The sequence below is a fragment of the Pholis gunnellus genome (genome assembly GCF_910591455.1).
Source record: "Pholis gunnellus genome assembly, chromosome: 4".
Classification (NCBI taxonomy): Eukaryota; Metazoa; Chordata; class Actinopteri; order Perciformes; family Pholidae; genus Pholis; species Pholis gunnellus.
This window is the reverse complement of record NC_136530.1, coordinates 20,762,261-20,832,797: the sequence shown is the minus strand read 5'-3', so window position 1 is coordinate 20,832,797 and position 70,537 is coordinate 20,762,261. Positions and strand designations below refer to the sequence as shown.

General features: G+C 43.2%; 1 protein-coding gene and 1 long non-coding RNA gene across 2 annotated transcripts; both read right to left on the bottom strand.

Annotated features, from left to right (window-relative positions):
* Nucleotides 1–23,672: 23,672 nt before the first annotated feature.
* Nucleotides 23,673–25,434, bottom strand: LOC306694695. The gene is made up of 5 exons (XR_013767051.1): nucleotides 25,397–25,434; nucleotides 24,912–25,013; nucleotides 24,640–24,807; nucleotides 24,396–24,512; nucleotides 23,673–23,923 (listed from the first exon to the last, which is right to left on the bottom strand). It is a non-coding gene; the product is annotated as an uncharacterized lncRNA (long non-coding RNA).
* A 22,765-nt stretch (nucleotides 25,435–48,199) lies between these two features.
* LOC306694908 (uncharacterized protein) lies at nucleotides 48,200–67,632 on the bottom strand (the record flags this gene model as incomplete). The annotated part of the gene is made up of 7 exons (XM_079157961.1): nucleotides 67,560–67,632; nucleotides 66,973–67,074; nucleotides 66,701–66,868; nucleotides 66,460–66,573; nucleotides 65,846–65,983; nucleotides 48,871–48,986; nucleotides 48,200–48,400 (listed from the first exon to the last, which is right to left on the bottom strand). Exons 1-7 carry the CDS (start codon nucleotides 67,609–67,611, stop codon nucleotides 48,200–48,202), a joined length of 891 nt encoding a protein of 296 aa, XP_079014087.1. The 5' UTR covers nucleotides 67,612–67,632.
* Nucleotides 67,633–70,537: the final 2,905 nt, after the last annotated feature.

Genomic DNA, 70,537 nt, shown 5'->3' with positions numbered 1-70,537 from the left:
CTGCAGTAGTTATAGTGGTAGCAATTGTTGTTTGGGTGGCAGGCGTTTGCGTTGGGTCAACATTTGCTGTCGTTTGCGCTGCAGTTGTTGTGGCAGCAATTGTTGTTGTTGGGGCTACAGTTGTTGTAGTGGCAGCAATTGTTGTTGGGGTGGCAGTCGTTTGCGTTGGGGCCACGGTTATTGTTGTTGGGGCAACAGTTGTTACGGCAACAGTTGTTGCTGCAGTTGTTGATGGTAGGGCAACAATTGTTGATGTTGGGGTGATGGTCGTTGTTATGGAAGTAGTCGTTGGAGCTGCAGTTGTCCTTGGAAAAATGGTTGTTGTCGTTGGTGCAGTGGTTGTTGTTGGGGAAGCAGTTGTTGGTGGAGCAGTTGTTGTCGTTGGTGCAGCGGTTGTTGTTGGGGGAGCAGTTGTTGTCGTTGGTGCAGTTGTTGTTGTTGTAACTCCAGTTGTTGATACTAGGGCAACAATTGTTGATGTTGGGGTGGTGGTCGTTGTTATGGCAGAAGTCGTTGGAGCGGCAGTTGTCGTTGGAAAAATGGTTGTTGTCGTTGGTGCAGCGGTTGTTGTTGGGAGAGCAGTTGTCGTTGGTGCAGCGGTTGTTGTTGGGGGAGCAGTTGTTGTCGTTGGTGCAGCGGTTGTTGTTGGGGGAGCAGTTGTTGTAGTTGGTGCAGCAGTTGTTGTTGGGGGGGAAGTTGTTGTAGTTGGTGCAAAGGTTGTTGTTGGGGGAGCAGTTGTTGTAGTTGGTGCAGCGGTTGCTGTTGGGGGAGCAGTTGTCGTTGGTGCAGAGGTCGTTGTTGGGGGAGCAGTTGTTGTCGTTGGTGCAGCGGTTGTTGTTGGGGGAGCAGTTGTTGTCGTTGGTGCAGCGGTTGTTGTTGGGGGAGCAGTTGTCGTTGGTGCAAAGGTCATTGTTGGGGGAGCAGTTGTTGCCGTTGGTGCAGCGGTTGTTGTTGGGGGAGCAGTTGTCATTGGTGCAGCGGTCGTTGTTGGGGGAGCAGTTGTTGTAGTTGGTGCAGTGGTTGTTGCTGGGGGAGCAGTTGTTGTCGTTGGTGAAGCGGTTGTTGTTGGGGGAGCAGTTGTTGTCGTTGGTGGAGTGGTTGTTGTTGGGGGAGCAGTTGTTGTCGTTGGTGCAGAGGTCGTTGTTGGGGGAGCAGTTGTCGATGGTGCAGCGGTTGTTGTTGGGGGAGCAATTGTTGTAGTTGGTGCAGCGGTTGTTGTTGAGGGAGCAGTTGTTGTCGTTGGTGCAGCGGTTGTTGTTGGGGGAGCAGTTGTTGTCGTTGGTGCAACGGTTGTTGTTGGGGGAGCAATTGTTGTAGTTGGTGCAGCGGTTGTTGTTGAGGGAGCAGTTGTTGTCGTTGGTGCAGCGGTTGTTGTTGGGGGAGCAGTTGTTGTCGTTGGTGCAGCGGTTGTTGTTGGGGGAGCAGTTGTTGTCGTTGGTAGAGTGGTTGTTGTTTGGGGAGCAGTTGTTGTCGTTGGTGCAGCGGATGTTGTTGGGGGAGCAGTTGTTGTTGTTGGTGCAGCGGTTATTGTTGGGGGATCAGTTGTTGTAGATGGTGCAGCGGTTGTTGTTTGGGGAGCAGTTGTCGTTGGTGCAGAGGTCGTTGTTGGGGGAGCAGTTGTTGTCGTTGGTGCAGCGGTTGTTGTTGGGGGAGCAGTTGTTGTCGTTGGTGAAGCGGTTGTTGTTGGGTGAGCAGTTGTCGTTGGTGCAGCGGTCGTTGTTGGGGGAGCAGTTGTTGTCGTTGGTGCAGCGGTTGTTGTTGGGGCAGCAGTTGTTGTCGTTGGTGCAGCAGTTGTTGTTGGGGGAGCAGTTGTTGTCGTTGGTGCAGCGGTTGTTGTTGGGGGAGCAGTTGATGTCGTTGGTGCAGCGGTTGTTGTTGGGGGAGCAGTTGTTGTCGTTGGTGCAGCGGTTGTTGTTAGGGGAAGGGTTGTTGTAGTTGGTGCAGCGGTTGTTGTTGGGGGAGCAGTTGTTGTCGTTGGTGCAGCGGTTGTTGTTGGAAGAGCAGTTGTTGTCATTGGTGCAGCGGTTGTTGTTGGGGGAAGGGTTGTTGTAGTTGGTGCAGCGGTTGTTGTTGGGGGAGCAGTTGTTGTAGTTGGTGCAGCGGTTATTGTTAAGGGAGCATTTGTTGTCGTTGGTGCAGCGGTTGTTGTTGGGGGAGCAGTTGTTGTCATTGGTGCAGCGGTTGTTGTTTGGGGAGCAGCTGTTGTCGTTGGTGCAGCGGTTGTTGTTGGGGGGGCAGTTGTTGTAGTTGGTGCAGCGGTTGTTGTTGGAGGAGCAGTTGTCGTTGGTGCAGTGGTCGTTGTTGGGGGAGCAGCTGTTGTTGTTGGTGCAGCGGTTGTTGTTGACGGAGCAGTTGTTGTCGTTGGTGCAGCGGTTGTTGTTGAGGGAGCAGTTGTTGTTGTTGGTGCAGCGGTTGTTGTTGAGGGAGCAGTTGTTGTCGTTAGTAGTGTGGTTGTTGTTGGGGAAGCAGTTGTTGTCGTTGGTAAAGCGGTTGTTGTTGGGGGAGCAGTTGTTGTCGTTGGTGCAGCGGATGTTGTTGGGGGAGCAGTTGTTGTAGTTGGTGCAGCGGTTGTTGTTGGGGGGGAAGTTGTTGTTGTTGGTGCAGCGGTTGTTGTTGGGGGAGCAGTTGTTGTCGTTGGTGCAGCGGTTGTTGTTGGGGGAGCAGTTGTGGTAGTTGGTGCAGTGGTTGTTGTTTGGGGAGCAGTTGTTGACGTTGGTGCAGCGGTTGTTGTTGGGGAAGCAGTTGTTGTCGTTGGTGCAGCGGTTGTTGTTGGGAGAGCAGTTGTTGTCATTGGTGCAGCGGTTGTTGTTAGGGGAAGGGTTGTTGTAGTTGGTGCAGCGGTTGTTGTTGGGGGAGGAGTTGTTGTAGTTGGTGCAGAGGTTGTTGTTGGGGGAGCAGTTGTTGTCGTTGGTAAAGCGGTTGTTGTTGGGGGAGCAGTTGTCGTAGATGGTGCAGCGGTTGTTGTTGGGGGAGCAGTTGTTGTCGTTTGTAGTGTGGTTGTTGTTGGGGGAGCAGTTGTTGTCGTTGGTAAAGCGGTTGTTGTTGGGGGAGGAGTTGTTGTCGTTGGTGCAGCGGTTGTTGTTAGGGGAAGGGTTGCTGTAGTTGGTGCAGCAGTTGTTGTTGGGGGAGCAGTTGTTGTAGTTGGTGCAGAGGTTGTTGTTGGGGGAGCAGTTGTTGTCGTTGGTAAAGCGGTTGTTGTTGGGGGAGCAGTTGTTGTCGTTGGTGCAGCGGTTGTTGTTGGGGGAGCAGTAGTTGTCGTTGGTGCAGCGGTTGTTGTTGGGGGAGCAGTTATTGTCGTTGGTAGAGCGGTTGTTGTTGGGGGAGCAGTTGTTGTCGTTGGTGCAGCGGTTGTTGTTGGGGGAAGGGTTGTTGTAGTTGGTGCAGCGGTTGTTGTTGGGGGAGCAGTTGTTGTCGTTGGTGCAGCGGTTGTTGTTGGGGGAGCAGTTGTTGTCGTTGGTGCAGCGGTTGTTGTTGGAAGAGCAGTTGTTGTCATTGGTGCAGCGGTTGTTGTTGAGGGAGCAGTTGTTGTCGTTGGTGCAGCGGTTGTTGTTGGGGGAGAAGTTGTTGTCGTTGGTGCAGCTGTTGTTGTTGGGGGAGCAGTTGTTGTCGTTGATGCAGCGGTTGTTGTTGGGGGAGCAGTTGTTGTTGTTTGTGCAGCGGTTGTTGTTGGTGGAGCAGTTGTTGTCGTTGGTGCAGCAGTTGTTGTTGGGGGAGCAGTTGTTGTTGGGGGAGCAGTTGTTGTAGTTGGTGCAGTGGTTGTTGCTAGGGGAGCAGTTGTCGTTGGTGCAGCGGTTGTTGTTGGGGGTGCAGTTGTTGTCGTTGATGCAGCGGTTGTTGTTGGGGGAGCAGTTGTAGTTGGTGCAGCGGTCGTTGTTGGGGGAGCAGTTGTCGTTGGTGCAGCGGTTGTTGTTGGGGAAGCAGTTGTTGTCGTTGGTGCAGCGGTTGTTGTTAGAGAAGCAGTTGTTGTAGTTGGTGCAGCGGTTGTTGTTGGGGGAGCAGTTGTTGTCGTTGGTGCAGCGGTTGTTGTTGGGGGAGCAGTTGTTGTAGTTGGTGCAGTGGTTGTTGTTTGGGGAGCAGTTGTTGACGTTGGTGCAGCGGTTGTTGTTGGGGAAGCAGTTGTTGTCGTTGGTGCAGCGGTTGTTGTTGGGAGAGCAGTTGTTGTCATTGGTGCAGCGGTTGTTGTTAAGGGAAGGGTTGTTGTAGTTGGTGCAGCGGTTGTTGTTGGGGGAGCAGTTGTTGTAGTTGGTGCAGCGGTTGTTGTTGGGGGATCAGTTGTTGTCGTTGTTGCAGCGGTTGTTGTTGGGGGAAGGGTTGTTGTAGTTAGTTTAGCGGTTGTTGGGGGAGCAGTTGTTGTCGTTGGTGCAGCGGTTGTTGTTGGGGGAGCAGTTGTTGTCGTTGGTGCAGCGGTTGTTGTTGGAAGAGCAGTTGTTGTCATTGGTGCAGCGGTTGTTGTTGGGGGAAGGGATGTTGTAGTTGGTGCAGCGGTTGTTGTTGGGGGAGCAGTTGATGTAGTTGGTGCAGCGGTTGTTGTTGAGGGAGCAGTTGTTGTCATTGGTGCAGCGGTTGTTGTTGACGGAGCAGTTGTTGTCGTTGGTGCAGCGGTTGTTGTTGAGGGAGCAGTTGTTGTCGTTGGTGCAGCGGTTGTTGTTGGGGGAGCAGTTGTTGTCGTTGGTGCAGCTGTTGTTGTTGGGGGAGCAGTTGTTGTCGTTGGTGCAGCGGTTGTTGTTGGGGGAGCAGTTGTTGTTGTTTGTGCAGCGGTTGTTGTTGGTGGTTCAGTTGTTGTCGTTGGTGCAGCAGTTGTTGTTGGGGGAGCATTTGTTGTAGTTGGTGCAGTGGTTGATTTTAGGGGAGCAGTTGTCGTTGGTGCAGCGGTTGTTGTTGGGGGTGCAGTTGTTGTCGTTGATGCAGCGGTTGTTGTTGGGGGAGCAGTTGTAGTTGGTGCAGCGGTCGTTGTTGGGGGAGCAGTTGTCGTTGGTGCAGCGGTTGTTGTTGGGGAAGCAGTTGTTGTCGTTGGTGCAGCGGTTGTTGTTAGAGAAGCAGTTGTTGTAGTTGGTGCAGCGGTTGTTGTTGGGGGAGCAGTTGTTGTCGTTGGTGCAGCGGTTGTTGTTGGGGGAGCAGTTGTTGTCGTTGGTGCAGCGGTTGTTGTTGTGGGAGCAGTTGTTGTAGTTGGTGCAGCGGTTGTTGTTGGAAGAGCAGTTGTTGTCATTGGTGCAGCGGTTGTTGTTGGGGGAAGGGTTGTTGTAGTTGGTGCAGCGGTTGTTGTTGGGGGAGCAGTTGTTGTCGTTGGTGCAGCGGTTGTTGTTGGGGGAGCAGTTGTTGTCGTTGGTGCAGCGGTTGTTGTTGGGGGAGCAGTTGTTGTCGTTGGTGCAGCGGTTGTTGTTGGGAGAGCAGTTGTTGTCGTGGGTTGAGTTGTTATTGTTGGGGGAGCAGTTGTTGTAGTTGGTGCAGCGGTTGTTGTTGAGAGAGCAGTTGTTGTCGTTGGTGCAGCGGTTGTTGTTGGAGGAGCAGTTGTTGTAGTTGTTTCAGCGGTTGTTGTTGAGGGAGCAGTTGTTGTCGTTGGTGCAGCGGTTGTTGTTGAGGGAGCAGTTGTTGTCGTTGGTGCAGCGGTTGTTGTTGGGGGAGCAGTTGTTGTCGTTGGTGCAGCTGTTGTTGGGGGAGCAGTTGTTGTCGTTGGTGCAGCGGTTGTTGTTGGGAGAGCAGTTGTTGTCATTGGTGCAGCGGTTGTTGTTGGGGGAAGGGTTGTTGTAGTTGGTGCAGCGGTTGTTGTTGGGGGAGCAGTTGTTGTCAGTGCTGCAGCGGTTGTTGTTGGGGGAGCAGTTGTTGTAGTTGGTGGAGCGGTTGTTGTTGTGGGAGCAGTTGTCGTTGGTGCAATGGTCGTTGTTGGTGGAGCAGTTGTTGTCGTTGATGCAGCGGTTGTTGTTGGAAGAGCAGTTGTTGTCATTGGTGCAGCGGTTGTTGTTGGGGGAAGGGTTGTTGTTGTAGTTGGTGCAGCGGTTGTTGTTGGGGGAGCAGTTGTTGTCGTTGGTGCAGCGGTTGTTGTTGGAAGAGCAGTTGTTGTCATTGGTGCAGCGGTTGTTGTTGGGGGAAGGGTTGTTGTAGTTGGTGCAGCGGTTGTTGTTGGGGGAGCAGTTGTTGTCGTTTGTGCAGCGGTTGTTGTTGAGGGAGCAGTTGTTGTCGTTGGTGCAGCAGTTGTTGTTGGGGGAGCAGTTGTTGTTGGGGGAGCAGTTGTTGTAGTTGGTGCAGTGGTTGTTGCTAGGGGAGCAGTTGTCGTTGGTGCAGCGGTTGTTGTTGGGGGTGCAGTTGTTGTCATTGATGCAGCGGTTGTTGTTGGGGAAGCAGTTGTTGTCGTTGGTGCAGCGGTTGTTGTTAGAGAAGCAGTTGTTGTAGTTGGTGCAGCGGTTGTTGTTGGGGGAGCAGTTGTTGTCGTTGGTGCAGCGGTTGTTGTTGGGGGAGCAGTTGTTGTAGTTGGTGCAGTGGTTGTTGTTTGGGGAGCAGTTGTTGACGTTGGTGCAGCGGTTGTTGTTGGGGAAGCAGTTGTTGTCGTTGGTGCAGCGGTTGTTGTTGGGAGAGCAGTTGTTGTCATTGGTGCAGCGGTTGTTGTTAAGGGAAGGGTTGTTGTAGTTGGTGCAGCGGTTGTTGTTGGGGGAGCAGTTGTTGTAGTTGGTGCAGCGGTTGTTGTTGGGGGATCAGTTGTTGTCGTTGTTGTAGCGGTTGTTGTTGGGGGAAGGGTTGTTGTAGTTAGTTTAGCGGTTGTTGTTGGGGGAGCAGTTGTTGTCGTTGGTGCAGCGGTTGTTGTTGGGGGAGCAGTTGTTGTCGTTGGTGCAGCGGTTGTTGTTGGAAGAGCAGTTGTTGTCATTGGTGCAGCGGTTGTTGTTGGGGGAAGGGTTGTTGTAGTTGGTGCAGCGGTTGTTGTTGGGGGAGCAGTTGATGTAGTTGGTGCAGCGGTTGTTGTTGAGGGAGCAGTTGTTGTCATTGGTGCAGCGGTTGTTGTTGACGGAGCAGTTGTTGTCGTTGGTGCAGCGGTTGTTGTTGAGGGAGCAGTTGTTGTCGTTGGTGCAGCGGTTGTTGTTGGGGGAGCAGTTGTTGTCGTTGGTGCAGCTGTTGCTGTTGGGGGAGCAGTTGTTGTCGTTGGTGCAGCGGTTGTTGTTGGGGGAGCAGTTGTTGTTGTTTGTGCAGCGGTTGTTGTTGGTGGTTCAGTTGTTGTCGTTGGTGCAGCAGTTGTTGTTGGGGGAGCATTTGTTGTAGTTGGTGCAGTGGTTGATGTTAGGGGAGCAGTTGTCGTTGGTGCAGCGGTTGTTGTTGGGGGTGCAGTTGTTGTCGTTGATGCAGCGGTTGTTGTTGGGGGAGCAGTTGTAGTTGGTGCAGCGGTCGTTGTTGGGGGAGCAGTTGTCGTTGGTGCAGCGGTTGTTGTTGGGGAAGCAGTTGTTGTCGTTGGTGCAGCGGTTGTTGTTAGAGAAGCAGTTGTTGTAGTTGGTGCAGCGGTTGTTGTTGGGGGAGCAGTTGTTGTCGTTGGTGCAGCGGTTGTTGTTGGGGGAGCAGTTGTTGTCGTTGGTGCAGCAGGTGTTGTTGTGGGAGCAGTTGTTGTAGTTGGTGCAGCGGTTGTTGTTGGAAGAGCAGTTGTTGTCATTGGTGCAGCGGTTGTTGTTGGGGGAAGGGTTGTTGTAGTTGGTGCAGCGGTTGTTGTTGGGGGAGCAGTTGTTGTCGTTTGTGCAGCGGTTGTTGTTGGGGGAGCAGTTGTTGTCGTTGGTGCAGCGGTTGTTGTTGGGGGAGCAGTTGTTGTCGTTGGTGCAGCGGTTGTTGTTGGGAGAGCAGTTGTTGTTGTGGGTTGAGTTGTTATTGTTGGGGGAGCAGTTGTTGTAGTTGGTGCAGCGGTTGTTGTTGAGAGAGCAGTTGTTGTCGTTGGTGCAGCGGTTGTTGTTGGAGGAGCAGTTGTTGTAGTTGTTTCAGCGGTTGTTGTTGAGGGAGCAGTTGTTGTCGTTGGTGCAGCGGTTGTTGTTGAGGGAGCAGTTGTTGTCGTTGGTGCAGCGGTTGTTGTTGGGGGAGCAGTTGTTGTCGTTGGTGCAGCTGTTGTTGGGGGAGCAGTTGTTGTCGTTGGTGCAGCGGTTGTTGTTGGGAGAGCAGTTGTTGTCATTGGTGCAGCGGTTGTTGTTGGGGGAAGGGTTGTTGTAGTTGGTGCAGCGGTTGTTGTTGGGGGAGCAGTTGTTGTCAGTGCTGCAGCGGTTGTTGTTGGGGGAGCAGTTGTTGTAGTTGGTGGAGCGGTTGTTGTTGTGGGAGCAGTTGTCGTTGGTGCAATGGTCGTTGTTGGTGGAGCAGTTGTTGTCGTTGATGCAGCGGTTGTTGTTGGAAGAGCAGTTGTTGTCATTGGTGCAGCGGTTGTTGTTGGGGGAAGGGTTGTTGTAGTTGGTGCAGCGGTTGTTGTTGGGGGAGCAGTTGTTGTCGTTGGTGCAGCGGTTGTTGTTGGAAGAGCAGTTGTTGTCATTGGTGCAGCGGTTGTTGTTGGGGGAAGGGTTGTTGTAGTTGGTGCAGCGGTTGTTGTTGGGGGAGCAGTTGTTGTCGTTTGTGCAGCGGTTGTTGTTGAGGGAGCAGTTGTTGTCGTTGGTGCAGCGGTTGTTGTTGGGGGAGCAGTTGTTGTCGTTGGTGCAGCTGTTGTTGGGGGAGCAGTTGTTGTTGTTGGTGCAGCGGTTGTTGTTGGGAGAGCAGTTGTTGTCATTGGTGCAGCGGTTGTTGTTAGGGGAAGGGTTGTTGTAGTTGGTGCAGTGGTTGTTGGGGGAGAAGTTGTTGTAGTTGGTGCAGCGGTTGTTGTTGGGGGAGCAGATGTTGTCGTTGGTGCAGCGGTTGTTGTTGGGGGAGCAGTTGTTGTCAGTGGTGCAGCGGTTGTTGTTGGGGGAGCAGTTGTTGTAGTTGGTGCAGCGGTTGTTGTTGTGGGACCAGTTGTCGTTGGTGCAGTGGTCGTTGTTGGGGGAGCAGTTGTTGTCGTTGGTGCAGCGGTTGTTGTTGGGGGAGCAGTTGTCGTTGGTGCAGCGGTCGTTGTTGGGGGAGCAGTTGTTGTTGGTGCAGCGGTTGTTGTTGGGGGAGCAGTTGTTGTCGTTGGTGCAGCGGTTGTTGTTGGGGGAGCAGTTGTTGTCGTTAGTAGAGTGGTTGTTGTTGGGGGAGCAGTTGTTGTCGTTGGTGCAGCGGTTGTTGTTGGGGAAGCAGTTGTTGTCGTTGGTGCAGCGGTTGTTGATGGGGGAGCAGTTGTTGTAGTTGGTGCAGTGGTTGTTGTTAGGGGAGCAGTTGTCGTTGGTGCAGCGGTCGTTGTTGGGGGAGCAGTTGTTATCGTTGATGCAGCGGTTGTTGTTGGGGGAGCAGTTGTAGTTGGTGCAGCGGTCGTTGTTGGGGGAGCAGTTGTTGTCGTTGGTGCAGCGGTTGTTGTTGGGGAAGCATTTGTTGTTGTTGGTGCAGCGGTTGTTGTTGGGAGAGCAGTTGTCATTGGTGCAGCGGTTGTTGTTAGGGGAAGGGTTGTTGTAGTTGGTGCAGCGGTTGTTGTTGGGGGAGCAGTTGTTGTAGTTGGTGCAGAGGTTGTTGTTAGGGGAGCAGTTGTTGTAGTTGGTGCAGCGGTTGTTGTTGGGGGAGCAGTTGTAGTTGGTGCAGCGGTTGTTGTTGGGGGAGCAGTTGTAGTTGGTGCATCGGTTGTTGTTGGGGGAGCAGCTGTTGTCGTTGGTGCAGCGGTTGTTGTTGGGGGAGCAGTTGTTGTCGTTGGTGCAGCGGTTGTTGTTGGAAGAGCAGTTGTTGTCATTGGTGCAGCGGTTGTTGTTGGGGGAAGGGTTGTTGTAGTTGGTGCAGCGGTTGTTGTTGGGGGAGCAGTTGTTGTCGTTTGTGCAGCGGTTGTTGTTGAGTGAGCAGTTGTTGTCGTTGGTGCAGCGGTTGTTGTTGGGGGAGCAGTTGTTGTCGTTGGTGCAGCTGTTGTTGGGGGAGCAGTTGTTGTTGTTGGTGCAGCGGTTGTTGTTGGGAGAGCAGTTGTTGTCATTGGTGCAGCGGTTGTTGTTAGGGGAAGGGTTGTTGTCGTTGGTGCAGTGGTTGTTGGGGGAGCAGTTGTTGTAGTTGGTGCAGCGGTTGTTGTTGGGGGAGCAGTTGTTGTCGTTGGTGCAGCGGTTGTTGTTGGGGAAGCAGTTGTTGTCGTTGGTGCAGCAGTTGTTGATGGGGGAGCAGTTGTTGTAGTTGGTGCAGTGGTTGTTGTTGAGGGAGCAGTTGTTGTCGTTGGTGCAGCGGTTGTTGTTGGGGAAGCAGTTGTTGTCGTTGGTGCAGCAGTTGTTGATGGGGGAGCAGTTGTTGTAGTTGGTGCAGTGGTTGTTGTTAGGGGAGCAGTTGTCGTTGGTGCAGCGGTCGTTGTTGGGGGAGCAGTTGTTGTCGTTGATGCAGCGGTTGTTGTTGGGGGAGCAGTTGTAGTTGGTGCAGCGGTCGTTGTTGGGGGAGCAGTTGTTGTCGTTGGTGCAGCGGTTGTTGTTAGAGAAGCAGTTGTTGTAGTTGGTGCAGCGGTTGTTGTTGGGGGAGCAGTTGTTGTCGTTGGTGCAGCGGTTGTTGTTGGGGGAGCAGTTGTTGTCGTTGGTGCAGCGGTTGTTGTTGGGGGAGCAGTTGTTGACGTTGGTGCAGTGGTTGTTGTTTGGGGAGCAGTTGTTGACGTTGGTGCAGCGGTTGTTGTTGGGGAAGCAGTTGTTGTCGTTGGTGCAGCGGTTGTTGTTGGGAGAGCAGTTGTCATTGGTGCAGCGGTTGTTGTTGGGGGAAGGGTTGTTGTAGTTGGTGCAGCGGTTGTTGTTGGGGAAGCAGTTGTTGTCGTTGGTGCAGCGGTTGTTGTTGGGGGAGCAGTTGTTGTAGTTGGTGCAGTGGTTGTTGCTGGGGGAGCAGTTGTTGTCGTTGGTGCAGCGGTTGTTGTTGGAAGAGCAGTTGTTGTCATTGGTGCAGCGGTTGTTGTTGGGGGAAGGGTTGTTGTAGTTGGTGCAGCGGTTGTTGTTGGGGAAGCAGTTGTTGTAGTTGGTGCAGCGGTTGTTGTTGAGGGAGCAGTTGTTGTCATTGGTGCAGCGGTTGTTGTTGAGGAAGCAGTTGTTGTCGTTGGTGCAGTGGTTGTTGTTGAGGGAGCAGTTGTTGTCGTTGGTGCAGCGGTTGTTGTTGGGGGAGCAGTTGTTGTAGTTGGTGCAGTGGTTGTTGCTGGGGGAGCAGTTGTTGTCGTTGGTGCAGCGGTTGTTGTTGGAAGAGCAGTTGTTGTCATTGGTGCAGCGGTTGTTGTTGGGGGAAGGGTTGTTGTAGTTGGTGCAGCGGTTGTTGTTGGGGAAGCAGTTGTTGTAGTTGGTGCAGCGGTTGTTGTTGGGGGAGCAGTTGTTGTCGTTGGTGCAGCGGTTGTTGTTGGGGGAGCAGTTGTTGTCGTTGGTTCAGCGGTTGTTGTTGGGGGAGCAGTTGTTGTAGTTGGTGCAGCGGTTGTTGTTGGGGGAGCAGTTGTTGTCGTTGGTGCAGCGGTTGTTGTTGGGGGAGCAGTTGTTGTCGTTGGTTCAGCGGTTGTTGTTGGGGGAGCAGTTGTTGTAGTTGGTGCAGCGGTTGTTGTTGGGGGAGCAGTTGTTGTCGTTGGTGCAGCGGTCGTTGTTGGGGGAGCAGTTGTTGTCGTTGGTGCAGCAGTCGTTGTTGGGGGAGCAGTTGTTGTCGTTGGTGCAGCGGTTGTTGTTTGGGGAGCAGTTGTTGTCGTTGGTGCAGCGGTTGTTGTTGGGGGAGCAGTTGTTGTCGTTGGTGCAGCGGTTGTTGTTGGGGGAGCAGTTGTTGTCGTTGGTGCAGCGGTTGTTGTTGGGGGAGCAGTTGTTGTCGTTGGTGCAGCGGTTGTTGTTGGGGGAGCAGTCGTTGTCGTTGGTGCAGCGGTTGTTGTTGGGGGAGCAGTTGTTGTTGTTGGTGCAGCGGTTGTTGTTGGGGGAGCAGTTGTTGTTGTTGGAGCTGCAGTTGTTGTGGCAGTACACAAACTGGTTCCACAACAGGATGGTCCACTGCTGATGCTTCCAACGCTTTGCATGAAAGGAAGGCTACCCAGGCTTGCAGCAGCTGCACACAGATTTGTAGATGCACAGCCAAAAGCTGGAGAAGTGCTGGACCCACTTGTCACTGTAGAGGACAAATCATTGTTTAACTATACAGCCTTCATTGATGTAAGTTTGCTAATTAATTAAAATATGTAATACCAATATGTAAAATATACTTTAAAAAAATACAAGTATTTTCACTTTGTACGTGTTTATTACTATACTTTGAATACTATTGAATTTTGACATGTAACATTTTGGGAATATTAGAACAAAAACGTAAGTGTGTTGACTTTTCTTGAAGTAACTCATCACTATAACAGTCATGTACTGCAGTAAAACGTACAATAATTACCAATGATATTTAGTGGACTATAAGTATTAAGTACCATTTCATAGAAATACTACAAATTCTTTAGAACAGCAGTTCAGGACATGTACTTCTTTACTTTCCTCCACTTGTTGATTTTCCAGATCTCACATGTAGTTGGTTTAAGATACTTAAAGGTTGTAACATATTTTTTGGCAACTTTGTATGATTAAGACTCACCACTCGCTTGAAAGCAGCGGTCCTCCACCCCACTACATTGTAATGTAGAAGTACATTGAGAGGTCACAGGGTTACAAGTGAGACACTGTAGGGCGTTAACTGTCTGAGCAGCAGGGACTGAAAGAGAAAAAAACATAATTTGTTTGAGGAAGAAAGAACATTTAAAAGTCACAAAATGTCAGCTTGTCAAAGTCAGTTTGGGATTTTTTCATCTTAAATTAGGTATTTATAAATCTGTACTTACACGGTAGAGTGGCTCCGTTGCAATCATCTGTGTTGCAGCACTCAGCAGATGCAACTGCACCCGAAACACCCAAGTTGGCTGAAAATGTCTGAGAGCCTGTGGCTGGACACAGGGAGGATGATGCACACGCCTTGAATATTTGCGGTGCTGTGGTTCCAGATGAAGTGGCTACAAAATAAATTGCAGTTCGTCAATATTTACAGAAAGAACACATAACTCTGCAGTACATTTATTTCACTCAAAAGTAGAACATGGTGTAAAGAAATGCCTACCTAGAATGGAAGCTGTTACACACATCGTCTCTGAGGAACATGTCTCTAGCGTTGTGTTTGAACACTGCAGATCTGTGCAAGTCTGACACTGAAGTGCTCGAGCTGCATTTGGGACAAAAACAGTCAATGAGTGACGATCACATCTCAAATGTCAAATCAAATATCTGAAGTGTATTGATTTCTATAAAAGCTGAAAACTGTTCTTCATCTTGTGTAAAGGGATTTTAAATGACATGAGGTTGTTATGGTTAAACGTGTTTTAAGTGTCTAATTTTCACCACAAGACTCTTCTGCACTACTTGCAAAGCCAAGTCGTGTCATGTGTATTGTCCAAGTATTGTATTATATACAATTAAAGTTGAAATACATTTTGTAATTTACTTATTTTTCACATTTTGTTGTATTTATTATTTTAAATTGCCTTTATTTGTTTCCTACATCTGTAGACTGTGGATCAATTAAGTCTTATCCATATTCATATTATCTAGAATATTTGTACGGATTTAAAAAGATTATCGGTAAATTAAACAACAATTTTAAGAAAAAGTAAAGTTACCTGTGCTGGAGAGTAGCAAGTAGAGGGTCAGAGAAAAGATCAGCTTCATCATGATGAACAGGTAAGTACTGTAGATTATTTTTACTGGATACTACGCCTTCATATCCACTCTACTTTATATACTGCAAAGGTGTTGTATAAATGTACAACTCATGCGTAAAAACCTTGGGCATTGGGTGTGTTCTCATATCTTCTTTTGTTACTTTGAAAAGCATCATGTCAACAAACCCTCCCACACCCTTTTACATTTTTTATGTTTACTCAGATAGTAAAGTATAAATACTTAATTCTTAGGTTCTACATTTAGATGAGTATTATTGATTGTTTGGGTGTCTTTGATAATCATTACCCTCTTCTGCTTTCTGAAAATATTTCTCATCCATTTTCACCAGTTCTTTTCTAGTAACACATTATTTCTTTATTTTAGAGATTGAATGTCTAGGTCTTAATAAAGGATGGTGGATTGTGTAATTCCAAGGGACAACGATGAAAATAAGTCCATGATCATGTAATGTAATTTCAGTGCCTTTTAATAATTCTTTCAAAGTAGCAGGAATGCACAGCAGAAAGTTTATTTTTTTATTTTTAAATGGTTTGTTGTTTTGTGTCATGCGTCAGTGAGCCAAAGAGAAAAGAAAAAATAGATTTCCTTGACGCCAAAACAAATAATAGAGTCAATGTGATAGACGTTGTTCTGACAGGGAGGAAATAGTCTGACGTACTATGTAAAGGAATGCCCTTACTCACACATTACTATACTCTTACTGGCTTTGCGTGTGCTCTTTGTTTTTCATCAGTTGAAATGTTGTGGAACTGGCAACCCGACAAAACATTCCATTTAATGACTGTATCCATTTTCAACTCAAGTCAAATTTACAATTGTTTTGCATATCTTGCACAGCACTGTAGCTACACTGTAATGTTGTTTTCTTTACTGTTCAATCTGGTTTGTTTTACAGCATCATGTTGTTTTACACTAATTGGCTACTAATCTCTGCATTTTGTTTTCTATTAAACAATGGAACAGATTCTGTATTCAGGGGATAGTATACAAAAACCACAGTAACAAATGAGCCAGGTGTATATCAGACAAAAAATATTACAAACATAGAAAACATACAGATGTTAAGTTTCTTGATAGCCTTTTTGTTATTCAAATTTGAAAGTAGTTTCACATATTGCTCAACATCCTTCAAACAAAAAGGTAATTAAGTATAAGGCCGAGACTGTCCCAGCAGAGCAGAGCTCTCCATTCTCTCCCCAGCGGCATCCTGCCAACATTTGGAAATGTTCATTCCAATCTGAATTTAATGGTAAATGATATATGAGATTTGAAAGAATTGTAAATTAAAAACTTTGAATCCGAATGTTCTGATATTGTCAGTGACACTCGGAGGTGGTCTGCTATAATTCTGAAGGGAAATTAGTGTGTGATAAAACCACACAACCGTTTCATTTAAATTCTGATCCCAATTTAGAGGGAGGATAGCTCATAAGATTCAAAGGGCTTTTAATTCTGAATATCCACATCATGGAGTAATGTGTCGCGTTGAAGGAAATGGCTGCCTAGCTGAGTCTTGTGTCGTGGTGTCTTTAACAGCTACATTTAGAGTTGGCATCTTTTCACTTAAAACTAGTCAGACTGCAGGTCAAACCTTGCAATGTTGAACAAGCTGAAGACTGCATGCTGGTCAAACTCTAAAAATAACATTAAGAGTCCTGCATGCCCTACCAAACCACCAACACACCAGAAAGGGGTCAGGAAATGTTGCAGACGAATGGAAAAAGGAAACATTTTTACAGTTCTGAAACAAATATCAGGTGAGCTGCAAAACCCGGAAGAAATACACATAGAAACAAATGCAGCACAAATTGATGAGGATTAGAGATGTTAAAGGGAGACTGGACTTTTTGGAAGGCTTTTCGAAGTGAGTGAATGACACGGAAGACCGAAACAGACGCACTAATCTGCTTTGTCAGCATTCCTGAGGGCTGTGAAGCAGAAGGCTCGATCGTATTCCTGCAGAGGGCTTTACCCACAATGCTGAACATAAAAATAAAGGTTTTCTAAGTGGTAAACTAATCATCTCCTACTTGGAGTAAAATCCATACATATAGTGTGAATGTTACTCTTAAGGTTATTCTTTTTTGGATCCATTTGATTTGACATACATTACAGTGTATGTCAAATCAAAAGCAAATTTCAGAGCACAGGATAAAATAAGAAATATCCCTGCAGTCTCAAGTCTAGTTATCCCCAGTTCACGTCAAAAGACACAACATGACAGCGAAAGTAGAACACAATAACTCATCGGCCGAATAGTATTTTTATCACTGTAGTAGGAAAATTCCATACATTTTATTTTTTATTTTTAATATAATCTTTAAATTGTTCGCTTAAACAGAACTTTAAAGGATGCTCCCTTAAACACAGTAAAACAAATATAAAGTATGTATCCTCCACAATGTCCCTAGTGAAGGTCTCTTTCACAGAAGATTCCATGTTATTAGCATACCTAGTTATCACTGTACAGTGTTTCAAATACATATATCATTTATATATAATGCACCGTTGCTGTTTTAAGAAGGTTGCCGTTGTGAAGGATTGGGTTTGTATATGGGTCTACTCTATAATGCACATAGCCCCATGAGGTTTTCAGATGCATCACACTTGAATTGCTTGATTGTGACACTAGATGGCAGCACTAGATGATGGGAACAAAAAGAATGCATGAGCTTACTTATCCAGTGAGGAGAAACTGCCTGATTGACTGTGACCTGAAGCATGAGGCTTTAACATGTATTAACCTGCACGAACATACTCAACCTTTTCCATGACGTGTATCTGTGCAGGTCCACACATGACCACGTCACTTACACTTAGCATGAAAAGGTAAACAACAAAGGCATTGATCTCGTCAGACATGGAACTCTCATTCAGTGAAAGAAGTATTCAGATCCTGTACCGAAGTAAAATGAACAGTACAGCAACGTAACAATACTCCATCACAGCCTGCCAACAGTCCTGCATGAAAAAACGTTCATTCACCAATATCTACTCTTTGTTTCTTGAATTTATTCTTGAGAAATTTCATCAGAAGTCTTCGTTTGATTCATGACGAGTTCTTAAACAGCTGGATTTCTGGTAATATCAAATTATTTTTATTATAAAATTGTTGTTTTGACAATGAATCCCATTGTAATAGTAGTTATAAAAATAGTTCTGGAATGGAGGAGCTTCAGCAGGAAGTGAACGCAAAACGAGCTGTCACACTAAGGAGAGTCAGTTGTGGATATTATTCAACTTTTATTTCAGACTCATGAGTCCAAATAGCAAAAAACACAAATACAACAACAATATATAAAATACTGTACAATATGAGGACACCAAGACACAGGTGTAGTCTTTGCAGTTAAAAAAGTCACTTATTAAAAAACATACAGACATTTGTTCCAATGTTTACAGAAACAAGAAGAATACTGTGTGTCACTTTGTGTTGGATCAGTTAAGGCCTTTATAATTACATTTTCTGAGTCATTGAATCGACATTTAAATTTGTAGCTAAAATTCCTCAACACAGCATGGAAGGTGGGAACATTACAACTCACAAACATATGACTTGCACTCATCCATCTTGGAAGCTTGAGCAAGATTCGGAAAGCATCATTAAATGCCACCTGAATCTTTTTCATTTTGGCTTTACTATAACAGCACCACAGGTGGGCTGTATACAGTGCAGTACAGTAGGCTCTGAAGAGAGCTGTTTTAACATCATCTGTACACATATAAAATGTACGTGCCAGCATATTGGCTTGTGCACACAATTTGCAACACTGCCGCTGCACATCGTCATCATCACTTAGGTCATTCCTGATGATGTGACCCAAATATTTAATTTTGTGCACCACATTTAGCTCTTGGCCTCCAGTAAAAAACGAGGGAAAATGTAGCTTCTGATCCTCCTTGGTTCTAACAATCACGATAACACTCTTTTTAGAGTTGAATTTGATGTCGTACTGCACGCCATTCCGTGAGCAGACTCTGAGCAATTGCTGTGAACCAGCGCTATAACGAGACTGGACATATGAAGTAACAAAGACAATGTATGGAATGTTAATACTCGTTGAGGTATTTACTGTCATATAAATTACTACTATTATTTATTATATGAATACAAAGTTAGGAAACAGACAGTTTCGCTATTTACACAATTGTAATGACTGTTTCAAAAATGTTGTGTATATTTCAAATAAACTATAATACAGTACAGTACTGTATATAGAATAAAGCTTACTGTAGTTCAAATTATAATTAGGCTATAGCCTAAAACACATATTGATTACCATCAGGACATTATTTATTTATATAGTAATGATTCTCTCCTAAACGTTTTGATCCATATATGTGACAAATCACTGTGATCACTATCAGCAGTTTCCACTGTAATGGAAATTCTTATTAAAACCTATTATAAATTAACACATATTGTAATATGAATCCTATGTATTACAACTGTAGAATTGAAGAAATGCAAAAACAAATTATTTGGAACTAACATGTCACCACTGAAATGTGCTCTTGAGTGTCAGTAGATGTTGTTCTTATACCTGAGAACAAATCCCAAATAAGAAAACATTGGTGAATGTCAGAGTCTTCATCAAAACTATGTAGGTGAGTTTTAGGAAGAAAAGACATAACAGTTGGTGAATGACGCCCATTTATTGTCAATACTGATGCACCCAATTATAATAAGCATTTAACTGTTGTAGCTGGTGGAGGTGGGGCTAGTTAAAATGCTGCATTCTGTATATGCAGTTAGGTAGTTTAGTGTTTCTTGTTCACACCAATAGCTCAAAGATGCCACATTAGGCGCTGCCACGTTGACAGCCGTTGACAGGCAATCAAAATGCTCCCGATCTTGTATAATGCAACTTAAATGGAGCAAGAAGAGGACAAAACAAAGTTCTGATGAACATTTGTAGTCATATGTTGGGCTTCCGACTGAATTATTGCTACATGATGGGAAAGCTATTTAAATGAGAGATTTTTCATGAGAGAAATTTAGTGGGGAAGTCACTTGGTGGAACTGCAAACATGCATTTTGTAAGCGAATCATATTTGCTTTGATATAGAATCTTTCACTGCAAAGTAATCAACAACTGCAGCTGTCAGGTAAATGAACTGGCATAAAAGTACAATATGTCCGTATGAGATGTAGTGAAGGGAAGAAATACTAAAATGAACTTTGCTAAACTACTCACGGTGCTGCAGGGTTGTACGCCTGGGTGTGCCAGTACACTGTGACGTCACTGTAGGGTGCGGTTACATGTGCAACAAAACAACTACGGCCTGAGGTGAAACAGCCATGAAACAATCAACCAGAAAGGGCTGTTGCTGTAGTGTCTTCACAGTGTGTTCCTTTGGCTTTAGGTGTCCCTGGTGGTGAATGTAGCCAGTGAATGTGGCTTCACTGAAGAGCACTACGAAGACCTGCAGCAGCTCCAGTGTGACTTTGGGCCGTATCACTTCAATGTGCTGGCCTTCCCCTGCAACCAGTTTGGGCAGCAGGAGCCCGGCAGCAACAAGGAGATCGACAGTTTTGTGCGCAGAGATTACGAAGTCTCCTTCCCCCTGTTCTGTAAAATCGCTGTCGTCGGAACCTGAGTCAACAATGTCTACAAGAGTTTGTTATGGCATCATTTGAAGATGTTTTCTTTAAGCAAATGAGCCCGAGACAACCAGGTTTCTAATTAGCACAGTGGATCCTGGAGGATCCCACCATTAAAGGGCAAATGTTAGCTATTCAGAAATGACAAATGACACAAATAACAAAACATGGACAGTACAGTAAGCATATACGATACTGAAATCCTGTGAACAGAGGAGAAGGAAAGGAAGCCATTAAGAATAAAGGTAAACATGTAGGGCAGAATAAATAAAAGAGGGCAGAAATGAAATAAAGGAAAAAAGGAAGATGGCAATAACTGATACATATGAACTTGTTTTCCTTCCCTCTTTCTCTGCAGTCTTCTGGAAATGAGCCTGACTGGAATTTCTGGAAGTATCTTGTTGATGTAAATGGCAACGTGTTGGATGCATGGGGACCAAAAGTTTCTGTCAAAGAAATCAGACCCAAAATAGCTGAAATGGTGCGTCAGATAATCCTAAAGAAGAAAGAAGAACTTTAACCTCCTGTTAAACGACACTTTGGAGTTCGGATTTTAAGAGATAAACTGAACACATTCATTTTGCTTGTACGATCAGAATTTGTCAGACTAAACCATTACCAAGTCACATAGCAAAAGCAAGTTTTACTTACTTACTGAAAGCACTGATGAAACACCACTATTTTCTTTCAATTTCAATATCAAGTTTTATATCAGGTGGATGTCATTTGAAGCTGCAGCTTTGATCCAAAGAGTTCCTGTTTTCCTATTTGTTTGTCACGTGGATTATGTGTTTTGCTGTTTTATTCAGTCTGATTTGTTGAATAAACTTTTACTGTAATAAGATAGAGGTATACCTGGCTACTAAGTTTTTGTAATCTTGTTTTATTTACTAAACATTTTCAGAACACAAACATTAATTTATGAAAAACATATCTATTTCTTCGTGATTTCACTACATTGGGTGCAGTGAAGACGACACAATTTTCAACCAGGTTCTGCTGTTTTGATTGTTTTGCTGAATCACCCTATTTACCATAAAGATAAGGGCTTATAGCAGACTATAATGTAGTTGAAGGTCTTTTCAGTTTGTATAGGTGTAGTTTTAAACAACTTGAATTCAACTTGAGCTTTCTGAATTGGATGCTGGTATATAAACAGAAAATGAATGACATGTAACACAGTCGTAACAATGTATAATAACTCTTCATCGGAGAAGTTAGAATTGTTTATTATACACTACGCATTACTAAACACTTAAAATGTCTTTATATTTGCTTAAAACTTATAATGTGTAAAACAATGCATTACAATTAAAGTCAATGATGAGTAGGGTGGGTTTATTTTTAGAAACATATTTTGTTATATTTGTTGAAATTCTCATTACATCCCCAAACATCTGGTATGTGTGGCTGTCACAGTCCTGTAATAAGGCTGTGAAAGGATTGGATTGCATACCAGGACCTTGAGAACATTACCACACCTGCTTTTGCTGAATTGCCACTCCTACTTACCACCACTAAACAATAGTCCTATTATGAACACAATAATGATTCAACAAGTAAGACAGTATGACGGGTATAACATTGTCACTACCTCTGCTTCTCTGCCACTCCATTCTGCCGTTCCCACTTCCCCAGGCCCTTACATTTCTTTAACACCTTGCAGTCATTGACATTCTATAACTGTCCACCAGATGCTCTTTGACTTTTCCACCTGTCGTAGTCACCTGCCATTCACAGTCACCTGTGTATTGTCTCTCACTTCTCTTCATACTTGCTCCCTATGCCAGTAAGCCGACCTTCATTTTCAACAAATCACTGAGCTGTTCTTGTTCACCTGGATTGTCGGCATTTAGGTCCTTTCCATGCTGCCTCGCACTCACCTGACTCATAAAAGTCATACCATCAGTCCCATTATTTTGGGGCAGCCCATCATTATCCTAATACCATGGTTATTTATCATAGTGAAAACAGGGGAAGCTGTATTTAACACTATTCATGGATAATCTTGAATTGCTTTGACACAAAATGCATTCGATGACAGTGATATGACTCAACCACCACCAAAACTGTATTTACAATCCATTTTGTACATATTTACATACTAATTCACAACATAACACAAAATTACGAGAAAGTAATTTGCTACACTCTGCTTCATCTCAACAATAAAAAAAGTATATATAAAAAAAAACACAGCTACTCCCCAGCATGATATTACTTTTCCTTCTGGCGGTTGCAATTCATTAACCATATCGTATAATTATTGTCCTCATGGAGGAAAGTTCAGAGACCAGAGGGCTACCGGTTGTGTGGCATTTAGGTTGCATTAGTGCATTTTGGATGTGAGATGAACTGTTGCGTTGAGAGGCATGTGGATAAAGATAACTTTGTAAAGAGTTTGAAACAAGAACTCAGGATGGAGAAATGTGTGTAACCACAGTCCTAGTAGTGAGGAGAATAGTGGAATGAACTGAGGCTAAATATTTTTGAGGCCCAGCCTTTTATGATTTACCACTTAGCATAATCAATTATATCACACAAAAATATTTCAAGTCATCTTTTTATTAAAGTGGCTTCACATTTGTCATAAGTTCATTATTCTTGGCCTTCTGGATAAAAACACCACAGAAGCTATACATTGTTGTCAAACATCAGAAAAGCTTTATTCAACAGGTTTTAAATTAAATAGACAGTAGTCACATTACATTACATCACTGCAATAAATATGCATATTATAAATAAATATATTTGAAAAAGTGCAAAAAACAGAACAAAAATAGAGTGCAGTTCAAGGTTATCATTTTCAACTGTTTTTAATTTTATATTTTAGTTTTTAATTTAAGATTTCATTTTACTTTAGTTAATGTCAGTTTTCAGAGTGTGTTTGCTAGCTTTAGCTTAGTTCTAGTTTTTCATGAAGGTTTAGCTTTAGTTTTTATATATTTAGTTTTACAGAATCTTTTGATGTTTTTGTGCCAGAGATGATGTCTCAGATGAAGCTATATTCACAAACAAAATAAATGATGGAAGAACTGTGTTAGAATGGCCATTATGTTTTAATCTTGTGATCTGGGAATCAACTTAAGTACTCTTTCACGATCACACTCACAAGAAAACTTGCCACCTGCAATTAGTCTGACTCTAACAATAACTCTGAGCTGAATAGCTTGGATAAACGGCATTTGATTTACTTAAATATTTAAATCATGTTCTTGTTATTTAATCTCCTTTTGTCTTTTTTGGTCAACTTTTTTATTGGTAGTGATATATTATAGCTGAAACAATAAAATTCTAATTATTTTATCTTTACTTTTCTATTGCTGTCATTTGTTTCTTGTTCTAGCTTAGTTTTAGTTTTCTTATAGGTTATCGTTTTTATTTAGTTTCAGTTGAAAACAATATTTTTCACTGCTTATTTTATTTTTATTTTACGATAATAATCCTGTTTCAGAGTCCTTCTGGTAGCTTCATAGGTGCTTTGTCGAAGCGCCCTTGTTCTAACAAACAGCAAAGATAATGAGTCCGAGCAGCAGATGGATCACACTCAGTCTGAAAGAGCAGGCGTTACTGGTAGTACATGTGGTTGATTGGGTTGCTGCGCCAGATGTGGTTGTAGCAGTTGTTGTAGTTGGTGTAGCGGTTGTTGTTGGGGGAGCAGTTGTTGTCGTTGGAGCAGCGGTTGTTGTTGGGGGAGCAGTTGCTGTCGTTGGTGCAGCGGTTGTGGTTGGAGGAGCAGTTGTTGTCGTTGGTGCAGCGGTTGTTGTTGGGGGAGCAGTTGTTGTCGTTGGTGCAGCGCTTGTTGTTGGGGGAGCAGTTGTTGTCGTTGGGGCAGCGGTTGTTGTTGGGGGAGCAGTTGTTGTCGTTGGTGCAGCGGTTGTTGTTGGAGGAGCAGTTGTTGTCGTTGGTGCAGCGGTTGTTGTTGGGGGAGCAGTTGTTGTAGTTGGTGCAGCGGTTGTTGTTGGGGGAGCAGTTGTTGTCGTTGGTGCAGCGGTTGTTGTTGGAGGAGCAGTTGTTGTCGTTGGTGCAGCGGTTGTTGTTGGGGGAGCAGTTGTTGTAGTTGGTGCAGCGGTTGTTGGTGGGGGAGCAGTTGTTGTCGTTGGTGCAGCGGTTGTTGTTGGAGGAGCAGTTGTTGTCGTTGGTGCAGCGGTTGTTGGTGGGGGAGCAGTTGTTGTAGTTGGTGCAGCGGTTGTTGTTGGGGGAGCAGTTGTTGTCGTTGGTGCAGCGGTTGTTGTTGGGGGAGCAGTTGTTGTAGTTGGTGCAGCGGTTGTTGTTGGAGGAGCAGTTGTTGTCGTTGGTGCAGCGGTTGTTGTTGGGGGAGCAGTTGTTGTAGTTGGTGCAGCGGTTGTTGTTGGGGGAGCAGTTGTTGTCGTTGATGCAGCGGTTGTTGTTGGGGGAGCAGTTGTTGTCATTGGTGCAGTTGTTGTTGTTGGAGCTGCAGTTGTTGTGGCAGTACACAAACTGGTTCCACAACAGGATGGTCCACTGCTTATGCTTCCAACGCTTTGGAAGAAAGGAAGGCTACCCAGGCTTGCAGCAGCTGCACACAGGTTTGCAGATGCACAGCCAAAAGCTGGAGAAGTGCTGGACCCACTTGTCACTGTCGAGGAAAAATCATTGTTTAACTACACAGCCTTCATTGATGTAAGTTTTCTAATTCATTAAAATACATAATACCACTATGTAGAATATACTTTTAAAAAATACAAGTATTTTCACTTTGTACGTGTTACTACTATACTTTGAATACTATTGAATTTTGACATGTAACACTTTGTGAATATTAGAACAAAACGTAAGTGTGTTGACTTTTCTTGAAGTAACTCGTCACTATAACAGTCATAGGACTGTACTGCAGTAAAAAGTACAATAATTACCAATGATATTTAGTGGACTATAAGTATTAAGTACCATATCATAGAAATACTACAAATTCTTTAGAACAGCAGTTCAGGGCATGTACTTCTTTACTTTCCTCCACTTGTTGATTTTCCAGATCTCACATGTAGTTGGTTTAAGATACTTTAAGGTTGTAACGTATTTTTTGGCAACTTCGTGTGATTAAGACTCACAACTCGCTTGAAAGCAGCGGTCCTCCACCCCACGACATGGTAATGTAGAAGTACATTGAGAGGTCACAGGGTTACAAGTGAGACACTGTAGGGCGTTAGGTGTCTGAGCAGCAGGGACTGAAAGAGAAAAGAACATAATTTGTTTGAGGAAGAGAGAACATTTAAAAGTCACAAAATGTTAGCTTGTCAAAGTCTATTTTGGATTTTTTCATCTTAAATTAGGTATTTATACATCTGTACTTACACGGTAGAGTGGCTCCGTTGCAATCATCTGTGTTGCAGCACTCAGCAGATGCAACTGAACTCGAAACACCCAAGTTGGCTGAAAATGTCTGAGAGCCTGTGGCTGGACACAGTGAGGATGATGCACACCCCTTGAATATCTGCTGTGCTGGAGTTCCAAGTGAAGTGGCTACAAAATAAATTGCAGTTCGTCAATATTTACAGAAAGAACTCATAACTCTGCAGTACATTTATTTCACTCAAAAGTAGAACATGGTATAAAGAAATGCCTACCTAGAATGGAAGCTGTTACACACATCGTCTCTGAGGAACATGTGACTAGCGCTGTGGTTGAACACTGCGGATTTGTGCAAGTCTGACATTGAAGTGCTCGAGCTGCATTTGGGAGAAAAACAGTCAATGAGTAACGATCACATCTCAAATGTCAAATCAAATATCTGAAGTGTATTGATTTTCTATAAAGGCTTAAAACTGTTCTTCATCTTGTGTAAAGGGATTTTAAATGACATGAGGTTGTTCTGGTTAAACCTGTTTTAAGTGTCTAATTTGCGCCACAAGACTCTTCTGCACTATTGCACAGCCAAGTCTTGTCATGTGTTTTGCCCAAGTATATTATTATATACAATTAAAGTTGAAATACATTTTGTAATTTACTTATTTTTCACATTTTGTTGTATTTATTATTTTAAATTGCCTTTATTTGTTTCCTACATCTGTAGACTGCTTCTTCTGCTGTTCTATAATTTACGTAAAGTTACCTGTGCTGGAGAGGAGCAAGTAGAGGGTCAGAGAAAAGATCAGCTTCATCATGATGAACAGGTAAGTACTGTAGATTAGTTTTACTGGATACTACACCTTCATATCCACTCAACTTTATATACTGCAAAGGTGTTGTATAAATAGTACAACTCATGCGTAAAAACCTTGGGCATTGGGTGTGTTCTCATATCTTCTTTTGTTTATTTGAAAAGCATCACGTCAACAAACCCTCCCACACCCTTTTTCATTTTTTTATGTTTACTCAGATAGTAAAGTATAAATACTTGATTCTGAAGTTCTACATTTAAATGTGAATTATTGATTGTTTGGGTGTCTTTGATAATCATTACCCTCTTCTGCTTTCTGAAAATATTTCTCATCCATTTTTTTCACCAGTTCTTTTCTAGTAACACATTATTTCTTTATTTTAGAGATTGAATGTCTAGGTCTTAATAAAGGATGGTGAATTGTGTAATTCCAAGGGACAACGATGAAAATAAGTCCATGATCATGTAATGTAATTTAAGTGCCTTTTAATACTTCTTTTAAAGTAACAGGAATGCACAGCAGAACATTTATTTTTATCTTTAATTAGTTTGTTGTTTTGTGTCGAGCGTGAGCCAAAGAGAAAAGAAATACTAGATTTCCTTGACGCCAAAACAAATAATAGAGTCAATGTGAAAGACGTTGTTCTGACAGGGAGGAAATAGTCTGACGTACTATGTAAAGGAATGCCCTTACTCACACATTATTATACTCTTACTGGCTTTGCGTGTGCTCCTTGTTTTTCATCAGTTGAAATGTTTTGGAACTGTCAACCCGACAAAACATTCCATTTAAAGACTGTATCCATTTTCAACTCAAATTAAATTTACAATTGTTTTACATATCTTGCACAGCACTGTAGCTACATTGTAATGTTGTTTTTTTTACTGTTCAATCTGGTTTGTTTGATTTCATCCTATCTTAATCTTCTTTGGGTGCTTTCACAAGCCATAGAACAAAAGTCAGTTGAAATATGATTTAGAAATTATTTTGTTTTCCTAAAAAATATTAAGGCAGCAGTAAGTACATATAAATGTATCTTTAAAATATCTGTTACTTTACCTCAAGAGTCAGTGAAATATCATAACAAAATGTCACCAGTTTTTTTGCTTCTTACAGTCTTTGGCTAATGTATGATATTTGTAATTCATTTTAATGTAGTGTAATTCAATGATTGGATATTTTTGTTAAATTCTGGAAATTGTCATTTAATATGAATATTAATCATTGATTCAGAGCTTCAGAAGTCTTTGCAGGTTAGAAGATCAGCCATGGATTTGAAAAAAATGAAAAAAGAAATTCTATTAACCAATGGAACCGATTCCTTATTCAGGGGATAGTATACAAATACCACAGTAACAAATGAGCCAGGTGTATATCAGACAAACTATTACAAACATCGAAAACATACAGATGTTAAGTCTCTTGATTGCCTTTTTGTTATTCAAATTTGAAAGTAGTTTCACAAATTGCTCAACATCCTTCAAACAATTTAATTGTTTCCCAAATGTATTATAAAAAATGTATTTTTGGGTTAGGGGTAGGGCAGCACCCAGTATGTACCACGACAGCTTCCTATATACCGTACAGTTGGCCTTACTGGGATCCAGTTTGTCCGACTCACGCCACTGTTTCCAGCTGTGGGTCAGACCAGACGGCTGAAGTATAAGGCCGAGGCTGTCCCAGCAGAGCAGAGCTCTCCATTCTCTCCCCAGCAGCATCCTGCCAACATTTGGAAACCATCATTCCAATCTGAATGTAATGGTAAATTCGCTGATATATGAGATTTGAAAGACTTGCAATTTAAAAAATTTGAATCAGAATGTTCTGATTTTGTCAGTGACACTCGGAGGAGGTCTGCTATAATTCTGAAGGGAAATTAGTGTGTGATAAAACCACACAACCGTTTCATTTCAATTCTGATCCCAATTTAGAGGGAGGATAGCTCATAAGATTCAAAGGGCTTTAATTCCGAATTTCCACATCGGGGAGTAATGTGTCACGTTGAAGGAAATGGCTGCCTACCTGAGTCTTGTGTTGTGGTGTCTTTAACAGCTACATTTAGAGTTGGCATCTTTTCACTTAAAACTAGTCAGACTGCAGGTCAAACCTTGCAATGTTGAACAAGCTGAAGACTGCATGCTGGTCAAACTCTAAAAATAACATCAAGAGTTCTGCATGCCCTACCAAACCACCAACACACCAGAAAGGGGTCAGGAAATGTTGCAGACGAATGGAAAAAGGAAACATTTTCACAGTTCTGAAACAAATATCAGGTGAGCTGCAAAGCCCGGAAGAAATACACATAGAAACAAATGCAGCACAAATTGATGAGGATTAGAGATGTTAAAGGGAGACTGGACTTTTGGAAGGCTCTTCGTAATGAGTGAATGACACGGAAGACCGAAACAGACGCACTAATCTGCTTTGTCAGCATTCCTGAGGGCTGTGAAGCAGAAGGCTCAATCGTATTCCTGCAGAGGGCTTTACCCACAATGCTGAACATGAACATCAAGGTTTTCTAAGTGGTAAACTAATCATCTATTACTTCTTTATATGTAATAGCCTGCATACCTGTACATGGGATATATGTAGAGAAGTGAATAATTAAGCACACATTTATTGTGCTTGAAATAGATCACTTTGTCTGAAGTTAAGACCAACAGAGTGTTTACCCCGGCGGAAGTCCACCACCAGTCCTTTGGTTTTACCAGAGTTGATCTGGAGGCGGTTCCGCTGGCACCATCCTATAAAGTCCTGGTTCAGTTCCCTGTATTCCGTGTCATCACCGGTGGAAGTGAGGCCGACGATTGCAGAGTCATCAGAGAACTTTAGCAGGTGGCCGTTTGCAGAGTTGTATTTGAAGTCCGAGGTGTAGATGGTGAAGAGGAATGGAGCTAAAACGGTTCCTTGTGGGGCCCCCGTGCTGCAGGACACCAGGTCGGACTCACACTCCCGTATCCTCACATACTGTGGACGGTTGGTGAGGTAGTCCAAGATCCATGCAGTGAGGTGGTGGTCCACCCCGGTCTGCTCCAGCTTGTCCCTCAGAAGCAGAGGCTGGATGGTGTTGAAGGCACTGGTGAAATCCAAAAACATGACTCTCACAGTGCTTCTAGCCTTTTACAGGTGAGAAAGGCATCTGTGTAGCAGGTAGATGACAGAGTCATCCCCCCCGATGCCAGATTGGTAGGTGAAGTGAAGTGGGTCCAAAGATGAGCTCACCAGGGGGCACTGGATATAATCAGAAATATCCCTGCAGTCTCAAGTCTAGTTATCCACAGTTCATGTCAAAAGACACCACATGACAGCGAAAGTAGAACAGAATAATTCATCGGCCGCATAGTATTTGTATCACTGTAGTAGGAAAATTCCATACATTTTATTTTTAATTTTTAATATAATCTTTAAATTGTTCGCTTCAACAGAACTTCAAAGGATACTCCCTTAAACACAGTAAAACAAATATAAAGTATGTCTCCTCCCCAATGTCCCTAGTGAAGGTCTCTTTCACTGAAGATTCCATGTTATTAGCATACCTAGTTATCACTGTACAGTGTTTCAAATACATATATCATTTATATATAATGCACCGTTGCTGTTTTAAGAAGGTTGCCATTGTGAAGGATTGGGTTTGTATATAGGGTCTACTCTATAATGCACATAGCCCCATGAGGTTTTCAGATGCATCACACTTGAATTGCTTGATTGTGACACTAGATGTCAGCACTAGATGATGCGAACAAAAAGAACGCATGAGCTTACTTATCCAGTGATGAGAAACTGCCTGATTGACTGTGGCCTGAAGCATGAGGCTTTAACATGTATTAACCTGCACGAACATACTCAACCTTTTCCATGACGTGTATCTGTGCAGGTCCACCCATGACCACGTCACGTACACTGAGCATGAAAAGGTAAACAACAAAGGCATTGATCTCGTCAGACATGGAACTCTCATTCAGTGAAAGAAGTATTCAGATCCTGTACCGAAGTAAAATTAACAGTACAGCAACGTAACAATACTCCATCACAGCCTGCCAACAGTCCTGCATGAAAAAATGTTCATTCACCAATATCTACTCTTTGTTTCTTAAATTTATTCTTGAGAAAGTTCATTAGAAGTCTACGTTTGATTCTTGACAAGTTCTTAAACAGCTGGATTTTCTGGTAATATTTAATTATTATTATTATTAAATTGTTGTTATGATAATGAATCCCATTGTAATAGTAGTTATAAAAATAGTTCTGAAATGGAGGAGCTTCAGCAGGAAGTGAATGCAAAACGAGCTGTCACACTAAGTAGAGTCAGTTGTGGATATTAAGTAACACAAACAATGTATGGAATGTTAGTACTCGTTGAGGTATTTACTGTCATATAAATTACTACTATTATTTATTATATGAATATAAAGTTAGGAAACAGACAGTTTTGCTATTTACTCAATTTTATTGACAGTTTCAAAAATGTTGTGTATATTTCAAATACACTATAATACAGTACAGAACTGTATATAGAATAAAGCTTACTGTAGTTCAAATTATGATTAGGCTATAACCTAAAACACAATTTTGCTGTTTTCAAATACAGTAACATCAGTAGAGCAAATTGGTTACTAAGCTGGTTGACTGGTGGTTTACTACATTTCTAAATATTTAATAGTCCTGATAAAAACTGTAGGCTATCACTGCCAAATATAAAAATAGAATATGAACTATTTCAATTTGTTTCCATATCTGTCATGTATAAAAAGACCCAAAATAAACACTCAAAGCAGACTACTTGATTACCATAAGGACATTATGTATTTATATAGTAATGATTCTCTCCTAAACGTTTTGATCCATATATGTGACAAATCACTGTGATCACTATCAGCAGTTTCCACTGTAATGGAAATTCTTATTAAAACCTTTTATAAATAAACACATATTGTAATATGAATCCTATGTATTACAACTGTAGAATTGAAGAAATGCAAAAACAAATTAGTTTGAACAAACATGTCACCACTGAAATGTGCTCTTGAGTGTCAGTAGATGTTGTTCTTATACCTGAGAACAAATCCCAAATAAGAAAACATTGGTGAATGTCAGAGTCTTCATCAAAACTATGTAGGTGAGTTTTAGGAAGAAAAGACATAACAGTTGGTGAATGACGCCCATTTATTATTAATACTGATGCACCCAGTTATAATAAGCATTTAACTGTTGTAGCTGGTGGAGGTGGGGCTAGTTAAAATGCTGCATACTGTATATGCAGTTAGGTAGTTTAGTGCTTACTGTTCATACCAATAGCTCAAAGATGCCACATTAGGCGCTGCCGCGTTGACAGCCGTTGACAGGCAATCAAAATGCTCCCGATCTTGTATAATGCAACTTAAATGGAGTAAGAAGAGGACAAAACAAAGTTCTGATGAACATTTGTAGTCATATGTTGGGCTTTCAACTGAATTATTGCTACATGATGGGAAAGCTATTTAAATGAGAGATTTTTCATGAGAGAAATTTAGTGGGGAAGTCACTTGGTGGAACTGCAAACATGCATTTTGTTAGCGAATCATATTTGCTTTGATATAGAATCTTTCACTGCAAAGTAATCAACAACTGCAGCTGTCAGGTAAATGCACTGGCGTAAAAGTACAATATGTCCGTATGAGATGTAGTGAAGTGAAGAAATACTCAAATTAACTTTGCTAAACTACACCTGGGTGTGCCAGTACACTGTGACGTCACTGTAGGGTGCAGTTACATGTGCAACAAAACAACTACGGCCTGAGGTGAAACAGCCATGAAACAATCAACGAGAAAGGGCTGTTGCTGTAGTGTCTTCACAGTGTGTTCCTTTGGCTTTAGGTGTCCCTGGTGGTGAATGTAGCCAGTGAATGTGGCTTCACTGAAGAGCACTACGAAGACCTGCAGCAGCTCCAGCGGGACTTTGGGCCGTATCACTTCAATGTGCTGGCCTTCCCCTGCAACCAGTTCGGGCAGCAGGAGAATAAATAAAAGAGGGCAGCAATGAAATAAAGGAACAAAGGAAGATGGCAATAACTGATACATATTAACTCGTTTTCCTTCCCTCATTCTCTGCAGAGTCTTCTGGAAATGAGCCTGACTGGAATTTCTGGAAGTATCTTGTTGATGTAAATGGAAACGTGTTGGATGCATGGGGACCAAAAGTTACTGTCAATGAAATCAGACCCAAAATAGCTGAAATGGTGCGTCAGATAATCCTAAAGAAGAAAGAAGAACTTTAACGTCCTGTTAAACAACACTTCGGAGTTCGGATTTTAAGAGATAAACTGAACAAATTCATTTTGCTCGTACGATCAGAATTTGTCAGACTAAACCATTACCAAGTCACGTAGCAAAAGCGTATTGTTGCATATTTGTTGAAATTCTCATTACATCCCCAAACATCTGGTATGTGTGGCTGTCACAGTACTGTAATAAGCCTGTGAAAGGATTGGATTGCATATCAGGGCCTTGAGAACATTACCACACCTGCTTTTGCTGAATTGCCACTCCTACTTACCACCACTAAACAATAGTCCTATTATGAACACAATAATGATTCAACAAGTAAGACAGTATGACGGGTATGACATTGTCACTACCTCTGCTTCTCTGCCACTCCATTCTGCCGTTCCCACTTCCCCAGGCCCTTACATTTCTTTAACACCTTGCAGTCATTGCCATTCTATACCTGTCCACCAGATGCTCTTTGACTTTTCCACCTGTCGTAGTCACCTGCCATTCACAGTCACCTGTAGATTCTCTTTCACTTCTCTTCGTACTTGCTCCCTATGCCAGTAAGCCGACCTTCATTTTCAATAAATCACTGAGCTGTTCTTGTTCACCTGGATTGTCGGCATTTAGGCCCTTTTCATGCTGTCTCGCACTCACCTGCCTCATAAAAGTCATACCATCAGTCCCATTATTTACGGTTTTGGGGCAGCCCATCATTATCCTAATGCCATGGTTATTTATCATAGTGAAAGCAGGGGAAGCTGTACGCTTTAATACTATTCATGGTAAACTTTTAATTGCTTTGACACAAAATGCATTCGATGACAGTGATATGACTCAACCACCACCAAAACTGTATTTACAATCCATTTTGCAGATATTTACAAACTAATTCACAACATAACATAAAATTACTATAAAGTATTTGCTACACTCTGCTTCACCTCAACAATTTAAAAAAATAAAATAAAAAGGACCACAGCTACTCCCCAGCATGATATTACTTTTCCTTCTGGCGGTTGCAATTCATTAACCATATAGAATAATTATTGTCCTCATGGAGGAAAGTTTAGAGACCAGAGGGCTACCGGTTGTGTGGCATTTAGGTTGCATTAGTGCATTTTGGATGTGAGATGAACTGTTGCGTTGAGAGGCATGTGGATAAAGATAACTTTGTAAAGAGTTTGAAACAAGAACTCAGGATGGAGAAATGTGTGTAACCACAGTCCAAGTAGTGAGGAGAATAGTGGAATGAACTGAGGTTAAATATGTTTGAGGCCCAGATATTTATGGTATGCCACTGAGTGTAACCAATTATATAACAAAAAATGAATTAAATTAATCTTTTCTATTAAAGTGGCTTCACATTTGTCTTTAGTTCATTAGTCTTGGCCTTTTGGATAAAAACACCACAGAAGCTATACATTGTTCTCAAACATCAGAAAAGCTTTATTAAACAGGTTTTAAATTACATAGACAGTAGTCACATTACATTACACCACTGCAATAAATATGCATGTTATATATAAATATATTTGAAAAAGTGCAAAACACAAATCAAAAATAGTAGAGTGCAGTTCAAGGTTATAATTTTCAGCTTGAATGAATGGCGTTTGATCTACTTAAATATTTAAATCATGTGCTTGTTATTTAATCTCCTTTTCTCTTTCTTAGTCAACTGTTTTTGGTAGTGATATATTACAACTGAAACAATAAAACTCTAATTATTTCATCTTTACTTTTCTTTTGCTCTCATTTGTTTCTTAACCAGGCAATGTTTTAGCTTAGTTTTAGTTTTCTTATTGGTTATCATTCTATTTTGTTTCAGTTGAAAACAATATTTTTCACTGCTTATTTTCATTTTTATTTTACGATAATCCTGTTTCAGAGTCCTTCTGGTAGCTTCATAGGTGCTTTATCGAAGCACCCTTGTTCTAACAGACAGCAAAGATAATAAGTCCGAGTAGCAGATGGATCACACTCAGTCTGAAACAGCAGGCATCACTGGTAGTAGCTATGGCTTGTTGGTTTGCTTGGCTGGTGGCTGTTGTAGATGTTGTTGGGCCAGATGTGGTTGTAGCAATTGTTGTTGTTGGGGCCACAGTTGTTGTCGTTGGAGCAACAGTTGATGTTTGGGCTGCAGTTGTTGTAGTGGCAGCAATTGTTGTTGGTGTGGCAGTCGTTTGTGTTGGGGGAACAGTTGTCGTTTGGGCTGAAGTTGTTGTTGTGGCAGCAATTGTTGTTGTTAGGGCTGCAGTTGTTGTCGTGGTGGCAATTGTTGTTGGGGCCACAGTGGTTGTCATTAGAGCAACAGTTGATGTTTGGGACGCAGTTGTTGTAGTGGCAGCAATTGTTGTTGGGGTGGCAATCGTTTGCGTTGTGACAAGAGTTGTTGTCATTGGGACAAGAGTTGTTGTTTGGGCTGCAGTTGTTGTCGTGGCAGCAATTGTTGTTGGGGTTACAGTCATTTGCGTTGGGACAAAAGTTGTTGTTGTTGGGACAAGAGTTGTTATTTGGGCTGCAGTTGTTGTCGTGGAAGCAATTGTTGTTGGGGTGGTAGTCGTTTGTGTTGGGACAAGTGTTGTCGTTGGGACAAGAGTTGTTGTTTGGGCTGCAGTTGTTGTCGTGGTGGCAATTGTTGTTTGGGCCACAGTGGTTGTCAGTGGAGCAACAGTTGATGTTTGGGACGCAGTTGTTGTAGTGGCAGCAATTGTTGTTGGGGTGGCAATCGTTTGCGTTGGGGCAATATTTGTTGTCGTTTGGGCTGCAGTTGTTGTGGCAGCAATTGTTGTTGGGGTGGCAGTCGTTTGCGTTGTGACAAGAGTTGTTGTCATTGGGACAAGAGTTGTTGTTTGGGCTGCAGTTGTTGTCGTGGCAGCAATTGTTGTTGGGGTTACAGTCATTTGCGTTGGGACAAAAGTTGTTGTTGTTGGGACAAGAGTTGTTATTTGGGCTGCAGTTGTTGTCGTGGCAGCAATTGTTGTTGGGGTGGCAATCATTTGCGTCGGAGCAAGAGTTGTTGTTTGGGCTGCAGTTGTTGTCGTGGCAGCAATTATTGTTGAGGTGGCAGTCGTTTGCGTTGGGACAGGAGTTGTCATTGGGACAAGAGTTGTTGTTTGGGCTGCAGTTGTTGTCGTGGCAGCAATTGTTGTTGGTGTGGCAGTCGTTTGCGTTGGGGCAGCAGTTGTTGTCGTTTGGGCTGAAGTTGTTGTGGCGGCAGCAATTGTTGTTGGGGTGGCAGTCATTTGCGTTGGGACAAAAGTTGTTGTTGTTGGGACAAGAGTCGTTGGTGCAGCGGTTGTTGTTGGGGGAGCAGTTGTCGGTACAGTGGTTGTTGTTGGGGGAGCAGTTGTTGTCGTTGGTGCAGCGGTTGAGGTTGGGGCAGCAGTTGTAGTTGATGCAGTGGTTGTTATTGGGGGAGCAGTTGTTGTCGTTGGTGCAGCGGTTGTTGTTGGGGGAGCAGTTGTTGTCGTTGGTGCAGCGGTTGTTGTTGGGGGAGCAGTTGTTGTCGTTGGTGCAGCGGTTGTTGTTGGGGGAGCAGTTGTTGTAGTTGGTGCAGCGGTTGATGTCGGGTGAGCAATTGTTGTAGTTGGTGCAGCGGTTGTTGTTGGGGAAGCAGTTGTTGTCGTTGGTGCAGCGGTTGTCGTTGGTGCAGCGGTTGTTGTTGGGGGAGCAGTTGTTGTCGTTGGTGCAGCGGTTGTTGTTGGGGGAGCAGTTGTAGTTGGTGCAGCGGTTGTTGTTGGGGGAGCAGTTGTTGTCGTTGGTGCAGCGGTTGTTGTTGGGGGAGCAGTTGTAGTAGTTGGTGCAGCGGTTGTTGTTGGGGGAGCAGTTGTTGTCGTTGGTGCAGCGGTAATTGTTGGGGGAGCAGTTGTCGTTGGTGCAGCGGTTGTTGTTGGGGGAGCAGTTGTTGTCGTTGGTGCAGCGGTTGTTGTTGGGGGAGCAGTTGTTGTCGTTGGTGCAGCGGTTGTTGTTGGGGGAGCAGTTGTTGTCGTTGGTGCAACAGTTGTTGTCGGGGGAGCAGTTGTTGTCGTTGGTGCAGCGGTTGTTGTTGGGGGAGCAGTTGTTGTCGTTGGTGCAGCGGTTGTTGTTGGGGGAGCAATTGTCGATGGTGCAGCGGTCGTTGTTGGGGGAGCAGTTGTTGTCGTTGGTGCAGCGGTTGTTGTTGGGGAAGCAGTTGTCGTTGGTGCAGAGGCCGTTGTTGGGGGAGCAGTTGTTGTCGTTGGTGCAGCGGTTGTTGTTAGAGGAGCAGTTGTTGTAGTTGGTGCAGCGGTTGTTGTTGGGGGAGCAGTTGTTGTCGTTGGTGCAGCGGTTGTTGTTGGGGGAGCAGTTGTTGTAGTTGGTGCAGCGGTTGTTGTTGGGGGAGCAGTTGTTGTCGTTGGTGCAGCGGTTGTTGTTGGGGGAGCAGTTGTTGTCGTTGGTGCAGCGGTTGTTGTTAGAGGAGCAGTTGTTGTAGTTGGTGAAGCGGTTGTTGTTGGGGGAGCAGTTGTTGTCGTGGCAGCAATTATTGTTGAGGTGGCAGTCGTTTGCGTTGGGACAGGAGTTGTCATTGGGACAAGAGTTGTTGTTTGGGCTGCAGTTGTTGTCGTGGCAGCAATTGTTGTTGGTGTGGCAGTCGTTTGCGTTGGGGCAGCAGTTGTTGTCGTTTGGGCTGAAGTTGTTGTGGCGGCAGCAATTGTTGTTGGGGTGGCAGTCATTTGCGTTGGGACAAAAGTTGTTGTTGTTGGGACAAGAGTCGTTGGTGCAGCGGTTGTTGTTGGGGGAGCAGTTGTCGGTACAGTGGTTGTTGTTGGGGGAGCAGTTGTTGTCGTTGGTGCAGCGGTTGAGGTTGGGGCAGCAGTTGTAGTTGATGCAGTGGTTGTTATTGGGGGAGCAGTTGTTGTCGTTGGTGCAGCGGTTGTTTTTGGGGGAGCAGTTGTTGTCGTTGGTGCAGCGGTTGTTGTTGGGGGAGCAGTTGTTGTCGTTGGTGCAGCGGTTGTTGTTGGGGGAGCAGTTGTTGTAGTTGGTGCAGCGGTTGATGTCGGGTGAGCAATTGTTGTAGTTGGTGCAGCGGTTGTTGTTGGGGAAGCAGTTGTTGTCGTTGGTGCAGCGGTTGTCGTTGGTGCAGCGGTTGTTGTTGGGGGAGCAGTTGTTGTCGTTGGTGCAGCGGTTGTTGTTGGGGGAGCAGTTGTAGTTGGTGCAGCGGTTGATGTTGGGGGAGCAGTTGTTGTCGTTGGTGCAGCGGTTGTTGTTGGGGGAGCAGTTGTAGTAGTTGGTGCAGCGGTTGTTGTTGGGGGAGCAGTTGTTGTCGTTGGTGCAGCGGTAATTGTTGGGGGAGCAGTTGTCGTTGGTGCAGCGGTTGTTGTTGGGGGAGCAGGTGTTGTCGTTGGTGCAGCGGTTGTTGTTGGGGGAGCAGTTGTTGTCGTTGGTGCAGCGGTTGTTGTTGGGGGAGCAGTTGTTGTCGTTGGTGCAACAGTTGTTGTCGGGGGAGCAGTTGTTGTCGTTGGTGCAGCGGTTGTTGTTGGGGGAGCAGTTGTTGTCGTTGGTGCAGCGGTTGTTGTTGGGGGAGCAATTGTCGATGGTGCAGCGGTCGTTGTTGGGGGAGCAGTTGTTGTCGTTGGTGCAGCGGTTGTTGTTGGGGAAGCAGTTGTCGTTGGTGCAGAGGCCGTTGTTGGGGGAGCAGTTGTTGTCGTTGGTGCAGCGGTTGTTGTTAGAGGAGCAGTTGTTGTAGTTGGTGCAGCGGTTGTTGTTGGGGGAGCAGTTGTTGTCGTTGGTGCAGCGGTTGTTGTTGGGGGAGCAGTTGTTGTAGTTGGTGCAGCGGTTGTTGTTGGGGGAGCAGTTGTTGTCGTTGGTGCAGCGGTTGTTGTTGGGGGAGCAGTTGTTGTCGTTGGTGCAGCGGTTGTTGTTAGAGGAGCAGTTGTTGTAGTTGGTGAAGCGGTTGTTGTTGGGGGAGCAGTTGTTGTCGTTGGTGCAGCGGTTGTTGTTGGGGGAGCAGTTGTTGTCGTTGGTGCAACAGTTGTTGTCGGGGGAGCAGTTGTTGTCGTTGGTGCAGCGGTTGTTGTTGGGGGAGCAGTTGTTGTCGTTGGTGCAGCGGTTGTTGTTGGGGGAGCAGTTGTTGTCGTTGGTGCAGCGGTTGTTGTTGGGGGAGCAGTTGTTGTCGTTGGTGCAGCGGTTGTTGTTGGGGGAGCAGTTGTTGTCGTTGGTGCAGAGGCTGTTGTTGGGGGAGCAGTTGTTGTCATTGGTGCAGCGGTTGTTGTTGGGGGAGCAGTTGTTGTCGTTGGTAGAGTGGTTGTTGTTGGGGGAGCAGTTGTTGTTGTTGGTGCAGCGGTTGTTGTTGGGGGAGCAATTGTCGATGGTGCAGCGGTCGTTGTTGGGGGAGCAGTTGTTGTCGTTGGTGCAGCGGTTGTTGTTGGGGAAGCAGTTGTTGTCGTTGGTGCAGAGGTCGTTGTTGGGGGAGCAGTTGTTGTCGTTGGTGCAGCGGTTGTTGTTGGGGGAGCAGTTGTTGTCGTTGGTGCAGCGGTTGTTGTTAGAGGAGCAGTTGTTGTAGTTGGTGCAGCGGTTGTTGTTGGGGGAGCAGTTGTTGTCGTTGGTGCAGCGGTTGTTGTTGGGGGAGCAGATGTTGTCGTTGGTAGAGTGGTTGTTGTTGGGGGAGCAGTTGTTGTTGTTGCAGCGGTTGTTGTTGGGGGAGCAGTTGTTGTAGTTGCTGAAGGGGTTGTTTTTGGGGGAGCAGTTGTTGTCGTGGGTGCATCGGTTGTTGTTGGAAGAGCAGTTGTTGTCATTAGTGCAGCGGTTGTTGTTGGGGGAAGGGTTGTTGTAGTTGGTGCAGCGGTTGTTGTTGGGGTAGCAGTTGTTGTAGTTGGTGCAGCGGTTGTTGTTGAGGGAGCAGTTGTTGTCGTTGGTGCAGCGGTTGTTGTTGGGGGAGCAGTTGTCGTTGGTGCAGCGGTCGTTGTTGGGGGAGCAGTTGTTGTCGTTGGTGCAGCGGTTGTTGTTGGGGGAGCAGTTGTTGTAGTTGGTGCAGCGGTCGTTGTTGGGGGAGCAGTTGTTGTCGTTGGTGCAGCGGTTGTTGTTGGGGAAGCAGTTGTTGTCGTTGGTGCAGAGGTCGTTGTTGGGGGAGCAGTTGTTGTCGTTGGTGCAGCGGTTGTTGTTGGGGGAGCAGTTGTTGTCGTTGGTGCAGCGGTTGTTGTTAGAGGAGCAGTTGTTGTAGTTGGTGCAGCGATTGTTGTTGGGGGAGCAGTTGTTGTCGTTGGTGCAGCGGTTGTTGTTGGGGGAGCAGATGTTGTTGTTGCAGCGGTTGTTGTTGGGGGAGCAGTTGCTGCAGGGGTTGTTGTTGGGGGAGCAGTTGTTGTCGTTGGTGCATCGAATGTTGTTGGAAGAGCAGTTGTCATTAGTGCAGCGGTTGTTGTTGGGGGAAGGGTTGTTGTAGTTGGTGCAGCGGTTGTTGTTGGGGAAGCAGTTGTTGTCGTTGGTGCAGAGGTCGTTGTTGGGGGAGCAGTTGTTGTCGTTGGTGCAGCGGTTGTTGTTGGGGGAGCAGTTGTTGTCGTTGGTGCAGCGGTTGTTGTTAGAGGAGCAGTTGTTGTAGTTGGTGCAGCGGTTGTTGTTGGGGGAGCAGTTGTTGTCGTTGGTGCAGCGGTTGTTGTTGGGGGAGCAGATGTTGTCGTTGGTAGAGTGGTTGTTGTTGGGGGAGCAGTTGTTGTTGTTGCAGCGGTTGTTGTTGGGGGAGCAGTTGTTGTAGTTGCTGAAGGGGTTGTTTTTGGGGGAGCAGTTGTTGTCGTGGGTGCATCGGTTGTTGTTGGAAGAGCAGTTGTTGTCATTAGTGCAGCGGTTGTTGTTGGGGGAAGGGTTGTTGTAGTTGGTGCAGCGGTTGTTGTTGGGGTAGCAGTTGTTGTAGTTGGTGCAGCGGTTGTTGTTGAGGGAGCAGTTGTTGTCGTTGGTGCAGCGGTTGTTGTTGGGGGAGCAGTTGTCGTTGGTGCAGCGGTCGTTGTTGGGGGAGCAGTTGTTGTCGTTGGTGCAGCGGTTGTTGTTGGGGGAGCAGTTGTTGTAGTTGGTGCAGCGGTTGTTGTTGGGGGAGCAGTTGTTGTCGTTGGTGCAGCGGTTGTTGTTGGGGAAGCAGTTGTTGTCGTTGGTGCAGAGGTCGTTGTTGGGGGAGCAGTTGTTGTCGTTGGTGCAGCGGTTGTTGTTGGGGGAGCAGTTGTTGTCGTTGGTGCAGCGGTTGTTGTTAGAGGAGCAGTTGTTGTAGTTGGTGCAGCGATTGTTGTTGGGGGAGCAGTTGTTGTCGTTGGTGCAGCGGTTGTTGTTGGGGGAGCAGATGTTGTTGTTGCAGCGGTTGTTGTTGGGGGAGCAGTTGCTGCAGGGGTTGTTGTTGGGGGAGCAGTTGTTGTCGTTGGTGCATCGAATGTTGTTGGAAGAGCAGTTGTCATTAGTGCAGCGGTTGTTGTTGGGGGAAGGGTTGTTGTAGTTGGTGCAGCGGTTGTTGTTGGGGTAGCAGTTGTTGTAGTTGGTGCAGCGGTTGTTGTTGAGGGAGCAGTTGTTGTCGTTGGTGCAGCGGTTGTTGTTGGGGGAGCAGTTGTCGTTGGTACAGCGGTCGTTGTTAGAGGAGCAGTTGTTGTAGTTGGTGCAGCGGTTGTTGTTGGGGGAGCAGTTGTTGTCGTTGATGCAGCGGTTGTTGTTGGGGGAGCAGATGTTGTCGTTGGTAGAGTGGTTGTTGTTGGGGGAGCAGTTGTTGTTGTTGCAGCGGTTGTTGTTGGGGGAGCAGTTGTTGTAGTTGCTGCAGGGGTTGTTTTTGGGGGAGCAGTTGTTGTCGTGGGTGCATCGGTTGTTGTTGGAAGAGCAGTTGTTGTCATTAGTGCAGCGGTTGTTGTTGGGGGAAGGGTTGTTGTAGTTGGTGCAGCGGTTGTTGTTGGGGTAGCAGTTGTTGGAGTTGGTGCAGCGGTTGTTGTTGAGGGAGCAGTTGTTGTCGTTGGTGCAGCGGTTGTTGTTGGGGGAGCAGTTGACGTTGGTGCAGCGGTCGTTGTTGGGGGAGCAGTTGTTGTCGTTGGTGCAGCGGTTGTTGTTGGGGGAGCAGTTGTTGTAGTTGGTGCAGCGGTCGTTGTTGGGGGAGCAGTTGTTGTCGTTGGTGCAGCGGTTGTTGTTGGGGAAGCAGTTGTTGTCGTTGGTGCAGAGGTCGTTGTTGGGGGAGCAGTTGTTGTCGTTGGTGCAGCGGTTGTTGTTGGGGGAGCAGTTGTTGTCGTTGGTGCAGCGGTTGTTGTTAGAGGAGCAGTTGTTGTAGTTGGTGCAGCGGTTGTTGTTGGGGGAGCAGTTGTTGTCGTTGGTGCAGCGGTTGTTGTTGGGGGAGCAGATGTTGTTGTTGCAGCGGTTGTTGTTGGGGGAGCAGTTGCTGCAGGGGTTGTTGTTGGGGTAGCAGTTGTTGTAGTTGGTGCAGCGGTTGTTGTTGAGGGAGCAGTTGTTGTCGTTGGTGCAGCGGTTGTTGTTGGGGGAGCAGTTGTCGTTGGTACAGCGGTCGTTGTTGGGGGAGCAGTTGTTGTCGTTGGTGCAGCGGTTGTTGTTGGGGGAGCAGTTGTTGTCGTTTTTGCAGCGGTTGTTGTTGGGGGAGCAGTTGTTGTCGTTGGTGCAGCGGTTGTTGTTGGGGGAGCAGTTGTTGTAGTTGGTGCAGCGGTTGTTGTTGGGGTAGCAGTTGTTGTAGTTGGTGCTGCGGTTGTTGTTGAGGGAGTAGTTGTTGTCGTTGGTGCAGCGGTTGTTGTTGGGGGAGCAGTTGTCGTTGGTGCAGCGGTCGTTGTTGGGGGAGCAGTTGTTGTCGTTGGTGCAGCGGTTGTTGTTGGGGGAGCAGTTATTGTCGTTTGTGCAGCGGTTGTTGATAGGGGAACAGTTGTTGTCGTTGGTGCAGCGGTTGTTGTTGGGGGAGCAGTTGTTGTAGTTGGTGCAGCGGTTGTTGTTGGGGGAGCAGTTGTCGTAGGTGCAGCGGTCGTTGTTGGGGGAGCAGTTGTTGTCGTTGGTGCAGCGGTTGTTGTTGGGGGAGCAGTTGTTGTCGTTGGTGCAGCGGTTGTTGTTGGGGGAGCAGTTGTCGTAGTTGGTGCAGCAGTTGTTGTTGGGGGAGCAGTTGTTGTCGTTGGTGCAGCGGTTGTTGTTGGGGGAGCAGTGGTTGTCGTTGGTGCAGCGGTTGTTGTTAGGGGAGCAGTTGTTGTCGTTGGTGCAGCGGTTGTTGTTGGGGGAGCAGTTGTTGTCGTTGGTGCAGCGGTTGTTGTTGGGGGAGCAGTTGTTGTAGTTGGTGCAGCGGTTGTTGTTGGGGGAGCAGTTGTTGTCGTTGGTGCAGCGGTTGTTGATGGGGGAGCAGTTGTTGTCGTTGGTGCAGCGGTTGTTGTTGGGGGAGCAGTTGTTGTCGTTGGTGCAGCGGTTGTTGTTAGGGGAGCAGTTGTTGTAGTTGGTGCAGCGGTTGTTGTTGGGGGAGCAGTTGTTGTCGTTGGTGCAGCGGTTGTTGATGGAGGAGCAGTTGTTGTCGTTGGTGCAGCGGTTGTTGTTGGGGGAGCAGTTGTTGTCGTTGGTGCAGCGGTTGTTGATGGGGGAGCAGTTGTTGTCGTTGGTGCAGCGGTTGTTGTTGGGGGAGCAGTTGTTGTCGTTGGTGCAGCGGTTGTTGTTGGGGGAGCAGTTGTTGTCGTTGGTGCAGCGGTTGTTGTTGGGGGAGCAGTTGTTGTCGTTGGTGCAGTTGTTGTTGTTGGAGCTGCAGTTGTTGTGGCAGTATTACACAAACTGTTTCCACAACAGGATGGTCCACTGCTTATGCTTCCAATGCTTTGGAAGAATCGAAGGCTATTCAGGCTTGCAGCAGCTTCACACAGGTTTGCAGATATACAGCCAAAAGCTGGAGAAGTGCTGGACCCACTTGTCACTGTAGAGGAAAAATCATTGTTTAAATACACAGCCTTCATTGTTGTAAGTTTTCGAATTCATTAAAATACGTAATACCACGATGTAGAATATACTTGAAAAAAATCCAAGTATTTTCACTTTGTACGTTTTTATTACTATACTTTAAATACTCTTGAATTTTGACATGTAACATTTTGTGAATTTTAGAACATCAAAACGTAAGTGTATTGACTTTTCTTGAAGTAACTAGTCACTATAACAGTCATAGGACTGTACTGCAGTAAAAAGTACAATAATTACCAATGATATTTAGTGGACTATAAGTATTAAGTACCATATCATAGAAATACTACAAATTCTTTAGAACAGCAGTTCAGGACATGTACTTCTTTACTTTCCTCCACTTGTTGATTTTCCAGATTTCACATGTAGTTGGTTTAAGATACTTTAAGGTTGTAACATAATTTTTGGCAACTTCGTATGAATAAGACTCACCACTCGCTTGAAAGCAGCGGTCCTCCACCCCACGACATGGTAATGTAGTACATTGAGAGGTCATGGGGTTACAACTGAGACACTGTAGGGCATTAACTGTCTGAGCAGCAGGGGCTGAAAGAGAAAAAAACATAATTTGTTTGAGGAAGAGAGAACATTTAAAAGTCACAAAATGTAAGTTTGTCAAAGTCCATTTTGGATTTTTTCATCTTAAATGAGGTATTTATACATCTGTACTTACACGGTTGAGTGGCTCCGTTGCAATTATCTGTGTTGCAGCACTCAGCAGATGCAACTGCACCCGAAACACCCAAGTTGGCTGAAAATGTCTGAGAGCCTGTGGCTGGACACAGGGAGGATGATGCACACCCCTTGAATGTCTGCTGTCCTGTAGTTCCAGATGAAGTGGCTACAAAAAAAATTGCAGTTCGTCAATATTTACGGAAAGAACACATAACTCTGCAGTACATTTATTTCACTCAAAAGTAGAACATGGTATAAAGAAATGCCTACCTTGAATGGAAGCTGTTACACACATCGTCTCTGAGGAACATGTGACTAGCGTTGTGGTTAAACACTGCAGATCTGTGCAATTCTGACACTGAAGTGCTCGAGCTGCATTTGGGAGAAAAACAGTCAATGAGTGACGATCACATCTCAAATGTCAAATCAAATATCTAAAGTGTATTCATTTTCTATAAAGGCTGAAAACTGTTCTTCATCGTGTGTAAAGGGATTTTAAATGACATGAGGTTATTATGGTTAAACGTGTTTTATGTGTCTAATTTGCACCACAAGACTCTTCTGCACTATTGCACAGCCAAGTCTTGTCATGTGTTTTGCCCAAGTATTGTATTATATACAATTAAAGTTGAAATACATTTTGTAATTTACTTATTTTTCACATTTTGTTGTATTTATTATTTTAAATTGCCTTTATTTGTTTCCTACATCTGTAGACTGCTTCTTCTGCTGTTCTATAATTTACCCCCTGTGGATCAATTAAGTCTTATCTATATTCATATTATCTAGAATATTTGTACGGATTTAAAAAGATTCTTGGTAAATTAAACAACAATTTTAAGAAAAAGTAAAGTTACCTGTGCTGGAGAGGAGCAAGTAGAGGGTCAGAGAAAAGATCAGCTTCATCATGATGAACAGGTAAGTACTGTAGATTAGTTTTACTGGATACTACACCTTCATATCCACAATACTTTATATACTGCAAAGGTGATGTATAAATAGTACAACTCATGCGTAAAAACCTTGAGGCATTGGGTGTGTTCTCATATCTTCTTTTGTTACTTTGAAAAGCATCACGTCAACAAACCCTCCCACACCCTTTTACATTTTTTATGTTTACTCAGATAGTAAAGTATAAATACTTAATTCTTAAGTTTTACATTTAAATATGAATTATTTCTTATTTGGGTGTCTTTAATAATCATTACCCTCTTCTGCTTTCTGAAAATATTTCTCATCCATTTTTTTCACCAGTTCTTTTCTAGTAACACATTATTTCTTTATTTTAGAGATTGAATGTCTAGGTCTTAATAAAGGATGGTGGATTGTGTAATTCCAAGGGACAACGATGAAAATAAGTCCATGATCATGTAATGTAGTTTCAGTGCCTTTTAATAATTCTTTCAAAGTAGCAGTAATGCACAGCAGAAAGTTTATTTCTTTATTTTTAATAAGTTTGTTGTTTTGTGTCGTGCGTCAGTGAGCCAAAGAGAAAAGAAATACCAGATTTCCTTGACGCCAAAACACATAATAGAGTCAAAGTTTCTTGATTGCCTTTTTTTTATTCAAATTTGAAAGTAGTTTCACATATTGCTCAACATCCTTCAAAAAAAAAGGTAATTTTTTTAAATTGTTTACCAGATATATTATAAAAAATGTATTTTTGGGTTAGGGGTAGGACAGCACCCAGTATGTAATTCATGTGCCTTTTAATTGTTCTTTCAAAGTAGCACGAATGCACAACAGAACATTTATTTTTATTTTTAATTGGTTTGTTGTTTTGTGTCATGAGTCAGTGAGCCAAAGAGAAAAGAAAAAATAGATTTCCTTGACGCCAAAACAAATAATAGAGTCAATGTGATAGACGTTGTTCTGACAGGGAGGAAATAGTCTGACGTACTATGCAAAGGAATGCCCTTACTCACACATTATTATTATACTCTTACTGGCTTTGCGTGTGCTTCTTGAAATCAGTTGAAATGTTGTGGAACTGGCAACCCGACAAAACATTCCATTTGCTTCCATCTGTCCACTCTGGGCTTGCAAAAGTACAAAGTCAAGCTGTGCTCATCTTAACCCTGTTGTACAGACATTAGCTGAATGACATAGGCCACAACACATTTGTATATTCCTATATTTGGAGAGTAGGTTTATTGGGAGAATGCTCTACAAACGTATGCATTTCTCTCACCAGGAGGCACTTTGGAAAAGACGGTCAATAAAAAGACAAAACAAAAAAAAAACACAGGAGATGACAAGAGAGCAGTTGTCTAGGATTATATTTAGTTGGCTAAAAGAAAGTTGCTGTTGCTGGAGTTTCCTTTTTGGATCTCTGTGACCAGGTGATGGAGTTTCTCCGACAGCGCCACCTGGTGGAAGAGAACGCCGCAGATAAGATGAGAAGCTCTGTATTCATTTGTGTCATTTGTGTGTATCCAGTCCAGATGTGTTTGTGTGTGAAGCTCACCGTGTAAGAGTCGGGCTCCTGCAGCCTCTTGTGTCGGGGGTGCAGAGTCTGGAGGGAACTCTGGACCTTTACTCTAGTTTCTGCAGCGCTGCTCAGAGGGTGTGTGACCTACAAAGAGTGGGAGACACATTCATAAAGACTCAACTCCTACAAAGCACGGCCCTGCAATATTGTCTGGTTTTTAACCGTTACGAAGCAACAAATCTATCTTTTTATTAATAAGTATGATACTGGTATTAACTGTGGTTTATTATACATTCTACTGCTGAATCACATACAGTACATGCCGGGTGACTTTCTGCACTGAAGGACCACAAAGAGGATATTCATCTTTTTTGTGTTTCATCCTAAATTGTTTTTTCTTTTCTTTCCCATAATACCTTTGAATAAAAATAACCCACATCAAATATTTGAATTTGCTGCTTTCAGATTATGGTTAAAGTGTACAGAGAGAGACAAGGGCTGAATTCAAATTGCAGACTTTAAGGGTGTGTCTTCCCTCTGAAGTCCAGAGCGTCTACTGCTGTCCAATACATCAAGTCCACAAGGGAGATAATGCACACTTTATACAGCCTTCCAGTCCACTTCTGGTGTACAATTCAACAGACTTTTGTTCAGATGAGAACTCACAAATATGGACGTGATGGTGGATAAGAAACAAGAGCAACAGCAACTAGTCTACTCATTTAAAAAAGATACTAAAATCTTTGAGCAGCTCCGGTCCATCCTCACCTGTCCTTTGGTGATCACCTCCTGGTGCAGACAGGTGACCTGAGCTGGAATGACTGAGACACAGGAGTTATCACACATCATCAGCGGGTAACAGCTCAGAGACACTCCCGCCTCTGGAGGAGACTCCACAGCGAGACTCACCAGGTCCAGAAAAGGATGGCCTCCGAGGGACGGGAAAAAAAAGAGTGGGAAGCCGTGAAAACATTTACAAGCGCGCTGGCAGCCCAGTGAGGCTGCGATGCTCGTCATACACCAGGAGACCAAAGGATTCTATTCTTACAGCATTACGACATTACGACTGTAACGAGGGGTGGTGTCAGTAGGACATTGTGTTTCCTAAATCAAAAAGGGTTTGTTTATCAAGTGGTGACTTTATTTTTGTCCATCCTAACTTGTTGGGCTCAGTTCCACGTTGCCAAAGATGGCTCAACTTTCGCGAGTTGAACCTGTACTTAGGCTCAAATGTGAACATGAGCATCCTGTGTGGGTGATATGAATACAATACTTTCTCACAATAAAATGAATATTATCAATGGAATAAATCGGTAGAAGTCTGTTTTGGGTGATCCAGCGAACTGAATTCCTTTAAAAATGTAAGGTGCTTTCTCTCATTATTGCAAAGATCACATATATATCGTTGAATAATGGCCCTAATACACCAAGAGACATTAAAGAGATGGACGAGATAAACGAAGGACTGCCATCCTTTACTTTAACAAAAGTACTAATATCACAATGTCAAAATACTCAAATACAAGTAAAAGTCCTGCATTTAGAATTCTACTTAAGTCAAAGTACAGAGGTATTATCAGCTAAGTTTACTTGAAGTATTAAAAAGTACAAGTACTCATTTTGCAGACAATCGGCCCTTGTGACTGATACACTTTAATTAATTAAATTATGAAATGAATATTGATGCATCAATGTGTACACAGCATTTTTCAGCTGTAGCTGCTCGAGGTGAAGCTAGTTTTAAACTGGTTTATACAGTTCGATCATTTAGTCCAGTGGATCCCAACAGACCTGACTGAGGGGCCATGAGAGCATTAATGGGAGAGGAAAGTAACAGAAACACAAAGAAATATTAATTTAGCTTTTTTTAGTGAATTATTGGATACTTTGACCTCTTTGGGTCAGGAACAGTGTTTGAAATTAAACCATGTGAGAAGTTAAGCCGAAAAAAAAAATCACTCTTTGGTGGAACTCATGTGAGACCCAGTTACACACTGCTTTTTGTACGACCCAAAAAGAGTTGGGGACCACCGGTTCAATATTTGCTGTATTTTGTAAGCTGATTATATGTTTTTACCATGTATATTCTAATGTATTTTGTAATGTATTTTGTTAATATGAACTATCAAATGAATGTAGTGCAGTAAAAAAGTACAAGAGTTTGCTGTGAATTGTTGTGGAGTTGAAATATAAAATAGCACAAAATGGAAATACTGAAATAAAATACAAGTACCTCAAAATGTACTTAGCTATTTGTCCCCATTGTGCAACACACAGTATACTATGTATATTGTTGAAGTTAGAAAGCGGAGAAAATTTATTATTATTTACCTTATTAATTATTATTTACTTTATTAATCTATATATTTTTGAGGGATTTGAAGTGAAATTGCATGAAACCAGAGGCCTTAAAATAGAGATTCTCCAGAAAGTGAGACGCTTGTCAACAATCAGCTGGTAAAAGCCTCAACACATTGTTCAGTATAAAACGTAGCACCGCAAGTTACCAGCCAACACTGTAGCTGTCAATCACAGGCAGGAAGTTCTGAGGGTAGGCGATGGCGTAGGACAAGAAGGCCGCCAACTCGCCCTCGTGGATCTTCCCAGGCTCACCTCCCAGAAGCTCACACACACGACTCAACCAGCCCTTCGTCAACGAAATGATGTCGACTGGATTGGGGTCCCCATTCAGCGCCACAAGAGTCTGATTGGAGACGTGATACGGGGACATGTTATTGAGGACACAGTTAACTTCTTTCCCACAGGATCGCCTATTGTTCTTTGGAGACCGACGACGATAACCCTGAAAGATTTCACACCTTGCCATGTTTGAATTCAACATGATTTGTACTGTATTGTTCTGATGTTTGATCCCATATATGCCATAATGTAAACGGTGAAGCCACAATTGAGTTCCAAACTTCCAAACTGAAGAACTAAAACAAAGAAGTTGAAAAAAACAAGTGTGTGTTATTCTTTAGCTTGATTTAACTGTTTATTATTTTCAATTATCTAAATGATATGATGTCTTATCAGCAATACGCTACTGACTAAACCTTTTGATGTGTTCACACAACACTCTTACAGTGGACAGCCTTTTGCACTAGGCAGTAAAAACACACAACTTGTAATCGTCGAGCTAAAAAAAGCTTTAAAATCATCATCAGTACTCACTTGTGGCCACACCTCCTCCAGCGACATAAAGGAAGTGACGTATGAGTGTGCCATGGTCCCCGCGACCGGGATCCCAAACAGGAAACCAGCCTGAACGTTACTGGTGAGATCAAACCCTGAAAGACAGGTTCGAGTGTCAGTCTGCGGAAGTGTCAACGTTATTAACCTGCAAGAACATACTCAACTTTTTCCATGACGTGTATCTGTACAGGTCAACCCATGACCACGTCACTTACACTTAGCATGAAAAGGTAAACAACAAAGGCATTGATCTCGTCAGACATGGAACTCTCATTCAGTGAAAGAAGTATTCAGATCCTGTACCGAAGTAAAATTAACAGTACAGCAACGTAACAATACTCCATCACAGCCTGCCAACAGTCCTGCATGAAAAAACGTTCATTTACCAATATCTACTCTTTGTTTCTTGAATTTATTCTTGAGAAAGTTCATTAAAAGTCTACGTTTGATTCATGATGAGTTCTTAAACAGCTGGATTTTCTGGTAATATTAAATTATTATTATTATTAAATTGTTGTTATGATAATGAATCCCATTGTAATAGTAGTTATAAAAATAGTTTTGAAATGGAGGAGCTTCAGCAGGAAGTGAACGCAAAACGAGCTGTCACACTAAGGAGAGTCAGTTGTGGATATTAAGTAACACAAACAATGTATGGAATGTTAGTACTCGTTGAGATATTTACTGTCATATAAATTACTACTATTATTTATTATATGAATTTAAAGTTATGAAACGGACAATTTCGCTATTTACACAATTTGATTGACTATTTAAAAAATGTTGTGTATATTTCAAATACACTATAATACATTACAGTACTGTATATAGAATAAAGCTTACTGTAGTTCAAATTATAATTAGGCTATAACCTAAAGCACAATTTTGCTGTTTTCAAATACAGTAACATCAGTAGAGCAAATTGGTTACTAAGCTGGTTGACTGGTGGTTTACTACATTTCTAAATATTTAATAGTCCTGATAAAAACTGTAGGCTATCACTGCCAAATATAAAAATAGAATATGAACTATTTAGATTTGTTTCCATATCTGTCATGTATAAAAAGACCCAAAATAAACACTCAAAGCGGACTACTTGATTACCATAAGGACATTATTTGTTTATACAGTAATGATTCTCTCCTAAACTTTTTGATCCATATATGTGACAAATCACTGTGATCACTATCAGCAGTTTCCACTGTAATGGAAATTCTTATTGGCGTAAAAGTACAATATATCCGTATGAGATGTAGTGAAGTGAAGAAATACTCAAGCAAACTTTGCTAAGCTACTCACGGTGCTGCAGGGTTGTACGCCTGGGTGAGCCAGTACACTGTGACGTCACTGTAGGGTGCAGTTACATGTGCAACAAAACAACCACGGCCTGAGGTGAAACAGCCATGAAACAATCAACCAGAAAGGGTTCAGAGGTTAGAGCTGTAGAGTGTTAAAGTTGCTAAATTTGATATTCAGAGCATTAATATAGAAGCAAAAAACTTGTTTTGCTATGTAAATATATCTTGGATGAATAGTATGTCATGTAGTAAAAATTCCTAATAGTAATATAAATAATCTTTAAATATAAAATAATAATAATAAAAATAATAAAATTATCTTTTGAAGCTCCATCTATTGTGTACTTATTGTTAAACTAAGATCAACCCTGGTATAAAACTAGAAAACACATTGTGTCCTTCCTTTCACATATAATCCTTTCTGAGATGAACACAAGCTAACCAAACTAACAGATGATGATCACAGAACATGTTCAGTACATCTATGCTCAATCAGGTACGTGAACAGCTGTTTACAATTCCTCAGTGTCTGTTAATTGTTGTTTTGTGACTGTCAGGGCTGTTTCTGTAGTGTCTTCAGTGTGTTCCTTTGGCTTAAGGTGTCCCTGGTGGTGAATGTAGCCAGTGAATGTGGCTTCACTGAAGAGCACTACGAAGACCTGCAGCAGCTCCAGCGGGACTTTGGGCCGTATCACTTCAATGTGCTGGCCTTCCCCTGCAACCAGTTTGGGCAGCAGGAGAATAAATAAAAGAGGGCAGCAATGAAATAAAGGAACAAAGGAAGATGGCAATAACTGATACATATTAACTTGTATTCCTTCCCTCATTCTCTGCAGAGTCTTCTGGAAATGAGCCTGACTGGAATTTCTGGAAGTATCTTGTTGATGTAAATGGCAACGTGTTGGATGCATGGGGACCAAAAGTTTCTGTCAAAGACATCAGACCCTAATTAGCTGAAATGGTGCGTCAGATAATCCTAAAGAAGAAAGAAGAACTTTAACCTCCTGTTAAACGACACTTTGGAGTTCGGATTTTAAGAGATAAACTGAACACATTCATTTTGCTTGTACGATCAGAATTTGTCAGACTAAACCATTACCAAGTCACATAGCAAAAGCAAGTTTTACTTGCTTACTGAAAGCACTGATGAAACACCACTATTTTCTTTCAATTTCAATATCAAGTTTTATATCAGGTGGATGTCATTTGAAGCTGCAGCTTTGATCCAAAGAGTTTCTGTTTTCCTATTTGTTTGTCACATGGATTATGTGTTTTGCTGTTTTATTCTGATTTGTTGAATAAACTTTTACTGTAATAAGATAGAGGTATACCTGGCTACTAAGTTTTTGTAATCTTGTTTTATTTACTAAACATTTTCAGAACACAAACATTAATTTATGAAAAACATATCTATTTCTTCGTGATTTCACTACATTGGGTGCAGTGAAGACACAATTTTCAACCAGGTTCTGCTGTTTTGATTGTTTTGCTGAATCACCCTATTTACCATAAAGATAAGGGCTTATAGCAGACTATAATCAAGTTGAAGGTCTTTTCAGTTTGTATAGGTGTAGTTTTAAACAACTTGAACTCAACTTGAGCTTTCAGAATTGGATGCTGGTATATAAACAGAAAATGAATGACATGTAACACAGTTGTAATAATGTATAATAACTCTTCATCGGAGAAGTTAGAATTGTTGATTATACACTACGCATTACTAAACACTTAAAATGTCTTTATATTTGCTTAAAACTTATAATGTGTAAAACAATGCATTATAATTAAAGTCAATGATGAGTAGGGTGGGTTTATTTTCAGAAAGATTTTTTGTTATAATTGTTGAAATTCTCATTACATCCCCAAACATCTGGTATGTGTGGCTGTCACAGTCCTGTAATAAGCCTGTGAAAGGATTGGATTGCATACCAGGGCCTTGAGAACATTACCACACCTGCTTTTGCTGAATTGCCACTCCTACTTACCACCACTAAACAATAGTCCTATTATGAACACAATAATGATTCAACAAGTAAGACAGTATGACGGGTATAACATTGTCACTACCTCTGCTTCTCTGCCACTCCATTCTGCCGTTCCCACTTCCCCAGGCCCTTACATTTCTTTAACACCTTGCAGTCATTGACATTCTATAACTGTCCACCAGATGCTCTTTGACTTTTCCACCTGCCGTAGTCACCTGCCATTCACAGTCACCTGTAGATTCTCTTTCACTTCTCTTCGTACTTGCTCCCTATGCCAGTAAGCCTACCTTCATTTTCAATAAATCACTGAGTTGTTCTTGTTCACCTGGATTGTCGGCATTTAGGCCCTTTCCATGCTGCCTCGCACTCACCTGCCTCATAAAAGTCATACCATCAGTCCCATTATTTACGGTTTTGGAGCAGCCCAATTTTCATCATTATCCTAATGCCATGGTTATTTATCATAGTGAAAGCAGGGGAAGCTGTATTTAATACCATTCATGGTTAACTTTTAATTGCTATGACACAAAATGCATTCGATGACAGTGATATGACTCAACCACCACCAAAACTGTATTTACAATCCATTTTGCACATATTTACAAACTAATTCACAACAAAAGACAAAATTACGAGAAAGTCATTTGCTACACTCTGCTTCATCTCAACAATAAAAAAAGTATATATAAAAAATACAACAGCTACTCCCCAGCATGATATTACTTTTCCTTCTGGCGGTTGTAATTCATTAACCACATAGTATAATTATTGTCCTCATGGAGGAAAGTTCAGAGACCAGAGGGCTACCGGTTGTGTGGCATTTAGGTTGCATTAGTGCATTTTGGATGTGAGATGAACTGTTGCGTTGAGAGGCATGTGGATAAAGATAACTTTGTAAAGAGTTTGAAACAAGAACTCAGGATGGAGAAATGTGTGTAACCACAGTCCTAGTAGTGAGGAGAATAAAGGAATGAACTGAGGCTACATATGTTCGGGGCCCAGACATTTGTGGTATACCACTGAGTGTAACCAATTATATAACAAAAAATAATTTAAATTCATCTTTTTATTAAAGTGGCTTCACATTTGTCATAAGTTCATTATTCTTGACCTTCTGGATAAAAACTCCACAGAAGCTATACATTGTTCTCAAACATCAGAAAAGCTTTATTCAACAGGTTTTAAATTACATAGACAGTAGTCACATTACATTACACCACTGCAATAAATATGCATATTATATATAAATATATTTGAAAAAGTGCAAAACACAAATCAAAAATAGTAGAGTGCAGTTCAAGGTTATCATTTTCAACTGTTTTTAATTTTATATTTTAGTCTTGAATTTAAGATTTCATTTTACTTTCGCTAATGTCAGTTTTCAGAGTGTGTTTGCTAGCTTTAGCTGAGTTCCATTTTTCCATGAATGTTTAGTTTTAGTTTTTATATATTTATTTTTACAGAATCCTTTGATGTTTTTGTGCCAGAGATGATGTCTCAGATGAAGCTATATTCACAAACAAAAAAAAGATGGAAGAACTGTGTTAGAATGGCCATTATGTTTTAATCTTGTGATCTGGGAATCATCTTTCAAGACAGACCTCATTTATGCATATAGTCAAAGTGTTTCAGAAGATACAGGCAATTTAATTTGGGTATGTCATTTTAGGCGTTGTTGCTCCAAAATGGGGGGGGGGAGTGGAAGAGGTTAAGTTCTCTTTCACGATCACACTCACAAGAAAACTTGCCACCTGCAATTAGTCCGACTCTAACAATAACTCTGAGCTGAATAGCTTGGATAAATGGCATTTGATTTACTTAAATATTTAAATCATGTTCTTGTTATTTAATCTCCTTTTCTCTTTTTTAGTCAACTTTTTTTGGTAGTGATATATTATAGCTGAAACAATAAAACTCAAATTATTTTATTTAAGTTTTCTATTGCTGTCATTTGTTTCTTGTTTTAGCTTAGTTTTAGTTTTCTTATAGGTTATCGTTTTTATTTTGTTTCAGTTTTCACTGCTTATTTTCATTTTTATTTTACGACAATAATCCTGTTTCAGAGTCCTTCTGGTAGCTTCACAGGTGCTTTGTCGAAGCGCCCTTGTTCTAACAGACAGCAAAGATAATGAGTCCGAGCAGCAGATGGATCACACTCAGTCTGAAAGAGCAGGCGTCACTGGTAGTGCATGTGGCTGATTGGGTTGCTGGGCCAGATGTGGTTGTAGCAGTTGTTGTCGTTGGTGCAGCGGTTGTTGTTGGGGGAACCATTGTTGTCGTTGGTGCAGCGGTTGTTGTTGGGGGAGCAGTTGTTGTCGTTGGTGCAGCGGTTGTTGTTGGGGGAGCCATTGTTGTCGTTGGTGCAGCGGTCGTTGTTGGGGGAGCAGTTGTTGTCGTTGGTGCAGCGGTCGTTGTTGGGGGAGCAGTTGTTGTCGTTGGTGCAGCGGTCGTTGTTGGGGGAGCAGTTGTTGTCGTTGGTGCAGCGGTCGTTGTTGGGGGAGCAGTTGTTGTCGTTGGTGCAGCGGTCGTTGTTGGTGCAGCGGTCGTTGTTGGGGGAGCAGTTGTTGTCATTGGTGCAGTTGTTGTTGTTGGAGATGCAGTTGTTGTGGCAGTATTACACAAACTGGTTCCACAACAGGATGGTCCACTGCTTATGCTTCCAACGCTTTGCATGAAAGGAAGGCTACCCAGGCTTGCAGCAGCTGCACACAGGTTTGTAGATGCACAGCCAAAAGCTGGAGAAGTGCTGGACCCACTTGTCACTGTAGAGGAAAAATCATTGTTTAACTATACAGCCTTCATTGTTGTAAGTTTGCTAATTAATTAAAATATGTAATACCAATATGTAAAATATACTTAAAAAAAATACAAGTATTTTCACTTTGTACGTTTTTATTACTATACTTTGAATACTATTGAATTTTGACATGTAACATTCTGGGAATATTAGAACAAAAACGTAAGTGTGTTGACTTTTCTTGAAGCATCTAGTCACTATAACAGTTATAGGACTGTACTGCAGTAAAAAGTACAATAATTACCAATGAAATTTAGTGGACTATAAGTATTAAGTACCATATCATAGAAATACTACAAATTCTTTTGTACAGCAGTTCAGGACATGTACTTCTTTACTTTCCTCCACTTGTTGATTTTCCAGATCTCACATATAGTTGGTTTAAGATACTTTAAGGTTGTAACGTATTTTTTGGCAACTTCGTATGATTAAGACTCACAACTCGCTTGAAAGCAGCGGTCCTCCTCCCCCCTACATTGTACTTGAGAAGTACATTGAGAGATGATGGGGTTACAAGTGAGACACTGTAGGGCGTTATCTGTCTGAGCAGCAGGGACTGAAAGAGAAAAAAACATAAGTTGTTTGAGGAAGAGAGAACATTTAAAAAGTCACAAAATGTAAGCAAGTCTATTTTGGATTTTTTCATCTTAAATTAGGTATTTATACATCTGTACTTACACGGTAGAGTGGCTCCGTTGCAATCATCTGTGTTGCAGCACTCAGCAGATGCAACTGCACCCGAAACACCCAAGTTGGCTGAAAATGTCTGAGAGCCTGTGGCTGGACACAGGGAGGATGATGCACACGCCTTGAATATTTGCGGTGCTGTGGTTCCAGATGAAGTGGCTACAAAAAAAATTGCAGTTCGTCAATATTTACGGAAAGAACACATAACTCTGCAGTACATTTATTTCACTCAAAAGTAGAACATGGTGTAAAGAAATGCCTACCTTGAATGGAAGCTGTTACACACATCGTCTCTGAGGAACATGTGACTAGCGCTGTGGTTGAACACTGCAGATCTGTGCAAGTCTGACATTGAAGTGCTCGAGCTGCATTTGGGAGAAAAACAGTCAATGAGTGACAATCACATCTCAAATGTCAAATCAAATATCTGAAGTGTATTCATTTTCTATAAAGGCTGAAAACTGTTCTTCTTCTTGTGTAAAGGGATATTAAATGACATGAGGTTGTTCTGGTTAAATGTGTTTTAAGTGTCTAATTTGCACCACAAGACTCTTCTGCACTACTAGCAAAGCCAAGTCTTGTTATGTGTATTGCCCAAGTATTGTATTATATACAATTAAAGTTGAAATACATTTTGTAATTTACTTATTTTTCACATTTTGTTGTATTTATTATTTTAAATTGCCTTTATTTGTTTCCTACATCTGTAGACTGCTTCTTCTGCTGTTCTATAATTTACCCCCTGTGGATCAATGAAGTCTTATCTATATTCACATTATCTAGAATATTTGTACGGAATTTAAAAGATTCTTGGTAAATTAAACAACAATTTTAAGAAAAAGTAAAGTTACCTGTGCTGGAGAGGAGCAAGTAGAGGGTCAGAGAAAAAATCAGCTTCATCATGATGAACAGGTAAGTACTGTAGATTAGTTTTACTGGATACTACGCCTTCATATCCACAATACTTTATATACTGCAAAGGTGTTGTATAAATGTACAACTCATGCGTAAAAACCTTGGGCATTGGGTGTGTTCTCATATCTTCTTTTGTTAATTTGAAAAGCATCACGTCAACAAACCCTCCCACACCCTTTTACATTTTTTTATGTTTACTCAGATAGTAAAGTATAAATACTCTCTTCTTAAGTTCTACATTTAAATGAGAATTATTGATTGTTTGGGTGTTTTTGATAATCATTACCCTCTTCTGCTTTCTGAAAATATTTTAATACTTCTTTTAAAGTAGCAGTAATGCACAGCAGAACATTTATTTTTATTTTTAATTGGTTTGTTGTTTTGTGTTGTGCGTCAGTGAGCCAAAGAAAAAAGAACAACTAGATTTCTTTGACGCCAAAACAAATAATAGAGTCAATGTGAAAGACGTTGTTCTGACAGGGAGGAAATAGTCTGACGTACTATGCAAAGGAATGCCCTTACTCACACATTATTATACTCTTACTGGCTTTGTGTGTGCTCCTTGTTTTTCATTAGTTGAAATGTTTTGGAACTGGCAACCCGACAAAACATTCCATTTAATGACTGTATCCATTTTCAACTCAAGTTAAATTTACAATTGTTTTACATATCTTGCACAGCACTGTAGCTACACTGTAATGTTGTTTTCTTTACTGTTCAATCTGGTTTGTTTTACAGCATCATGTTGTTTTACACTAATTGGCTACTAATCTCTGCATTTTGTTTTCTATTAACCAATGGAACAGATTCCGTATTCAGGGGATAGTATACAAATACCACAGTAACAAATGAGCCAGGTGTATATCAGACAAAAAATATTACAAACATCGAAAACATACAGTTGTTAAGTCTCTTGATAGCCTTTTTGTTATTCAAATTTGAAAGTAGTTTCACAAATTGCTCAACATCCTTCAAACAATTTAATTGTTTCCCAAATGTATTATAAAAAATGTATTTTTGGGTTAGGGGTAGGGCAGCACCCAGTATGTACCACGACAGCTTCCTATATACCGTACAGTTGGCCTTACTGGGATCCAGTTTGTCCGCCTCACGCCACTGTTTCCAGCTGTGGGTCAGACCAGACGGCTGAGGTATAAGGCCGAGGTTGTCCCAGCAGAGCAGAGCTCTCCATTCTCTCCCCAGCAGCATCCTGCCAACATTTGGAAACCATCATTCCAATCTGAATTTAATGGTAAATTCGCTGATATATGAGATTTGAAAGACTTGCAACTTAAAAAATTTTAATCAGAATGTTCTGATATTGTCAGTGACACTCGGAGTTGGTCTGCTATAATTCTGAAGGGAAATTAGTGTGTGATAAAACCACACAACCGTTTCATTTAAATTCTGATCCCAATTTAGAGGGAGGATAGCTCATAAGATTCAAAGGGCTTTAATTACGAATATCCACATCAGGAAGTAATGTGTCGCGTTGAAGGAAATGGCTGCCTACCTGAGTCTTGTGTCGTGGTGTCTTTAACAGCTATATTTAGAGTTGGCATCTTTTCACTTAAAACGAGTCAGACTGCAGGTCAAACCTTGCAATGTTGAACAAGCTGAAGACTGCATGCTGGTCAAACTCTAAAAATAACATCAAGAGTTCTGCATGCCCTACCAAACCACCAACACACCAGAAAGGGGTCAGGAAATGTTGCAGACAAATGGAAAAAGGAAACATTTTCACAGTTCTGAAACAAATACCAGGTGAGCTGCAAAGCCCGGAAGAAATACACATAGAAACAAATGCAGCACAAATTGATGAGGATTAGAGATGTTAAAGGGAGACTGGACTTTTTGGAAGGCTTTTCATAATGAGTGAATGACATGGAAGGCCGAAACAGATGCAATAATCTGCTTTGTCAGCATTCCTGAGGGCTGTGAAGCAGAAGGCTCAATCGTATTCCTGCAGAGGGCTTTACCCACAATGCTGAACATGAACATCAAGGTTTTCTAAGTGGTAAACTAATCATCTCCTACTTGGAGTAAAATTCATACATATAGTGTGAATGTTACTCTTAAGGTTATTCTTTTTTGGATCCATTTGTTCTGGCATACACTACAGTGTATGTCAAACCAAAAACAAATTTCAGAGCATAACATACAGGACATAATCAGAAATATCCCTGCAGTCTCAAGTCTAGTTATCCCCAGTTCACGTCAAAAGACACCACATGACAGCGAAAGTAGAACAGAATGATTCATCGGCCGCATATTATTTGTATCACTGTAGTAGGAAAATTCAATACATTCTACTTTTTATTTTTAATATAATCTTTAAACTCTGCCAACTCTGCCACTCCTACTTACCACCACTAAACAATAGTCCTATTATGAACACAATAATGATTCAACAAGTAAGACAGTATGACGGGTATAACATTGTCACTACCTCTGCTTCTCTGCCACTCCATTCTGCCGTTCCCACTTCCCCAGGCCCTTACATTTCTTTAACACCTTGCAGTCATTGCCATTCTATACCTGTCCACCAGATGCTCTTTGACTTTTCCACCTGTCGTAGTCACCTGCCATTCACAGTCACCTGTAGATTCTCTTTCACTTCTCTTCGTACTTGCTCCCTATGCCAGTAAGCCGACCTTCATTTTCAATAAATCACTGAGCTGTTCTTGTTCACCTGGATTGTCGGCATTTAGGCCCTTTTCATGCTGCCTCGCACTCACCTGACTCATAAAAGTCATACCATCAGTCCCATTATTTACGGTTTTGGGGCAGCCCATCATTATCCTAATGCCATGGTTATTTATCATAGTGAAAGCAGGGGAAGCTGTACGCTTTAATACTATTCATGGTTAACTTTTAATTACTTTGACACAAAATGCATTCGATGACAGTGATATGACTCAACCACCACCAAAACTGTATTTACAATTCATTTTGCAGATATTTACAAACTAATTCACAACATAACATAAAATTACTATAAAGTATTTGCTACACTCTGCTTCACCTCAACAATTTAAAAAAATAAAATAAAAAGGACCACAGCTACTCCCCAGCATGATATTACTTTTCCTTCCGGCGGTTGCAATTCATTAACATATAGTATAATTATTGTCCTCATGGAGGAAAGTTCAGAGACCAGAGGGCTACCGGTTGTGTGGCATTTAGGTTGCATTAGTGCATTTTGGATGTGAGATGAACTGTTGCGTTGAGAGGCATGTGGATAAAGATAACTTTGTAAAGAGTTTGAAACAAGAACTCAGGATGGAGAAATGTGTGTAACCACAGTCCTAGTAGTGAGGAGAATAGTGGAATGAACTGAGGCTAAATATGTTTGAGGCCCAGATATTTGTGGTATGTCACTGAGTGTAACCAATTATATAACAAAAAATGAATTAAATTAATCTTTTCTATTAAAGTGGCTTCATATTTATCTTTAGTTCATTAGTCTTGGCCTTTTGGATAAAAACACCACAGAAGCTATACATTGTTCTCAAACATCAGAAAAGCTTTATTAAACAGGTTTTAAATTACATAGACATTACATTACACCACTGCAATAAATATGCATATTATATATAAATATATTTGAAAAAGTGCAAAACACAAATCAAAAATAGTAGAGTGCAGTTCAAGGTTATAATTTTCAGCTTTAATGAATGGCGTTTGATCTACTTAAATATTTAAATCATGTGCTTGTTATTTAATCTCCTTTTCTCTTTCTTAGTCAACTGTTTTTGGTAGTGATATATTACAACTGAAACAATAAAACTCTAATTATTTCATCTTTACTTTTCTTTTGCTCTCATTTGTTTCTTAACCAGGCAATGTTTTAGCTTAGTTTTAGTTTTCTTATTGGTTATCATTTTATTTTGTTTCAGTTGAAAACAATATTTTTCACTGCTTATTTTCATTTTTATTTTACGATAATAATCCTGTTTCAGAGTCCTTCTGGTAGCTTCATAGGTGCTTTATCGAAGCACCCTTGTTCTAACAGACAGCAAAGATAATAAGTCCTAGCAGCAGATGGATCACACTCAGTCTGAAACAGCAGGCGTCACTGGTAGTAGCTATGGCTTGTTGGTTTGCTTGGCTGGTGGCTGTTGTAGATGTTGTTGGGCCAGATGTGGTTGTAGCAATTGTTGTTGTTGGGGCCACAGTTGTTGTCGTTGGAGCAACAGTTGATGTTTGGGCTGCAGTTGTTGTAGTGGCAGCAATTGTTGTTGGTGTGGCAGTCGTTTGTGTTGGGGCAACAGTTGTCGTTTGGGCTGAAGTTGTTGTTGTGGCAGCAATTGTTGTTAGGGCTGCAGTTGTTGTCGTGGTGGCAATTGTTGTTGGGGCCACAGTGGTTGTCATTGGAGCAACAGTTGATGTTTGGGACGCAGTTGTTGTAGTGGCAGCAATTGTTGTTGGGGTGGCAATCGTTTGCGTTGGGGCAACATTTGTTGTCGTTTGGGCTGCAGTTGTTGTGGCAGCAATTGTTGTTGGGGTGGCAGTCGTTTGCTTTGTGACAAGAGTTGTTGTCATTGGGACAAGAGTTGTTGTTTGGGCTGCAGTTGTTGTCGTGGCAGCAATTGTTGTTGGGGTTACAGTCATTTGCGTTGGGACAAAAGTTGTTGTTGTTGGGACAAGAGTTGTTATTTGGGCTGCAGTTGTTGTCGTGGAAGCAATTGTTGTTGGGGTGGTAGTCGTTTGTGTTGGGACAAGTGTTGTCGTTGGGACAAGAGTTGTTGTTTGGGCTGCAGTTGTTGTCGTGGTGGCAATTGTTGTTTGGGCCACAGTGGTTGTCAGTGGAGCAACAGTTGATGTTTGGGACGCAGTTGTTGTAGTGGCAGCAATTGTTGTTGGGGTGGCAATCGTTTGCGTTGGGGCAACATTTGTTGTCGTTTGGGCTGCAGTTGTTGTGGCAGCAATTGTTGTTGGGGTGGCAGTTGTTTGCGTTGTGACAAGAGTTGTTGTCGTTGGGACAAGAGTTGTTGTTTGGGCTGCAGTTGTTGTCGTGGCAGCAATTGTTGTTGGGGTGGCAATCATTTGCGTCGGGGCAAGACTTGTTGTCGTTTGGGCTGCAGTTGTTGTTGTGGCAGCAATTGTTGTTGGGGTGGCAGTCGTTTGCGTTGGGATAAGAGTTGTTGTTTGGGCTGCAGTTGTTGTCGTGGCAGCAATTATTGTTGGGGTGGCAGTCGTTTGCGTTGGGACAGGAGTTGTTGTCATTGGGACAAGAGTTGTTGTTTGGGCTGCAGTTGTTGTCGTGGCAGCAATTGTTGTTGGTGTGGCAGTCGTTTGCGTTGGGGCAACAGTTGTTGTCGTTTGGGCTGAAGTTGTTGTGGCGGCAGCAATTGTTGTTGGGGTGGCAGTCATTTGCGTTGGGACAAAAGTTGTTGTTGTTGGGACAAGAGTCGTTGTGTGGGCTGCAGTTGTTGTCGTTGGTGCAGCGGTTGTTGTTGGGGGAGCAGTTGTCGGTACAGTGGTTGTTGTTGGGGGAGCAGTTGTTGTCGTTGGTGCAGCAGTTGAGGTTGGGGCAACAGTTGTAGTTGATGCAGTGGTTGTTGTTGGGGGAGCAGTTGTTGTCGTTGGTGCAGCGGTTGAGGTTGGGGCATCAGTTGTCGTTGATGCAGTGGTTGTTGTTGGGGGAGCAGTTGTTGTCGTTGGTGCAGCGGTTGTTGTTGGGGGAGCAGTTGTTGTCGTTGGTGCAGCGGTTGTTGTTGGGGGAGCAGTTGTTGTCGTTGGTGCAGCGGTTGTTGTTGGGGGAGCAGTTGTTGTAGTTGGTGCAGCGGTTGATGTTGGGTGAGCAGTTGTTGTAGTTGGTGCAGCGGTTGTTGTTGGGGGAGCAGTTGTTGTCGTTGGTGCAGCGGTTGTCGTTGGTGCAGCGGTTGTTGTTGGGGGAGCAGTTGTTGTCGTTGGTGCAGCGGTTGTTGTTGGGGGAGCAGTTGTTGTAGTTGGTGCAGCGGTTGTTGTTGGGGGAGCGGTTGTTGTTGTTGGTGCAGTGGTTGTTGTTGGGAGAGCAGTTGTAGTAGTTGGTGCAGCGGTTGTTGTTGGGGGAGCAGTTGTTGTCGTTGGTGCAGCGGTTGTTGTTGGGGGAGCAGTTGTTGTCGTTGGTGCAGCGGTTGTTGTTGGGGGAGCAGTTGTTGTCGTTGGTGCAGCGGTTGTTGTTGGGGGAGCAGTTGTCGTTGGTGCAGCGGTCGTTGTTGGGGGAGCAGTTGTTGTCGTTGGTGCAGCGGTTGTTGTTGGGGGAGCAGTTGTTGTCGTTGGTGCAGCGGTTGTTGTTGGGGGAGCAGTTGTTGTCGTTGGTGCAGCGGTTGTTGTTGGGGGAGCAGTTGTTGTAGTTGGTGCAGCGGTTGTTGTTGGGGGAGCAGTTGTCGTTGGTGCAGCGGTCGTTGTTGGGGGAGCAGTTGTTGTCGTTTGTGCAGCGGTTGTTGTTGGGGAAGCAGTTGTTGTCGTTGGTGCAGCGGTTGTTGTTGGGGGAGCAGTTGTTGTAGTTGGTGCAGCAGTTGTTGTCGTTGGTGCAGCGGTTGTTGTTGGGGGAGCAGTTGTTGTCGTTGGTGCAGCGGTTGTTGTTGGGGGAGCAGTTGTAGTAGTTGGTGCAGCAGTTGTTGTTGGGGGAGCAGTTGTTGTCGTTGGTGCAGCGGTTGTTGTTGGGGGAGCAGTGGTTGTCGTTGGTGCAGCGGTTGTTGTTAGGGGAGCAGTTGTTGTCGTTGGTGCAGCGATTGTTGTTGGGGGAGCAGTTGTTGTCGTTGGTGCAGCGGTTGTTGTTGGGGGAGCAGTTGTTGTAGTTGGTGCAGCGGTTGTTGTTGGGGGAGCAGTTGTCATTGGTGCAGCGGTCGTTGTTGGGGGAGCAGTTGTTGTCGTTGGTGCAGCGGTTGTTGTTGGGGAAGCAGTTGTTGTCGTTGGTGCAGCGGTTGTTGTTGGGAGAGCAGTTGTTGTCGTTGGTGCAGCGGTTGTTGTTGGGGGAGCAGTTGTTGTAGTTTGTGCAGCAGTTGTTGTCGTTGGTGCAGCGGTTGTTGTTGGGGGAGCAGTTGTTGTCGTTGGTGCAGCGGTTGTTGTTGGGGGAGCAGTTGTTGTAGTTGGTGCAGCGGTTGTTGTTGGGGGAGAAGTTGTCGTTGGTGCAGCGGTCGTTGTTGGGGGAGCAGTTGTTGTCGTTGGTGCAGCGGTTGTTGTTGGGGAAGCAGTTGTTGTCGTTGGTGCAGCGGTTGTTGTTGGGGGAGCAGTTGTTGTCGTTGGTGCAGCGGTTGTTGTTGGGGGAGCAGTTGTTGTAGTTGGTGCAGCAGTTGTTGTCGTTGGTGCAGCGGTTGTTGTTGGGGGAGCAGTTGTTGTCGTTGGTGCAGCGGTTGTTGTTGGGGGAGCAGTTGTTGTAGTTGGTGCAGCGGTTGTTGTTAGGGGAGCAGTTGTTGTCGTTGGTGCAGCGGTTGTTGTTGGGGGAGCAGTTGTTGTCGTTGGTGCAGCGGTTGTTGTTGGGGGAGCAGTTGTTGTCGTTGGTGCAACGGTTGTTGTTGGGGCAGCAGTTGTTGTCGTTGGTACAGCAGTTGTTGTTAGGGGAGCAGTTGTTGTAGTTGGTGCAGCGGTTGTTGTTGGGGGAGCAGTTGTTGTCGTTGGTGCAGCGGTCGTTGTTGGGGGAGCAGTTGTTGTCGTTGGTGCAGCGGTTGTTGTTGGGGAAGCAGTTGTTGTCGTTGGTGCAGAGGTCGTTGTTGGGGGAGCAGTTGTTGTCGTTGGTGCAGCGGTTGTTGTTGGGGGAGCAGTTGTCGTTGGTGCAGCGGTTGTTGTTAGAGGAGCAGTTGTTGTAGTTGGTGCAGCGATTGTTGTTGGGGGAGCAGTTGTTGTCGTTGGTGCAGCGGTTGTTGTTGGGGGAGCAGATGTTGTTGTTGCAGCGGTTGTTGTTGGGGGAGCAGTTGCTGCAGGGGTTGTTGTTGGGGTAGCAGTTGTTGTAGTTGGTGCAGCGGTTGTTGTTGAGGGAGCAGTTGTTGTCGTTGGTGCAGCGGTTGTTGTTGGGGGAGCAGTTGTCGTTGGTACAGCGGTCGTTGTTGGGGGAGCAGTTGTTGTCGTTGGTGCAGCGGTTGTTGTTGGGGGAGCAGTTGTTGTCGTTTTTGCAGCGGTTGTTGTTGGGGGAGCAGTTGTTGTCGTTGGTGCAGCGGTTGTTGTTGGGGGAGCAGTTGTTGTAGTTGGTGCAGCGGTTGTTGTTGGGGTAGCAGTTGTTGTAGTTGGTGCAGCGGTTGTTGTTGAGGGAGTAGTTGTTGTCGTTGGTGCAGCGGTTGTTGTTGGGGGAGCAGTTGTCGTTGGTGCAGCGGTCGTTGTTGGGGGAGCAGTTGTTGTCGTTGGTGCAGCGGTTGTTGTTGGGGGAGCAGTTATTGTCGTTTGTGCAGCGGTTGTTGATAGGGGAACAGTTGTTGTCGTTGGTGCAGCGGTTGTTGTTGGGGGAGCAGTTGTTGTAGTTGGTGCAGCGGTTGTTGTTGGGGGAGCAGTTGTCGTAGGTGCAGCGGTCGTTGTTGGGGGAGCAGTTGTTGTCGTTGGTGCAGCGGTTGTTGTTGGGGGAGCAGTTGTTGTCGTTGGTGCAGCGGTTGTTGTTGGGGGAGCAGTTGTCGTAGTTGGTGCAGCAGTTGTTGTTGGGGGAGCAGTTGTTGTCGTTGGTGCAGCGGTTGTTGTTGGGGGAGCAGTGGTTGTCGTTGGTGCAGCGGTTGTTGTTAGGGGAGCAGTTGTTGTCGTTGGTGCAGCGGTTGTTGTTGGGGGAGCAGTTGTTGTCGTTGGTGCAGCGGTTGTTGTTGGGGGAGCAGTTGTTGTAGTTGGTGCAGCGGTTGTTGTTGGGGGAGCAGTTGTTGTCGTTGGTGCAGCGGTTGTTGTTGGGGGAGCAGTTGTTGTCGTTGGTGCAGCGGTTGTTGTTGGGGGAGCAGTTGTTGTCGTTGGTGCAGCGGTTGTTGTTAGGGGAGCAGTTGTTGTAGTTGGTGCAGCGGTTGTTGTTGGGGGAGCAGTTGTTGTCGTTGGTGCAGCGGTTGTTGATGGAGGAGCAGTTGTTGTCGTTGGTGCAGCGGTTGTTGTTGGGGGAGCAGTTGTTGTCGTTGGTGCAGCGGTTGTTGATGGGGGAGCAGTTGTTGTCGTTGGTGCAGCGGTTGTTGTTGGGGGAGCAGTTGTTGTCGTTGGTGCAGTGGTTGTTGTTGGGGGAGCAGTTGTTGTCGTTGGTGCAGCGGTTGTTGTTGGGGGAGCAGTTGTTGTCGTTGGTGCAGTTGTTGTTGTTGGAGCTGCAGTTGTTGTGGCAGTATTACACAAACTGTTTCCACAACAGGATGGTCCACTGCTTATGCTTCCAATGCTTTGGAAGAATCGAAGGCTATTCAGGCTTGCAGCAGCTTCACACAGGTTTGCAGATATACAGCCAAAAGCTGGAGAAGTGCTGGACCCACTTGTCACTGTAGAGGAAAAATCATTGTTTAAATACACAGCCTTCATTGTTGTAAGTTTTCGAATTCATTAAAATACGTAATACCACGATGTAGAATATACTTGAAAAAAATCCAAGTATTTTCACTTTGTACGTTTTTATTACTATACTTTAAATACTCTTGAATTTTGACATGTAACATTTTGTGAATTTTAGAACATCAAAACGTAAGTGTATTGACTTTTCTTGAAGTAACTAGTCACTATAACAGTCATAGGACTGTACTGCAGTAAAAAGTACAATAATTACCAATGATATTTAGTGGACTATAAGTATTAAGTACCATATCATAGAAATACTACAAATTCTTTAGAACAGCAGTTCAGGACATGTACTTCTTTACTTTCCTCCACTTGTTGATTTTCCAGATTTCACATGTAGTTGGTTTAAGATACTTTAAGGTTGTAACATAATTTTTGGCAACTTCGTATGAATAAGACTCACCACTCGCTTGAAAGCAGCGGTCCTCCACCCCACGACATGGTAATGTAGTACATTGAGAGGTCATGGGGTTACAACTGAGACACTGTAGGGCATTAACTGTCTGAGCAGCAGGGGCTGAAAGAGAAAAAAACATAATTTGTTTGAGGAAGAGAGAACATTTAAAAGTCACAAAATGTAAGTTTGTCAAAGTCCATTTTGGATTTTTTCATCTTAAATGAGGTATTTATACATCTGTACTTACACGGTTGAGTGGCTCCGTTGCAATTATCTGTGTTGCAGCACTCAGCAGATGCAACTGCACCCGAAACACCCAAGTTGGCTGAAAATGTCTGAGAGCCTGTGGCTGGACACAGGGAGGATGATGCACACCCCTTGAATGTCTGCTGTCCTGTAGTTCCAGATGAAGTGGCTACAAAAAAAATTGCAGTTTGTCAATATTTACGGAAAGAACACATAACTCTGCAGTACATTTATTTCACTCAAAAGTAGAACATGGTATAAAGAAATGCCTACCTTGAATGGAAGCTGTTACACACATCGTCTCTGAGGAACATGTGACTAGCGTTGTGGTTAAACACTGCAGATCTGTGCAATTCTGACACTGAAGTGCTCGAGCTGCATTTGGGAGAAAAACAGTCAATGAGTGACGATCACATCTCAAATGTCAAATCAAATATCTAAAGTGTATTCATTTTCTATAAAGGCTGAAAACTGTTCTTCATCGTGTGTAAAGGGATTTTAAATGACATGAGGTTATTATGGTTAAACGTGTTTTATGTGTCTAATTTGCACCACAAGACTCTTCTGCACTATTGCACAGCCAAGTCTTGTCATGTGTTTTGCCCAAGTATTGTATTATATACAATTAAAGTTGAAATACATTTTGTAATTTACTTATTTTTCACATTTTGTTGTATTTATTATTTTAAATTGCCTTTATTTGTTTCCTACATCTGTAGACTGCTTCTTCTGCTGTTCTATAATTTACCCCCTGTGGATCAATTAAGTCTTATCTATATTCATATTATCTAGAATATTTGTACGGATTTAAAAAGATTCTTGGTAAATTAAACAACAATTTTAAGAAAAAGTAAAGTTACCTGTGCTGGAGAGGAGCAAGTAGAGGGTCAGAGAAAAGATCAGCTTCATCATGATGAACAGGTAAGTACTGTAGATTAGTTTTACTGGATACTACACCTTCATATCCACAATACTTTATATACTGCAAAGGTGTTGTATAAATAGTACAACTCATGCGTAAAAACCTTGAGGCATTGGGTGTGTTCTCATATCTTCTTTTGTTACTTTGAAAAGCATCACGTCAACAAACCCTCCCACACCCTTTTACATTTTTTATGTTTACTCAGATAGTAAAGTATAAATACTTAATTCTTAAGTTTTACATTTAAATATGAATTATTTCTTATTTGGGTGTCTTTAATAATCATTACCCTCTTCTGCTTTCTGAAAATATTTCTCATCCATTTTTTTCACCAGTTCTTTTCTAGTAACACATTATTTCTTTATTTTAGAGATTGAATGTCTAGGTCTTAATAAAGGATGGTGGATTGTGTAATTCCAAGGGACAACGATGAAAATAAGTCCATGATCATGTAATGTAGTTTCAGTGCCTTTTAATAATTCTTTCAAAGTAGCAGTAATGCACAGCAGAAAGTTTATTTCTTTATTTTTAATAAGTTTGTTGTTTTGTGTCGTGCGTCAGTGAGCCAAAGAGAAAAGAAATACCAGATTTCCTTGACGCCAAAACACATAATAGAGTCAAAGTTTCTTGATTGCCTTTTTTTTATTCAAATTTGAAAGTAGTTTCACATATTGCTCAACATCCTTCAAAAAAAAAGGTAATTTTTTTAAATTGTTTACCAGATATATTATAAAAAATGTATTTTTGGGTTAGGGGTAGGACAGCACCCAGTATGTAATTCATGTGCCTTTTAATTGTTCTTTCAAAGTAGCACGAATGCACAACAGAACATTTATTTTTATTTTTAATTGGTTTGTTGTTTTGTGTCATGAGTCAGTGAGCCAAAGAGAAAAGAAAAAATAGATTTCCTTGACGCCAAAACAAATAATAGAGTCAATGTGATAGACGTTGTTCTGACAGGGAGGAAATAGTCTGACGTACTATGCAAAGGAATGCCCTTACTCACACATTATTATTATACTCTTACTGGCTTTGCGTGTGCTTCTTGAAATCAGTTGAAATGTTGTGGAACTGGCAACCCGACAAAACATTCCATTTGCTTCCATCTGTCCACTCTGGGCTTGCAAAAGTACAAAGTCAAGCTGTGCTCATCTTAACCCTGTTGTACAGACATTAGCTGAATGACATAGGCCACAACACATTTGTATATTCCTATATTTGGAGAGTAGGTTTATTGGGAGAATGCTCTACAAACGTATGCATTTCTCTCACCAGGAGGCACTTTGGAAAAGACGGTCAATAAAAAGACAAAACAAAAAAAAAACACAGGAGATGACAAGAGAGCAGTTGTCTAGGATTATATTTAGTTGGCTAAAAGAAAGTTGCTGTTGCTGGAGTTTCCTTTTTGGATCTCTGTGACCAGGTGATGGAGTTTCTCCGACAGCGCCACCTGGTGGAAGAGAACGCCGCAGATAAGATGAGAAGCTCTGTATTCATTTGTGTCATTTGTGTGTATCCAGTCCAGATGTGTTTGTGTGTGAAGCTCACCGTGTAAGAGTCGGGCTCCTGCAGCCTCTTGTGTCGGGGGTGCAGAGTCTGGAGGGAACTCTGGACCTTTACTCTAGTTTCTGCAGCGCTGCTCAGAGGGTGTGTGACCTACAAAGAGTGGGAGACACATTCATAAAGACTCAACTCCTACAAAGCACGGCCCTGCAATATTGTCTGGTTTTTAACCGTTACGAAGCAACAAATCTATCTTTTTATTAATAAGTATGATACTGGTATTAACTGTGGTTTATTATACATTCTACTGCTGAATCACATACAGTACATGCCGGGTGACTTTCTGCACTGAAGGACCACAAAGAGGATATTCATCTTTTTTGTGTTTCATCCTAAATTGTTTTTTCTTTTCTTTCCCATAATACCTTTGAATAAAAATAACCCACATCAAATATTTGAATTTGCTGCTTTCAGATTATGGTTAAAGTGTACAGAGAGAGACAAGGGCTGAATTCAAATTGCAGACTTTAAGGGTGTGTCTTCCCTCTGAAGTCCAGAGCGTCTACTGCTGTCCAATACATCAAGTCCACAAGGGAGATAATGCACACTTTATACAGCCTTCCAGTCCACTTCTGGTGTACAATTCAACAGACTTTTGTTCAGATGAGAACCCACAAATATGGACGTGATGGTGGATAAGAAACAAGAGCAACAGCAACTAGTCTACTCATTTAAAAAAGATACTAAAATCTTTGAGCAGCTCCGGTCCATCCTCACCTGTCCTTTGGTGATCACCTCCTGGTGCAGACAGGTGACCTGAGCTGGAATGACTGAGACACAGGAGTTATCACACATCATCAGCGGGTAACAGCTCAGAGACACTCCCGCCTCTGGAGGAGACTCCACAGCGAGACTCACCAGGTCCAGAAAAGGATGGCCTCCGAGGGACGGGAAAAAAAAGAGTGGGAAGCCGTGAAAACATTTACAAGCGCGCTGGCAGCCCAGTGAGGCTGCGATGCTCGTCATACACCAGGAGACCAAAGGATTCTATTCTTACAGCATTACGACATTACGACTGTAACGAGGGGTGGTGTCAGTAGGACATTGTGTTTCCTAAATCAAAAAGGGTTTGTTTATCAAGTGGTGACTTTATTTTTGTCCATCCTAACTTGTTGGGCTCAGTTCCACGTTGCCAAAGATGGCTCAACTTTCGCGAGTTGAACCTGTACTTAGGCTCAAATGTGAACATGAGCATCCTGTGTGGGTGATATGAATACAATACTTTCTCACAATAAAATGAATATTATCAATGGAATAAATCGGTAGAAGTCTGTTTTGGGTGATCCAGCGAACTGAATTCCTTTAAAAATGTAAGGTGCTTTCTCTCATTATTGCAAAGATCACATATATATC